Source organism: Sceloporus undulatus, chromosome 4 (assembly GCF_019175285.1).
Source record: "Sceloporus undulatus isolate JIND9_A2432 ecotype Alabama chromosome 4, SceUnd_v1.1, whole genome shotgun sequence".
In the NCBI taxonomy this organism is placed as follows: Eukaryota; Metazoa; Chordata; class Lepidosauria; order Squamata; family Phrynosomatidae; genus Sceloporus; species Sceloporus undulatus.
In genome coordinates, this window is record NC_056525.1 from 215875260 (window position 1) to 215947348 (window position 72089).

Here is a 72089-nt window from a genome sequence, read left to right on the forward strand (position 1 = left end):
AGATATACCTTCTGCTTTCATTGCTGGATAACAACAGTTTGACAGAGTGCACTAAATAATTCAGTGAGATCTTGAAAAGTACCATAGTGAACCCTTCTAGCTCTTCTTCTGTCCACTCCAGGTGTGTAAGTGAGCAATACTACATACTTCGGTTGAATTCTACAAGAAGCAGGCCAGTTAGCAAATAATCCACCCATCCCTTGTGGTTAAATCTAAGGTCCCAGAAAGCAAGATCATTAGCAAACAACAAACATGAAGGTTATTCTCTCTTCTTCCTTTTCTTCATACAGTGGGCCCTCTCCTTACGTGGGGATCTGTTCCAGATCCCTCTGCGTAAAGGAAAATCATTGTATGCTGGAGCCCCATAGGAACTAATGGGACTCATGCCCGTGGCACACAGTAGTGCGGTAGTGTGCATGCACCACAGGCACACACTCCATTAGTTCTTCCAGGGTGCGTGACAGGCTCTTCCAGGGTGCCTTTTAGTGTATACTGAAAGCTGCGTATGGCACGCCCGCATAAAATGCGGGCGCACTGTATTAACCTTTAAAAAATGCTCCTAGATGCTAACAGAATAACAGATGGATATAAATGCTTCTATCATACATTTCTCTCTCTTTCTCTCTCTCTCTCTCTCTCTCTCTCTCTGTGTGTGTGTGTGTGTAGGAAGGCAAGGACAAGCCTCCTCAGAACAAATCTTGACAAGAAAACACCATGATTGGTTCACCTTAGGATCACCAAAAGTTGGAAACAATTTAAAGACACACGACAACAGTGTGTGTGTGTGTCCACACATACGCCCTTCTTTTTATAGTTGTTGGACAATCACATTAAATAAAGAAAAACAAAAAGAATGGGTTGGATCCAGGTTCCTGGCCTCTAATGGAAATGTTCTGCTCATGACTGTCCCTCAGCCTCATTTTGGAACCAGATGGCCATGTTGGCTGGACAATTCTGGCAATTTCAGTGCAAAAAGGGTAACTTCTCCAAGCTCAGGAGCTTAATGTAATAAAACATATTAGAATTTATGTTAAAAGGAATAAAACAATTGAAAACCACTTTGAAATTAATAAATTTTAAAAATTAAGGAATCACATTAATAGCAGAATACAAATGGAGGAAGGATAACATTTTTTATATTTGCCAGGGAAATAAGCCTTCATAATTCCACGTTCCTGCTCTGTGCCATTCCTAGCATGCTTCTCAGTCTGTCTTTTTAAATTCTTTTTATTTTCAATTGGCAGTCACAGCAATTGATTAATGTTTTCAAAAATAAAAGAACCTGGGGGGGGGAGCAGTCTGCTTAGCAATAGCAAAGGGGAGGGGAAGAGGAACATGATCATGTCCACTTGCACCACATGACTGCTTGAATATCAGAACTGCAGCAGGAGGAACCTATCGCATGAGAATCAATAGTGGAAAAGCAGTGCGATTGGGAGGCGTTGAGGAGTTTTGCCCATTAACAAAAAGGAACACTCCAAGAATGGATGCCAGATAAAACAGCTACAGGATAGCCATGGTGCTGTTTGATAAGGTATGACCACAGACTCTACTATCCTACTGTAATTCTGCTTTGACGGCCTTGTGTGATAAAGTCCCTAGTTCTGCAAACCAACTCCCAGTTTCCTGCAATCCCTAGATCATCTTACAGTGTTGTGATATCATCAAGCCAGTCCAGTGGTGTCAGCAAACCAATGTAATCAGTTTAATAGTAGGGATGTAAATCCTTACTCATTTCTTGTTCTCCCTATTGGGCAAGATTAAAGGAGTTTTTGAAAATGTATCAATGGTTTTTTAAACACTAAGAATTTTTTGCAAAAAAAAAAAATTGGCAGAGTTGTTTTTTTAACATAAAATTTTCTGCACAAAAACTAAAGTATATCTGTGCAAAAGCCTTTTTCACAATTTTTTGTATTTTTTTGAAATACAAAAAAGGCTTGCAGCAGTTGAATGTTTTTTTAATATAACTTACATTGCAATTGTATGCATGTCTGTTGAGAATTAAATCTCATTGATTTCCATAAACTTAAGAGCAAAACATACCACCCAATAAGAGCAGATTGGAGTCATCCCAGCATTGCTTGCCCTGGTGCCAGAGCAGCCACATGCACACAGCCCCAATATGGCCCAACAACTGGCTTCTGAAAATGAGAGGTTTTTTTCCACTCCGTTTCAAGCCAGCTTTTTTTGGTTGGGGCAGCGTCAGGCTGTGTTCAGAATGTGCATCACCTAAACGTCATGCACTGAACGCAACCTGACAACAGGTCTTTCAGTCTATCTGTTTTGTGGCATAGAATCAAAGAATCATAGAGTTGGAAGAGACTGCAAGGGCCATCCAGTCCAACCCCTGCCATGCAGGAAATCTCTGTCAAAGCATCCCCAACAGATGGTCATCCAGCCACTGTTTAAAGACCTCTAAGGAAGGAGACTGCACTACACTTGGAGGGAGTTTATTCCACTGTCCAACAGCCCTTACTGTCAGGAAGTTCCTCCTAATGTTGAGGTGGAATCTCTTTTCTTGTAATTTGAATCCATTGTTCTTAGTCCTATTCTCTGGAGCAGCAGAAAACAAGCTTGCTCCATCCTCAATGTAACCTCCCTTCAAATACTTAAACAAGGCTATCACATCACCTCTTAACCTTCTCTTTTCCAGGCTAAACATACCCAGCTCCCTAGGTCTCTCCTCATAGAGCATGGTTTCCAGACCCTTCACCATTTTAGTCACCCTCCTTTGGACATGCTCCAGTTTCTCAACATTCTTTTTAAATTGTGGTGCCCAGAACTGGACAAAATATTCCAGGTGGGGACTGAACAGAGCAGAATAGAGTGGCACTATTACTTCCTTGATTATTATTATTATTATTATTATTATTATTATTATTATTAACCTTTATTTATAAAGCGCTGTAAATTTACACAGCGCTGTACATACAATCTTTTAGTCAGACGGTTTCCTGCCCTCAGGCTTACAATTTAAAAGACACGAAACAAAAGGAGAAGGGAGTGGTTGTGGGGAATAGGATCAGGTCCAGCAGATCTTCTCCATCTCCAAGGCCTGGACCAAGGCAGATGGACTGAAGGAAGGGCTTGGCTTCTTAATGGATGGTTAAAAGGAGGCTTCCGGGTCAGAGAGGGACTCGCCTCTGGGAACGCTTCTGTAAACAATATAGTCTTTAACTTAGTTTTGAAACTGGGTAGAGAAGTGATGAGGTGTGCATGTGGGGGAAGAAGGTTCCATGAGTAAGGGGCAGCAAGCAAGAAGGGACGAATTCTTCTATTGAATCAGCCTAAAGTCGCATTGGCCTTGTTAGCTGCGGCATTGCACTGTTGACTCATGTTCAATTTGTGGTCTACTTGGACTCCCACATCCCTTTCACATGTAGTCCCATTCAGCCAGGTGTCACCCAGCCTATATCTGTTCATTTCATTTTTCCACCCTAAGTGCAGTACCTTGCATTTCTCCATGTTGAAATCTATTTTGTTAGCTTTGGCCCAGCTTTCTACTCTGTTCAGGTCATTTTGAATTTTGATCCTGTCCTCTGGGATATTAGCTGCTACTCCTAATTTGGTGTCATCTGCAAATTTGATAAGTGTGCCCCCAGTTCGGTCCTCCAAGTCATTAAAGATGTTGAATAGCACTGGGCCCAGGACAGAGCCCTGTGGGACCCCACTGGTCACTTCTCTCCAGGATGAAAAAGAGCCATTGTTGAGCACCCTTTGGATTCGGCCAGTCAACCAATTACAAATCCATGTAACAGTTACCTTGTCCAGCTCACATTTCACTAGCATGTTTGCAAGAATGTCATGGGGAACTTTGTCAAAGGCCTTACTGAAATCAAGATATACCATATCCACAGCAATCCCTTCATCTACCAAGCTGGTAATTTTATCAAACAATGAGATTAGATTTGTCTGGCATGACTTGTTTCTCTGAAACCCGTGTTGACTTTTTGTGATTACAGCATTGCTTTCTAGATGTTCACAGACTCGCGGCAGAATGGGCACCCTTTTGCCAACTCAAAAAGGAGAGGTATTTTGCTGCCTCTTTTTGAGCCAGCAAATAGCCAGATCAGGGCCACGGTATGTGGTTGACATAGACCCAAACCGGAACTCAAAGGGGCAGTGCCAGCATCACACTGCCCCTTTAGGGCTATCTGTTTTGGCTTTCAGTTAACCATTTCCCTTAGTGGGGTGGAGTGAGAGAAGAGAGAAGGGGCACTGAGCATTTCCAATCCATGGTAAACAGAGTGGGCAACCTTGGGCACGTCATGCTTTCTTAGCCTAAGAGGAAGACAATGGCAAGCTTCCCTTGAATAAATCTTGCCAGGAAAATTCAATAACAAGGTCACTATAGCTTAGAGTCAACATGAAGACAAAACAGTAACAAAGAAGCAAGATGCCGCCATCCTAAAGTTGTCAGGTTTGAACTGTGGATAGCAGCCTGGAATGAGGTAGAAACTGGGATCAAGGCAATGTCAGTAATCAGGATTAGAACCAAAGGATAAGGAGGTAAGGCAAGGAACAAGCCAGATAGGTAGTTTACTGACTCATAACAGAGGGCAGTTATTTGCAAATCCTAACAGCTCCTCCCCTAGCATAGGCGGGTTCCAGACCGCCAAAAAGTACATGCTCTGCATGTACTAGGGTTAGGAAGGGGCGTCCTTTCCGGACACCTCTAACCCTAGTACGCGCCGAGCACATACAAAATGGTGGCGCCCATTCTATATGGGTGCTGCCATTTTGATGTAGCGGACGCTTAGCATCCGCACATCTCAACGCCATTATGATGCCGCAAGTGCGCCAACGGTGCTTTGTGGCATCATAATGGCGTTGTAAAAAGAAGCCGTTTTTTGTGACTTCTTTTTGCTGCACGGAGGAGTCGTGCAGTTTGGACGCTGAGGCTCCTCCACACAGTAAATGAGGGTGCCGGCAGACTGCCCTTTTGGGCAGTCTGTAAAGCACTATAGATTCATCAGCACATTCTCAACTATTATATCATGTTGGCAAACAATCTGTTTTGTTTAGCTATGAACAATACATGATGCAAGCAACAATGAAGCCATGAGAACTACTGATGATTATCCATATGTGCTCTTTTCCTCACATGACATTTCTCCATATGAGCATGTGTTCAGCCCCAAAATGACTGCATGGACAAAACAACCCCATGTGAAGCAGGGATGAGAACATTCCTTAGCCAGGATTTTTCTTCTTCTCTGTACAAACCACAGTGCAAGAGAGTGCAGATCTGAACTGGGAATTTGATTTATTAATTCTTGGCACTAAATGTGGTTTTTCTTAAGTAGTTGGAAAAACTCTGCATATTTGCATTAACCAGTATTATTTTTCATTCCGATCTATCTCTTTTTTTGATCCTTCAGTTGCTGTGGAAATAAATCATGTGATTACTCAAATCTAAAATCAAGATTTATCTCACCGTGGCATAATAAATCTTGTTTAGAATGCAGCAGTGTATTTTTTTCCTGCAATTTAATGATTCTCTAGTAAAAAAAAATGTTAAGGTTGTGACAAAATCAACAAAAGCCAGGAAATTTAAAGTTAATGTTGAATCTCATCCATAAAGCACCTCATTAAGCTTCATCATTGCATTCTGTATCATTTCCAGAGACATGTGCAGTTGCTCACAGTTACTAGGCAAGTTATGGACAAAGGAATGAGCCAGTTAACATTTACATTAGGAGCCACATAGGTTCTCTACTATAAGGACGTACCCTAATTTGCTGTGGCATGGGCAGCAGAACCTGGTGGGTCTTAAGAATGCCTAAGAGGAGCATGCCATACATTATTACACAGGCGGACCTGACAAGTAAAGACCATTTAGCCACTGATTCCTAGTCAATGTACCCATTCGTCCTACTGTGGATGGCAGCAGAAAGGGAAATATCTCCAACTATGATCTCACTGGTTAGGAAGGAACACATGGGAGAAAGTGTTCCTTCAGGCAGAGTGGGATTTAAATGTTAGTACGGTCAGACCTCAGTATCTGTGGACTTGCCATCCATGGATTTTGAGTATTTGCAGACAGCAAGTCCCCATTGTCCCCAGTGGAAACACATTCACACTGCCACAGTGCCATTAAGGACGAGGCTCCTCCGACGTTTGGAAACCACCCGGGCAGCCACTCCTTCACTAATGCTAAGCAGGAAGCCCCTCCATGGGTATCCCACCTTCCATGCCTGGGCAGTTGAGGGTCCTCTCTGCCCACTGGAGAACTGAAGAGCAAGAGTCAAGAAGGGTGCTTCTGCCGCTGCCGCCACCACTCCAGAAACCCTTCCTTCCTACCCTTGCATGGGTGGTTGGGAGGCTCCATTGATGCTCCATGCCTGCCAGCTCTGCCACCTCTAGATCCTGCCAGTGCCCAGCCAGAGTCTCTCCTTGGCCCGACCACTAGCCCACTACCCCCTCCTCCTCCAGCTGGGTACTGGAAGGGCAGCAGGGGGCTGGCAGGTCGTGTAACCAAGGGTCCGTTTAGGGGAATTTTTTATTATTGTTATTAGCTCAAATATTGCAAGAGGAGGGCCTGCTACGACGGCCCTTGCATAATTGTCTTCCATTGTGTATACGGTGTAGACCAGGGGATCCCAATAAATGGAGCTGAGACAGACTTCTAGAATTAATAACCAATTTATTTATAAGGGGAAGAACACATACGATTCACTATCATACACACACACATACAAGGCTCAGGAAAAGCCTAGGTTAGCATGGAATAGGATTTTAGGCATCACTGGGGTGATACGTACCAGAATGTAGACTCCCTCCAGGAATCCAAATGGAATATGATGAGGATGGCATGAGGCTCAGCCATGGAATGACTGGCCAGGAGTCAGGAGTCAGGAGCCAGGTCAGGGTTCAAGGGGCTGGAGTATTGGAAGATGTAGTCCCAAGTATCTGATGGGATCTATGTTAAGGAAGGCCAGTGAGATATCCCCAGAGTTTCATGAGCATATTCTCCCTTATTCTTCATACCCAGTACCATCTAACATTTAAAGGTTTGGTGATTTTGCTTGAGGGAATTCAATAATTGACAATTTGAGAACTGGGAGCATGCTGATCCTAATATTAAAGTTCAGAGGAGGAGGAGCCACCACCATTTTGAACACCATCTTGGGAGAAAGGTGGGATATAAATTCAATCAATAAATAAATGCCAGATCACATTAGATTATTGTAAAATGGAGAGTGTCCTCTGACTAAGGGATACATTATACCATCTTGCTTGCCTCAGAGACCCTTCCAAGACCTACATAAAAAACCTAAAACAAATAGACTTTGACGGGGCTATTTCACCAATGCGGCCAATGTTTGAAATAAGCCATAGGATAACTTGGCTGCAGACAATTACAAAGCAATCTACTGACTTAATTGACTTGCTCTTTTGTGACATAAAAGCTTGGAGTGTTTGTAAAAAATTTCAGTTGAATTTTGTTGTTGGAGGCTGGATTTTTAAAAAACAAAATGTTGTATTTCTTCTTACCTAAAGACATAGTAGAATCAATCAACATTACTTCTGATAGTACTGAATAGAATAGATTAATTTAACAGATGGTCAGTACTTTCATTTCATCCGGACAGTATGAAATAGTTGGCTTGTATGTCTATATTCTTTAACTGAACAGATAATATCCTCCAACTGTCCTGATTTGGAATGGACAGTACCTATTAATCCTCTGTTGCCTCACTGTATCAGCTACTTTTCAAATGGCCCAGTTCCTTTCTCTTCCCACTTCCCCCCATTGTTTTCAGCTTACTTGAATTTCTGCAAAGTGAATTCAAAGTGTAAAAGCAGTTTGCATTCACTTAGCTCAGCATGGGCAAGAGAACAGAAATTCAGGATCTTGTCCTTTGCAGTCAGCTCAAGTAAAAGCAAACTGCTATAGTCTCTCCTAGTGTTCTTTATCTTTAATTAATGTGTTTTCTCATTAATAACTTTTGCCATTTTGAGCACATGTTACTTTGATGTTATTTGACCAGTCCTGGTTTCCATCTGTGAAATTTTGGAGGGCTTGCATGACGCAATGCAAAATATATTCCTCCTCTTCTCCAGCAGATTTATATCACTGGTAGACAAACAATTTGCACTTAGCTGAACTATTTCTTTTCAGTAGAAACTTATTGTCTGGGATCATAACCATCTGATGTACTTGAACATTGATGTTTTACAAAAATCAGGAAATCTGATGATCTAGCTAAGAGTCCCAGTGGCTGAAAGCTTGATGAATTCTATTATGAGTCCTCAACTGTTCTGTTTGAATTGCACACTGCATTTGTAATAACTCTCCAATAGGTGTTTCATGCACATTGATAATAATAAAATTGGGATTCATTTCAGGACCAACAATGCATGCAACAATTGTACATTATCTCAATTTGCTCCTTCAGAAATAAATTAAAGAATCTATATGGTTTTTAAAACTTTGTTCTAAGACTGTCTTCCAGCTTCCAAGGTGGAGAGAAAAATGGGAAGAATGATGCAGTGGTGACTGTAGAATATGGGAGGGGTGAACCCAACAGAGTAGTTATTTACACATAATAAAAAAGAGGACAAAAGAGGAAATGCTTGTATGTGCAGGTACAAACTTTGAAAGAATTAGTGTAAGTGAAGTAAAAAACAAACAAACATGTAACCATAGTGAGAAGACTGTGACCATGAGACCCTTATATCTGCTAAAGTCTAAATTCATTTGCTAGTTCCAAATAGAATAGACCCCTTGAATTATTTGCTGATTGACAAATCAACACTTACATAAATACAATTGATTCACTGTGTCTACCCCATTTTGGACTACCTCTTGGATTTACTCCGTTCTTAACTTGGTTTCTCTCTAAATTATACAGTGTAGTTTCAGACTGTTGACAAACCTCTTTATGAGCCTGCCCGAACCCTGAGATCTCCAAAAGAGGCCTTATTTCAGTCCTATCACCTTGACAGGTATAATTGACAGGGATATAAAATAGAGCCTTCTCAGTGGCTGCTCTAGGCTTTGGAACTCCCTCCATGGGAAGGCTAGAAGGCAACCCCTCCTTACTGTTCTTCTCTTAGTAGGGGAATATGTTTTTATTCTGACTGGCTTTTAGACTAGGAGGACTTAAAGAAAGAACTTTAAAGAGGATAGTGTATTGTTTAGTATTGCCTAAATACCCTACAGTCACCAGCTAAGCAGAGTCAGCCTTGGTTGGGAGACTGCCAAGGAATATAGGTGTTGTAGGCTATATTTGAGAGGAAGCAACTGGCAAAACCATTTATGAGCATTCCTTGCCTAAGAAAACCCTATGAAATCCATGGGGTTGCCATAGGTTGACATGTGATTTGAAGGGACATAAGAACACTATATTGCTTTAAACTGCACTATTTTAACAGTTTTTTATCCATTTGCAGTGGATATTGCTAATAGTGTTAATAGTTAATTGTTTAGCTTTATTTTAATGTCTTTTTGTATGTTTGGATTGGACAGCCTTTCACATGAAGGGTGCCTTCAAACAGATGACTTTCCTGAAAATGATCTTCAAATAGAAGTCATGCAGCCTTCCAGATGTTGTTAAACTGCGGGTCGCAGCATTTTCCATCATAGAATATTTTAGCTGGGGCTGCTGGAAGCTGCTGTTGAACAACATGTAGAGGACCACATGATCCTCGGCCCTCTATTAACATATGATTCATGGATTTCATGGTGATGGAAATGCTAATGGCCAGGTCAGAAGATAAAGGATGCTCTTTTACTTTGCCATTTTTTCTTGCTGATTTCCCCCTTTTTTCCCTTACTGTTTTTATTTTTATTGCCTGCTCTCATTAGTTCACATTGGAGGAAAAATACCAGTTCCAGAGTTGGCTTTGTTTCCCACCTGCATATTCTGGGGCTTGGAGGATGAGAAACCTTTGAATCCAGTAGTCCCCAAGCCTTTCCTGATACAGTGGACCCTTGTTATAAACTGGGGGTTGGTTCCAAGATCCCTCGTGGATAACAAAATCCGTGTATACTCAAGTCCCATTAAATATAATGACATAGCAAAATGGTATCCCTTATTAAAAAAATGGAAAATCAAGATTTGATATTTGAAATTTATACTTTTTTGAACATTTTCAAACCCTGTATGCTTGAATTTGTATATTAAAAAATCCGTGTATAAGAAGGGCTGACTGTATTACAATATTGGACTACAGCTATCATAATTCCAAACTAAGACAGGTAGGATGGCTTCTTTTCCCTTTTCTGTCCATGGAACATGGCTAGCAGGACAGCTACAGTGACAGAGCTTTTTGCCACCAATCAAGAGACAAGCACATCTTCATAGCACATCTCCATTTCCAAAAGTAGATCCTCCTTTCTGTGGACAGATGTGTCCCTCTACCCACATAAGACAGTATCTTGAGATATTCTCCCACACACCATAAGACTGAATACTATGGAAACCATTTAAAATACAAACAAAACCAAAGAGAAACAGATAGATGACAGACAGACAGACAAGCAATATATACACATACTGAGATAGTGACACTTTTGCTGTCTGATGGTCCAGTGTACACAAATTTTGTTTCATGCACAAAATTATTTTTAAAATATTGTATAAAATTACCTCCATGCTATGTGTATAAGGTATATACAAAGCTTAAATGAATTTCATGTTTAGATTTGGTTTCCATGTCCAAGATATCTCATTATCCATATGCAAATATTCCAAAATCCAAAATCCAAAACACTTTTGGTCCCAGACATTCCAGATAAGGGAGACTCAATCTATATGTGTGTGTTGCTGATACAAATACAGCAAATTAAAAATATTAAAAATAAAATTCAACTATAAAATATTTAGTGAATAAAATAAATTTACATGAAAAGAAATCAGTTTAGGATTACAGCCTTCTTCAGACTAAAGCTGTCTTAATGGGAAACACTGAGTCTTATCAGCTAGTTGTTCAGAGCAGACTCAGTCCCATTTCAGCTATCCTGGGGGACCTTGGTGCAGATATAAATCACAAGAGTTAAAATTGCCTAATAGGAAATAATGTTAGGGCCTGTTACTGGAGATGTAAAATGCTTTAAGATTGAAATGTTCCTTTCCTGTTCTTAATTTGGAAGTCAGAGCAGTAGCATTAAAAAGATAACTTTTACAAGTTAATCAGATATTGATTAGACATACTATAAACCCTACACACACACACAGCTGCGATAGCCATTGTGTACAATATGTGGGGGATTGAAGTTAATCACTTTTAGGCCCATTGCCACCTTATTGTGAAAACTTCAAAGTTATTTTCTAGGCTCACTGTGTCACAGTGCTGTTAAGTGCTAGTTATTAAAGCATAGTTATTTGGAATATAGCAATCTGACCTCTTAGCAGTAAGACACCTAGGAGGAATGTGCATGCTCAATGCCATTCAGAGCCATTTCCTCAAGGTCTGGTTGGCATAGTGCCAAGAGAGAATGCAACAGGCAAGAAATGTGCCCATAATCAGAGAAGGATGATGAACAGGTAAGTATAAGCAAGAATCAAGACAAAAAATGTCGCTTAGGATCACTTGAGAATCTTTTCACGCTAAAATAGCATTTGCTAAAAATGATGACAGAATGCAGCTATGCTAGGGACCACATAACTCCCTTACTGAAACAGCTTCACTGGCTACCAGTTCGTTTCCAGACACAATTAAAAGTACTAGTTATGGCTTAGGTCCAGATTATTTGAGAGACCATATCTCCCCATACAAGCCCTAAGATCTTCCAGGGAAGGCTTTCTCTCAGTCCCTCCACCATCACAGGCTCACTTGGTGAGGACATGAGAGAGAGCCTTCTTGGTGGCTGCTCCTCCCCTCTAGAATGCCCTTCCATGGGAAGCAAGGCTTACCCCTTTCTTGCTTATCTTCATGTCTAGATTTTATTATGGTTTTAATGTTTGTAATTTTATATTGTTTTTAGCTGATGTTTTAATTGTTTTATGGCACTATGTTTTGAAAATTGTTATTGTGAGCTGTCTTGGGTCCCTTCAGGGAGTAAGGCAGGATAATTAATTAAACAATAGGAATTGCTCCAATTCCTATCATGTTTGGGAACCTTTCTAGGACTGCAGCACAGCATTTGGGACTACCCACCCAGTACCTCCTCTCCCAGTCCCTTTTAGTAATTTGGCTTTGTTTCCCTGAAAGGCACCCTCACTTCTCCCTCACTGATTAGAATAATTTCTCTTTAATATAAGCCACAGCAACTCACTCACACCCCTTTTATACAAAGAAAATTAAATGTGAAAACTCTCACATTTAAAAAGGCATTTATTTATCTCAGCCTTCGGCCTTTTTTCCCTTGTGTCAGGGCCCTTTGTAGATTTTCTCCTTTGGGGTGACTTAAAATGGATGGGGGAAAGGTTCATTCTCTTGGAATGAATGCTTTAAAAATACACCAAGGAGCAGGAATTTTATGATCTAAGGATGGGGCAGAAATTGGTTACCCTGTAAAGAATACATCAAAAAAGAAAAAACAAGAAGCCACATGGCTTGTGTCCAGCATATTTGAGGGAACGCCTCTTGCCATACAATCCTTCCCACACACTCAGGTCCACTGGGAGGAACCTATTCCAGCCAAAGAAAACCAGGCTGGTGGTGACTTCCCAGAGGACCTTTTCAGCTGCCACTCCTAAAATATGGAATGACCTGCCGGAAGAGATCCATCATATTACATCTTTGGAAGCGTTTAAAAAGGTGATAAAGACGGATCTCTTCTGGCAGGCCTTTCCAGACTAACCTCCATCTGATTTAACCAAATTGATCCATTCACTCTTTCACCGCCTCTCCTGATGGCCTTTGGAATAATTCGACCTATGTCGAGCCTTAGTTACAAAATTTGTAACTAAGTACACTGTACTGGGGATATTGTATTGAATCTTGATGTTTATGTGTAATTTTAGCAGAAGTAGGGAGGGTTAAGGGGATTAGGGAAATTTTATTATTGTCTGTATATCTGTTTTATTGGACTGTTGTTACCCACCTAGATCCCGGAAGGGAGAGGCAAGATATAAATAAATAAATAAATATATTATTATTATTATTATTATTATTATTATTATTATTATTATTGATAGACCTGGGCTCTGCGCATTGTTTCATAAGAAAAGACAACCCACCTGCTCTCCCACCCTGCTAAAACTCTATCAGCCTGTTTGGATTCTTTGTGCATCTCTTGGCTCTTTGGCTCTCTCAGACATGTCACTGCTTCTACCTTTTCTGTTGAAAACAAATGAAGACTGACATCTCCAGACCAAAGGGAGCCCAGATGGTTGGCTTGATCTCCCTTCCTTTCTAAACAGACTGTTGAAAAGTGAAAGAGATAATAGTTAATGCAGGGAAGATTCCAAGAGTTAATTGATTGGGGCAAGAGGGAAGAAGCGGGTTGGGCACAGGAGAGAAACGTCCACCCATCCTTTTTTTTCACCTGATCCCCTAAGTCAATCTCAAAGGACTCAAACCATGCCCACTGAACAGCCAAAGCCAGCATTAAAGTGAACCTTCACAGAAGGAAACATGACAGAACAGTAGTAGTCACCATTACTTGCATTAATAAAAAGAAATGTTTACCAAATATTCTCCCACCAGGAGAACAACAGAGGAATAATATAACATAATAAGTCCCAGGCAAAAACACTCTTATCTTGAGATAATTATGCTTTAACTGCCTTGTGTGATAAAGGGGCTGTACAGACTGGTCCTTAAGGCTGGCCAGGGGACAGAGTCGGGCGTGGCGTCCACATGACCATATGACACAGCTCAGTGGCCAGGCCGACGTGATGCACACACACACTTTGATGTAATAAAGGAATACAAATATTTTGTTTGGTTAGTGTGTGTATTTTCATTCACACACTCATGTATATTCATGAATATATTCATTGCAGCAGCATGAAAGTATGTGTCGCAATCAGTAGGTTTTCAATATATTCTTCATATTGTGCTTAGAAGTCCCTTGTCCCTTGTGTGATGTCAAGAAAGTGAATTTGTTGGGTGGATTGTTCCAGGCTCAAGTTGATGGAAAGGTGGAAGTTGTTGGAATCCTGGTCAAACTTTGCAAATGATTGCTGTCTATGTGTCCAAATAATCAAGACACCAGAGGTAAAGGAGAGTTTCCTGGGTACACATGTTGAGGAAGCATTGCTTAAGGTCCACCATGAAGATATTATATTGTAGTGCTATGTGGGTGCCCACGGCAGTGCCACTGACTTGGAGGTATATGTTATCCCCAAAAGCAAAGTAGTTGTGAGTGAGTACAAAGTGTCAGAGTCTGGTGGCTAGGTGTGTTGTAGTCTTATTCTGGATGGTTTGTAGTCCATCCTGGTGTGGGATATTGGTGTATAGGTTTCCACATCCATAGTGGTCTGAATGCTGTTCTCTGTGAAGTTGTGGTTGGACTGTATTTTCCTCAGAAAGTCAGCTGTATCCTTCATGTAGCTTGGAGTGTTGATGGCATACGGTCTGAACACTGAGTCCATATATCCAAATACTCCACCAGTGAGCGTTCTAATACTTGAGACAATGGGTCTTCCTGGATTGCCTTGTCTGTGAATTTTGGGTGGTAAATAGAAGATGCCTGGACTGGGATTCTGGGGTATCTGTGACTTTGGTTCTGTATATGAGTGGAGATTTCTCTGAGTACAGTTGTTCCTCCATATCCACAGAATCTCTATCCACAGAGTCAACCATCCATGGCTTGAAACTATTTTTAAAAATATATAAATTTCAAAAAGCCAAACACAATTTCACTATGCCATTGTATTTAATGGGATTTGAGCATCCATGGATTTTGGTATCCACAGGAGATCCTGGAATCAAACCCCAGGGGATGGCAAAGGCCCACTGTAATTCATGTAGTAATTTGTGTAGTTTCTTCAGATAATCATCAGTGATTCTTTAGAAAGGATTCTGTAAATACAGCAATTATCCATACTTCTCGTCCATCAGTACATCTGAAGAGGTAAAATGATACCAAACTCTCATGCTAAAATAAATAAGTTAGACTCACAGATGCTGCTTGACTCCTTAATTTCCCCCTGTCCATTTTATGCTGCTTTAAGTGGACAATCAGACAATACCAATGCAAAAACAAATAGGGGGAAAACCATCATTTGTTAACTACACATACTCCCACACTCCTTATTTTCTAAATGCACAATTTACAAACAACAGCAGATGTTTTGGCGAAGAAGTTGTTATTCAGGTATTGAATTATATACTCCAATGGAGATGAACAACACATGGAGGAAATGTAGAATCTGAATGGATTTAAGCAATGAGCCTCAAGCTAGGAACCACTAAATGTTTTCTGAAATGTTCCACCTTAGCTTTTCTTTCCATCTCATCAGTTTAAAACTTTTAAATGGATTGTATAGCTGGTGTATTCTCAGCATGCAAGCATGTCTGATAAATTGCTTAGTATTCAGGACTATATGCGGTGGTAAAAGTTAACCAGCATTGTGGTAAAATACAGACCTTGGCTTTTATTAAGCTAATAGAGCAACTGAGAATGTGTCTGATTTTTCAGTGAGTCTAATGTCAAGAATGATTATAGGGATAGCCACTGGCAGAATACATCACTTTCATTCTTAGAAGATAAGATAACATTTTTCACTCTTTGGGAAGACTTCAGCATTTCTAAATAATACAGCTTATGGTGGGATACAGATCGCCCAAAAAGGGTGGTCTGCCACCGCCCTGGTTTGCTGCATGGGGGAGCTGCAGTGGACAAACCACGCGGCTTCCTCGCGCAACAAAAAGAACCCGCAAAAAGCGGGTTCTTTCTGCAGTGCCATTATGACACCGAAAGGTGCCAATGGTGCACTTGCGGCATCACAAAGGCGCCAGGACGTGCGGGCACTATGTGTCCATCACGTCAAAATGGCAGCACCTATATGTATAGGATGCCGCCATTTTTACACCCTCGTCACATGCGAGGGGCGAGTCACGTTTGGAAGCACTGCTCCTCACATGTCACGACGGTGTCCCATAGGGCCCGTCTGTCCAGAGCCAATGTTTAACTTGTTTGATTCACTGATGCTAATGAGACCCCTACCACAAATACACAATATATATATATATTTAATCCCTTTCTTTTTCCAACCCTGTGCAGATGTTGCACATAGAAAAGCCACAAGAGATTCCAACACAAACAAGTTATTACATTATTATACTTCCATCTAGGGTCATCCAAATAAATTTGGGTATATAACGTATGTCAGTATATTTTAAAAACAAAAGTGTGTAGCTGAATTTTGTATTTTGAGCATCTTCTAGCTGTTTTGTAATTGATTGCCAGACAGGAGGAAAACAGAACTATAAAACAGGATTTCTCCTGGAAAACTTGGACCAATCCTGCTAGCAAAGAGTTATGCCTCCTTATTTGTCTAGCAGGCTACTTCTCAGAATACAAATCCATCCTCAGAAGTACAATGGAAAGCTTGAGGCAGTGCCTTCCTACCAATTGCTCTTTCCAAATAGCAAATGGTAGCTATAAACTTCAGGAGGACACTGCCATTTATTTATTTATTTATTTATTTATTTATTCAGCCATCATAGCTGCAAGCTTCCTAAACTAAATCAAAACAACTTGGTTGCTTGGTTTGCTCTTTTCTTACATTACATGAACACTGCAACACCATATGACTTGTTAGTTTCTGTAAGTGCCTTACATTTCACTGTGGTCAGCTATCAAAACTACTGTATTGGCACTGAGGACAGCATTCAGAGTTTTGAAATGTTTCCTTTTTAAAGATAATTTCTGGAATCATTATAAATTACACTTCATTTCAGATCTAAGGCCAACGGTATATTTACATGTTGGAGAGAAGTTATTGTGAAGGGTTGGGTGGTATAGATGTGCGTACAAGTAAAAGAGAGGGAATAGATATTTAAAATCAATCCATATTTTTATGTGGTGCACATTAATCATTTCAAGTCCATATTGCGAGGAAAAGAAGAAGTTGTACAGTTGGCCATGACTGGGAGTGTGTACCCACACTGTACAATTATAGCAGTTTGATCACACTTTAGTTGCAATGGCTAAATCCTATGGAATTCTGGAATTTGTAGTTTTGGTTAAGGGCTTGGAATTCTCTGCTAGAGAGCTCTTGAGTACACTCCCTCAAAGCACTAAAGTCCTCTGGCAGAGAAGTCTGAAACTCCATTGCCAGGATGCCTTAGAATAGAGCTATGGCAGTTAAAGTGATAACAAAGCAGTATAGTTGAGTAGTGTAGATACAATCATCATCAGTTACGTCCATCTGAAAAGAAGTAGGAGAGTTATAGGTCTCTAAAAAGAATGGTATTAGTAACCCATTTCTTGTTTCAGCACTGATCCAAGCATATGGAGGCTATCAAAATTTCAGCAGCTTTGCCTCAAAGTAAAGACTAAGATACCACACTTATTTAATTATTATTTGACTTTTGCTCTCAGGAAAACCTAAAACCAAACAATTGGTGAACAGACAAGAGTCTTTTGGCTTGAATATCCTAGCTTGTCTGCTGATATGAACTCCAGTAGTCATTATTGTGATATTCCTATGAAATATGAAATGCTTATGAAATATACTGAGTACCAAGAGCATATAGCCTCTGCAATGTATAACAAACCCACAAGAGATAGCATGACGATGAATTGTGTCTGCTTATCGTAATCAAAAATTTCTGGGGAGTCTTGGCAAACTGCACAGTTTGAATGGTTTCTGTCTCTCATCAGAAAGAGAAAGCAAGATTTCCTGTATCTATCATTTAATTATAGTTGAATAATGTTCCTTCTAGAAAGCCAAACTAAAGGCTTTGGAACTATCAAGAGAGACTGTGGAGATGGAGAGATCCTATGTAACATTTCATATTCTGGTAATCAAAAGAAATGGCTTACTAAAATTGTTTAATGCCTAGGTAACATAAATGGCAAAAGGTGGTCAAGAGTAATCAAGGTGATAAAAAGGGGGGGGGTGTACTTTCTTTATCTAAAGCTATACAACCAGAACATTTGCAATGATTGGTATGTTTCATCCCCATCTATCGCCTCTGCTCTATGTGTGAGGGGAGCAATAAAAGTGAATACACCATTGTCAGAGTTATTGTGACACCAAAACTAGCATGAAATGCATGGTGTATGGTCTTGAAGTTGTTTTCCATGAACCAACATTTCAAAAGAGTCTTTTATTCATCCAAGCAGTATACTTAGATGGCTTTGGCAAACTGAGGAAGAATACTGGAGTACTTCCAACCTAGAACAGTCAGAGGTGACACACAAATGGAACTTTCATGTGTAGTTAGCATTTAAAATACTAAAAGTCTGTGCACACCTGTAGAGCCCATGCCACGCTAGCCATGGTGGAGGTGGTAGCAGTAGTTTTTATTATGTAAAATTGGTATTCCTATTCTCTTTTCCCCATATCCTGCATCAAGAGTAAGGCATGGATGAGAATGAAGCAGACCTCCAGATAGTGTTGAACTGCAGCTCCCAATGTTCCTCACCACTGACTATGATAGTCAGGGCTGATGGGATTGGAAGTTCAACATCTGGAGGGCAATACAATTCCCACTTATGGTTGGGAGTCTTCTCCATTCTGGACTCCCATCAATTGGAATCAAAATCCATGTAGGTAATGTATCACCATAAGCAAGGCCTCAAATAATCACCTCTCCCACCTTTGCTTCCCTAGCTCTTGTGTGTGCAGTGAGTGTATGTGTTGCATGCTTGTGTGCTGATTGTTTCCCCTAATAAAGTACAAAAAACTATTTGAATTTGCCTCTGGAGTTCTGTGTGATTCGGACCTGGTATAGCTGGCCTGATCCCAAGGCTGCTGTTGCCCCGATTGAACCATATCTCACATTTGAGATAATACTATAATTCCCCTAAAACTAGATTAATCTGTAGGCATCCTCCCTGGACCTCAACAATTTGGATAACAATATGGAATGAGAAATGACAGATGTCCAAGCTGTGTTCAGGAAAAGAAGAGGCACTAGGGATACATTGGTTAATTAAGCACACTTAAAAAATTCAAAAGAAAATAAACCTGTGCTTTATAGAGTAGAGCAAAACTTTTATTTTATTTTATTTTATTTTATTGCAAACCTTTGATGGTACAGATCAAGAAAAACTACAGATTACTCTCTATGATTCTATGATTCTATGAAACGGGTGTGTCACGATATTTGATTGTCCTGGTATATAACCTAGACTCAGGATAAGAAGCTATTGCTAGGACAGAATAGAATTCTGTGGTATACTGTCTTGATTCATGAGGATCGATGCAGCTGAGTTTTATTTTATTTTTCAATATAGAGAGCTAAGAGCATGATTGAGGAAAGGCATCTTGCTCTCAGCAATGTCACAGGCATTACAGGCGCCCATGACAGTTACTCAACCACATATACAGAACAAGTGGAGGTACTGGCTAGACTGGGTGCGCTGCATTTAACCTATAGCTTCAAGCTGCAGTATGAGGTATAATTGTCTATTCAAAGCTCAAGCCACTCTGTATATCTCTCTATCATTACTTTGTTGAGAGAGGCTGAATATAGCCCTGCCATCATAATGGAAAAGAAATGTAGCAGACGTCCAGGCTATTTTTCCACCATAACAAGCTGATATTTTAGAAATTTAAACACATTCAGTGATTGAAGTGAATATAGCTTTCCTGCAGGTTGATAGGCACCTAGCAACCAGACAGAGTAATTCATCAGTGTTAGGAAACTGCAGTCTCCGACTACAGAAACAGCTGTTAACAAATGCGTTGTGTTTAAAACTATTCCTAGAATTCTACACTAATCATTGTTAGCATTTCTTTGAAATGTTCATGTTGGGACTTATTACAAACAGCAGGGGAAGATCTGACAATAATTCAAAATGGACTTCAGAGACACAGGCTGCTCCACTTACTAAAGCATAATAAATAGGGAAAGGGGTATAACTGCACATACTTGCTCTAAGCTCATGCTATTCCTTCCTGACCCCCACGTCTATTGTTACTCAATCGGATGGCATCAAGGTCTGGATTTCAATAAGCAAGGACAGAAACATTGTCAGGGGCTTCAGGACTGGAGTGGAACTGAACATTCTCTTCGTTAGTTTTCAACATATTTTTTGTTTGCGAGGGCTGAAGAAAGTGGCCATTAAGTCTCCAGTATCCACTTCTCCAGCATTTGACTTTCTGATATTAGATGTTTGTTGCCTGTAGAAGAGGAGCCTAATAACTGCCTGGAGAGAAGCATACTTCATACACATAGATTATCCTCTGGAAATGCCCACACATATATGCACATTCACTTTCCCCAGTTGGGTTGTACAGCTTTCAAATGACTATTAAACAACAAGGGTGTGTGTGTGTTGTTTTAGAAAAATAGAATACTGGGATAAAAGTGCAAGTACACTAGCTGCTCTTCACCGATTAAAAAAAAAGCAACTGGATAAATGCACCAATACAGTTTTTCCCAGTGGTGTGAAGAGGTGCCAATTAAAATTAAATTATATACTAAAAGCACACAGAATGTTATTTTGTTGTTCTATAAAAATGATAAAGGAAGAGCACATTTTGCTCTGTGACTCTTAAACAGTACATTTGGAACTTGTGCCTGAATTTTCTTGTTTTCTTCCCACCCCCCACTTTCCTTTTGTTTCTGACTCTTTAGATAATGGTACTATAGGCTATATTTAAAGGAAGAAAAAAAAAACACCTCTGATTATTCCTTGCCTAAGAAAAACATCTGAAATGTATGTGGTCACCATAAGTTGATAGATGACTTGAAGGCATGGCCACACATATGAAATGTGTATCCAACAGGCCAAAGGGAGGCCCAAATCCCATTTTTGTTGTTCTGAAACCCCCCCCCCAATCCTCCAGTATGCTCATATTTTAATCTTTGGACCATTTTCAGGCCACCACCACCACCACCACCACCACCCGCTCCAAACAGACCCAAACAAAAGAAAACCATTCACAAAAGTGGCATACCACCACCTTGCTACCATATTTGAGTTGAAAACTGACCATGTCAATTGTGCCTTGAATTCATATGCATTATTTTAATGCATTTGATTTTTTTTCAAAAACCCCTCATACATAAACAAATAAATTGCTATCCAAAATGATCTATCCCTGAAAGGTTGACAATATCCTCCATACTACATCTACAGCAAAGAGATCTGTGATAACACTTCAAAGAAATGTCCTGCCATTCTATTTCCCTTGCATTGATACCAGCTTGATGGTTTTTGATTCAACCTTTTGTGTTATATTTGCCAGCACAGCAGTATCTTATTATTGTATTCTCCAACATTTCATTTTGCAGCTTACTTAACAGATTGGCATCAAGAGATTGAAAAGCCTCAGTTGAATTATCTGCTGGGGTTTGTTAATTGTTTTATTATTGCTTCTGTTGTAATCCATTTGATTTCTCTGGGAAAAGGCGGAGCTGGGTATGTTTAGCCTGGAGAAGAGAGGGTTAAGAGGTGGTATGATAACCTTGTTTAAGTATTTGAAGGGATGTCATATTGAAGAGGGAGCAAGCTTGTTTTCTGCTGCTCCAGAGAACAGAACCCGGAACAATGGATGCAAACTGCAGGAAAAGAGATTCCACCTCAACATTAGGAGGGACTTCTTGACAGTAAGGGCTGTTTGACAGTGGAACAAACTCCTTCAGAATGTGGTGGAGTCTCCTTCCTTGGAGGTCTTTAAGCAGAGGCTAGATGGCCATCTGTTGGGGATGCTTTGATTTAGATTTCCTGCATGGCAGGGGGTTGGACTGGATGGCATTTGTGGTCTCTTCCAACTCTATGATTCTATGGAATATAAATTATTGTTGTTGTTGTTGTTATTATTATTATTATTATTATTATTATTATTATTATTATTATTATTATTACTATTATTTATCTGGAAACATGGGGCGGGGTGTTATCAGTACGGTGATGACAACCAAATATATTTCTTCATGTCTTAGACTGATGCAGTGACTAAGGATGGCATCTCTCCTCTGAATGCCTGCCTTAATGCGGTAATGGACTGGATGAGGGAAAACAAACTCAAGTTGAATCCAGGTAAAACGGAAGTACTTGCAATACAGACCCCCAGTCCGGGAATGGAGTTATTCCAGCCAGTTCTGGACAGGGTCACACTTCCCCTGAAGGACTCTGTTTGCAGTCTATGGGTGCTCCTAGACTCGTCTCTCCATCTGACTGCTCAGGTGGATGTGACGGTCAGGAGCACTTGCTATCCGCTTCCTCTGAAATGCCAGCTGCGTCCCTTCCTGGAACAGGAAAACATTGAAACACTGGTACATGCACTGGTAACCTCTTGGCTTGACTTCTGTAACGTGCTTTACGTGGAGCTACCTTTGTGTCAAGTTTGGAAACTTCAGTTGGTACAGAATATGGCAACCAGGCTGGTTACTGGCACACCTAGATCTGCCCACATCACACCAGTTTTAAAATCCCTTCACTGGCTGCCTATTAGTTTCCGGGCAAGATACAAAGTGTTGGTTTTAACCTTTAAAGCCCTACATGGCTTGGGTCCTGACTTCTTGTGGCAGCACTTTCTCCCATATCATCCTCTCCACACTCTTCGTTCCTTTGGGAAGAATCTGTTTCAATTGAAGAGGACTAGACTTTCTGCAGTGACCCAGCAATCCTTTTCAGCAGCCACTTCTAGACTCTGGAACGACCTGCCGGATGAGATCTGTCAGATTATCACCTTGGAAACCTTTAAAAAGGCTATTAAGACTGATCTCTTCCAGAAGACCTTTCCAGACTAGAACATCCTTGTTGACCTGCCTCCCCCTCCCATTATCCTCCATCTTTATCTTTTATTCTACCTGGACTCGGCTTGAATTTTTTTTACTTCATTTTAATTTTTATTGTACACTAATCTGTTTTTTTTTTAACTTTTCATCTTGGTTTAATCTCTTTTTAGTGTTTAATTATGTTTTTACAATAGGCGGGAGGGATAGGGATCTTGGAATTTTTAATGCATTTCTCTTTTAATTGTACAGTGGGGCCTCCGCATACGCGGCCTTTTTATAAGTGGCTTTGAGCGTACGCGCTCAAGCCTCTGGGCACGCGCAGGGAGAAAGGGGCGGCGCGTCCCATTCAGTTGAATGGGCGCACGTGCCCCTGTTGCGCCGCACGCGCCCGTTGCGCCCCGCACACCTCCGCGCCGCCATGCACGAGCCCCATTGTTTACAATGGGGCTTGAGCATAGGCGGAAATCGCCATATGCAGCGGGATCCGGAACGGATCCCCCGCGTATGGCGAGGTTCCACTGTATCTTGTTTTACTGCTGTAATCCACTTGGATTCCTCGAGATTAAGCAGAATGCAAATTATTATTATTATTATTATTATTATTATTATTATTATTATTATTATGTCTCCACAACCTCCATTTTGACCACCAAAAGAGGGAAGCTGGAGCCAAAAGAGTAGAACCAATTATCCATTCCCTTATGTAAATCTCATGGATTAAATAGGCTTCTATCTGGGACTAAAAATTGGATTTAACCCTATCTTTTAAGTTTTAATGTTTCACCATTGTCTAGAAACAGCTATCCTAGTGCCAGTATTTGATCAATAAACTGCTGCTAGATTCCCAAGTAGGCAAAACACCTTATCGAAGAATTGTGTTGTAATATTACAATCCCAATATGAATACACCATAGCCCCTGAATTACTTTGCATCTTTTTAATATGCTTATAATTTAACATGAAGTTGGCCAGGTAGCTGCTTTGAAATGGGTCTCCTTTGTGAAAAAATATACAATTTGAAAGAGTCCATTTCCAGACAAGGCCATTCCTCAGAGGTAATGCAAATATTTCATTCATGTTCCCCAGTTTGACATAGCCCTTCTATTTTCCCATGAAGAAGGCTGATCAACATTTTGCATCGGAATCATAACGTGAAGAAAGTCTTATTGCTTGTTTCTTTTTCTCAAGCAAAGTGTGCATTGATTAAAACATCACATGAAATCTTAATGTCATAAATGTTGGCTTTATCATGATATTTGTTGATTAAATCACAGTGCAAAAAGGAATCCTGCTTCTGATTACTTCTGATGCCTTTATTTCAACTTTTCCCTCCTCCCTGCTTTTTTGCCAACATATTTAATTAATTTTTCTGAGTTGGAGTGCAACAGCTTCCCCACTCCTGACTGAAGACAACAGACAAGGAGCAGATGCCTGTAAAATAGTCTCCACAGCTTAGTAAACTTTCATCTGACAAGGAGATCTGTTCAACACGACCTGAGTCAAATGAAAAACTTCATCCCTCCATAGATGCTGGAGGTTCATTTGCTGTCTCCCTTTTCCTGTGCAACTGCTACTTGGTCTTGTTACATTAGACTAAGGGAAAGTGAAACAGTGCTATCAGGTGAACCAATTTACACAAAGGAATTGTTTCTCAACAAGCACAGAAGCAGCTTAACAAGTTGTCAGTTTCAAATGTTTCTAAAGGAGACAGAACAGAAAATACTCAATTCCACTGCACTGCTCCCTCAGCTGCCGAGATTACTTAGAAGAGGAAAAGAAAAAAATACAAAGGCTAAAGACAATGAAAACAAAGAAGCCAAAGTACACAGAGTATGTCTCTTTCCTGAAAAAGCACCAGAGTGAGATATGTGGAAAAGAACTAATGAAGAAGGCAAAGAAAGGACTAAATGGAATTGCAACCCCTTCTCTGAAAGCATGAGTTATTAGGAGAGGAATTTTTCAGAAATCACTCTGCATTTCATCTGATGAAGGGGATTGATATCCACAAAAGTTCATGCTAAAATACCAGTCTTAAACGTGCTGCTAATTTTTTTCCTCCCTTTCCTCTTTTCTTTTGGATGCTGCAACAGACTAGCATGGCTACTTCTCTGTAAACTATAGAAATTTTGGATGCCTATTCAGCCATGATATTTCCAAATATCTGCCTACTGGAGGAAAAACATAAGTCATTTAGGATGGAGATCTGTCTACTCTTGCTCACTGTAGTAATTTTATTATTATAGTTGGACTGCTGAGATACCTTTGGATACTGAAAGGTTCCTTGGAAAGTTAAAGGTGCATTACAGGTTCAAAACAAAGATGGCGCCTCCTTCTTTTGCCCATCTCTTTGCACTGCAGCTACATTTAAATATATATATATATATATACACCAATGTCAATAAAGTTTTCTTATCATCTAAATCAGGGGTAGGCAACCTGCGGCCCGCGGGCCGGATATGGCCTGGCAAGGCATGAGGGCGTGGGGCCTTTGGCCTATCAGGAGGAGGTGGGCAAGGGGGAGCAAGCGGCAGGCAAGCGGAGCAAGCGGCGGGCAAGGGGGGGCAATTGTCTATAGAAGCCTCAGAAACATGCATTTATATTAACATTTTTTTAAAAATCAGCAAATTTTTCCGCGTGTCCCCCATTTTATATAAAAAAGTGTCCTCCATTTGAAATTTTTGTCCTACATTTGTCCTGGTTCATTTATTTATTTAATTTTTAAAAATATTATTTAATTATTTATTTTTTGGCTTCGGCCCCCCAGTTGTCTGAGGGACAGCAACCCGGCCCCCAACTCAAAAAAGTTGCCTACCCCTGATCTAAATGCATTGCCACAAATTGATTTTCAGAATGGGACCTACAGTTGCAGTGGAAAGCAGTTGGTCTTAAACTGCCAAAGTCAGAGTTCAGATCCACAATCCACATAACACTCTATGCTGCACCTTGTCTAGTTCTCTTCCTGCCTTCAGCTTTGATACTCAGGAGAAAGAGTAGCATGGCAGTGTGGTGAATATGAAGAGCAATGCAACAAGAAAATCCTTTGAGGTGTGCCCATGTATGTAGCTGTTGAAAGGACTACACTGGGATATGGGTTCTAGTTCTTACTGAGCCATCAAATTCACTCAGGGCCCTTTCACACAACACAACTAGAGCATTATGATTCCACTTTAACTGGTTTCATGTTTAGAGAGAAGCATTTAGAATTGTCTGCCAGAGATCTCTAGTGCCTCACCAAACTACAAACCTTAGGCTTACATAGGATGCTAGTATGGTAGTTAGTGGTACCATAGTATCATAAATGTATAGTGAGAAAGGGCTCTCAGATTTACCTCTTAAGGTTGTTATGAGGAGAATGCCCATTGTAGAAGAGCCATGTACACTGCCTTGAGTTTGCTGGAAGAAAGAGAGCATATAAATGAAAACAATAAATAAATTAGACAGTTTGTGAAGAATTCATAGCAGCTGACACCAGAGTTTGTGTGTTGGACTAGGGTTGTCATAGGCCATAAGATCTCTTTGCATTCTGATCAAGACTGATGCAGCTACTGTATCTCTTTGAATACTTGTGCCTTCAAGTTGTTTCTAGCTTATGACAACCCTACCCTAAAGGCACCAGATCCTACCTGGTCTTGGATATTAAACAAGATCAGCCTTGGGTAGTACTTGGATGAGAAACCACTAAAGAATACCAAGATCTGTCCACTGTATTTCAGAGGAAGGAACTGGCAAAACCACCTTTCCAAAGAAAACCCTATGAAATTCATGGGGTCATCATAAGTTGACAGGCGACCTGAAGGTGCACACGCACACACACTGAACCTATCACAAGATTTTATTGGCAAGTCATCTACAAAGTAGTGTTGATATGCATCCTAACATTGATGGATTAATTCACACTTGCAATGTTGTTGTTTTTTAAACACAATATTGATTAGCTAACAGACCTGAACAGCTTGATAAATATTAATTCATCTGTCCTATATTAGATGCTTGCTTTGAAATTGTTTTGTTAAAAATGGACCACTTTAATGTCTATTACTGAACATTCAGTAACATTGAACCCTCACCCCCTGATTTCTGAAGAATGCCCTTTCTGACGTCAAGTTTGTGTTCTGGCCAGATTACTGATCATCAAGCAGAGTTTGGAAAAGTTGCTTCATTGGACTACAGTTTCCAGAATTCTCTAGCTAGAATAGCTACTAGCCAAGTTCTAAACACAGTATTACAAATCTCAGTACCAAGTGAAATACAAGACACTTGCAGCATATAGTAAGTAGTTTGGTGTCAGGTTTGTAGTCAAATGTGTGATCTTGAAGCAGATTTCGGAAAAGTTGCTTTGGGGAACTAAAACTCCCAGAAGTTGGACTACAACATCCAGACTCCTCTAGCCAGAATTGCTACTGGCCAAATTCTAAATAGAGTATTGCAAATCTCCTGTCAAGGATGCAAATCACCTGTCAAGGAAAACAAAAGACACTTGAAGCATCTAATACATAGGATGGCATCATATTTCTGGCCAAATGTGTGACCCTGAGGCAGAACTTGGAAAAGTTGCTTTGAAGGACTAAAATTCCCAACTGGTCATTACCCCCCCCCTCCCCCAGCCAAGTCTCAGAATCCTCTAGCCAGGTCAGTAAAATCTGCAGACATAACTATAGATTCTTTGCCTTGGAAAACATTTCTATTTTTTATTTTTATTTTTGTACCAGATGGATGCCACTAGGGCCATAACTGTCATGATCTCTCCTTTATTGTGACCTTGAATTCAAAAGAATGGTTCAGTCACTAAATGGGGTGCCAAACAGGACTGATGAACATATTCAGCTGCTGCAGAAAACTCATCTCCCTAAATGATATGAATATAAAATGAAACACAACCCTGCATATTCAGAATGACAGCAAACAAATAGGTAAGATTAATGGCTGCCCCACCCTTTGCCAACATGGGATTGTTCTCTGCTTTCCATTAATGTAGGTGAGGTTAAAGAGCATCCTCTTTTACTTCATCTCTATTAATCTTTTGTTCTTGGAACTGCCATCATCCAACAGTAATAAAGTAACTTCATAAACTCTGACTATCAATTTTTATTTTGTTTGAAGTAGTTGTGTTTATTTAGATATACTCTTATCCTCTCCATATCCTTAAAACATGGTACTGTATTTAAAAGAAAATCACTATTTAAATCACTAAGAGTGTGACCATACTACACAGTTATACCACTTTAATACCAGTTTAACTGCCTTAGCTCCCTATGGATTTGTAGCTTGAGGAGGGAGTTAAACATGACTGTCAGAAGGTTCTATAGCTATAAGTCACAGGAGTGCAGGAGACATGTCTGTGTACCTAAGCTACCTAAGGTGTTGAACCCTTCGATTCAGCACTTTGGATAGCAATTTTACAATCTGAACTAAAACTCAGAGTGGGCTTACCTCCCAATTGACATCTGCGCCACCAATTGTTAATCCTCATAGAGTGGCATTGTTGTGAAGTGCCCTCAAGTCAACATCAATAGTGAATGTATGAATGAGAGATCTCAAAGTCACTCTATCATCAACAGCACAGATCTTGCAGACTTTGCGCTGTGGTTCTCTTGATTGAATCTAGCCATCTGGAATGTGGTCTTCCTCTTTTCCTACTGTCTCCTACCTTGGGTCCTGTCTTCTCATGATATGGCCAAAATATGACACAGTCTCAGTTTGGTCATCTTGGCTTCTAGGGAAAAGTTCAGGCTTGATTTCCTCTATCTTTTGAGCAGACCACGGTACCATAGATTTTTTCTGCATTATTATTATTATTATTATTATTATTATTATTATTATTATTATTATTATTTTACAATTGGCCCTTCCCTTACGTGGGGGATACATTCTGGACCCCGCCACATAAGGGAAATACCGTGCAAACCCAAGCCCCATTAGAAACAATGGGGCTTGTTCCCACAGCATGCACCTGGCGCACCACAGGACATGCGCCTCAGGCACACACCCCATTGTTTCTTCCGGGATCTGAGAGAAGCCTTTCCCGTGCAGCTGACATGGGTGCACTGTATTTATATAGTGTTGTAGATTTACATAGCGCTGTACATACAAACAATAAATTAATAAAAATGAAACCTACCAATAGCGTACATTCTACAAAATTCATATAAAACAATAGATAATAATGCAAAATAAAATTAGATAAAATAAGCAGGCAACAAATTAAAAACATCAATTATCAAATCAAATATCAGATAACAATCAGATAAACAATCACACAATGCCTGGGAACTCTTCCCTGAACAATATAGTCTTCAACTCAGTTTTGAAACTAGTTAAAGAAGTGATGACTCGTGCTCATGGGAGAAGAAGGTTCCAGGAATGAGGGGCAGCAAGTGAGAAGGGACAAATCCAGGATGGGGCAGTGGAATGAGTTGATTTTCTTACTATCAGCTTTCTTCACTGTCCAGCTTTCACAACTATACATAGAAATGGTAAATACAATGGCATGGATATCAGGAGGATCTTGTCTACTTCCTTCATAACTGCCCTTCCAATGCCTGGTCTTCTTCTGATTTCTTGACTGCAGTCTCCATTCTGATTAGTGATTGAGGCAAGGTATAGAAAATCTTTAGTGTTGTTTAAATCTTTAACAGAAAAGGTCTCCTGTTCTTCCTTTTTTGTCATCATCTTTTTTCTGCATTGATTCATTCCTTTGCATAAGTCTGTGAACAGTTTGGCATCAGGGTTCTGATCCTATTTCTGCTTCTCATCTGTCCTTAACTGCTTGAGTGCTTTTTTTTAAACAACACCTTTAAATTCTACATGGATGTTCTTCAGACAATATTTTGGCATTCTGGTTTAGTGTTTTTCTTGAGCTTTCCTCTAATTATTACTATCATGGTCTGTGCCACAATATGCTCCTGGCCTTGTTATTGCAAAAAGAATGGAGCTTCTCAATCTTCTGCTTCCAATGAGTACCATCAGGGGCTAGCCTGAAGAAGGAGGCTCCTCCCTCCCTAAATGTCATCTTTCGGCCTCTGAGGGAGAGAGTAGGCTGGCTCAGTACCATCAGGGGCTAGCCTGAAGAAGGAGGCTCCTCCCTCCCTAACTGTCATCTTTCAGCCTCTGAGGGAGAGAACAGGCTGGCCCAGTTCCATCAGGGGCTAGCCTGAAGAAGAAGAGCCCTCCCTCCAGCCCATCTGCCTTGGTCCAGGCCTCAGAGGGAGAGAAGAATGCTGGACCTGATTCCCTCCCCCCCCCTCACCATTCCCTTCTCCTTTTGTGTCGTGTCTTTTAGATTGTAAGCCTGTGGGCAGGGAACTGTCTGTTATCCCCTCTACAGTGGTACCTCGGGATACGAAATACCCAGGTTACGAAATTTTCGGGATACGAAAAAAATCCCATAGGAAAACATTGTTCCGGGTTACGAATGTTTTTTCGGGTTACGAAAAAACTTTTGGTGCTTTTTTCGGCTTTTTCGCACGGAATCGCGGCTTTTCCCCATTAGCGCCTATGGCAATTCGGCTTACGAAGGCTTTTCGGGTTACGAACGGTGCCACGGAATGAATTAATTTCGTAACCCGAGGCACCACTGTATTGTAAACCGCTCGGATTCCCAGTGATTGGGCGGTATATAAATAAAACCTATTATTATTATTATTATTATTAATTATGTAATCTATTTGATTTCTATATTGGCCATTGGGTGATGTCCTTTTATGCAGTATTCTCTTGGGTTGCTTGAAGAATGCTTTTGGGTAAATGAAATGAACTCACAAAATCCAGTCAGTCACTCCCCTAATTCATTTCTTGATCCTAGGTCAAATTTTCCTACAATCTTTCATTCTGCTCTGCTTCCAACTTTTGCATTACAATCACCTATTATTAACAAGAAGTCCTAATTTGGAATGTGATCAATTTCTTCCAGCAGTCAGAGCATAAACTTGGATTATGGTTGTATTAATAGGTTTTCCCTGAAGTCTTGCTGATATTATCCAGTTAGGCTTGCATTATATCCTTTGACTATTTTTGCAACATTTCTCCTCATTATTAATCCCACCCCGTTTTTTCTTAAATTTTCATTTTCTGAATAAACACTGTCCATCCACCATCCACCATCATCTGGCCTCAGAGGGGGAAAGAAGCAGGCCAGTTGCATTGGGCATAGCCCAAAGTAAGAAGAAGAGCTCCCCCCCCCAGTCCATCTTCCATGGCCATGGCACCAGAGTGAGAGAAGAACCAATGAACTTGATCCCTTCTCCACTGCCATTCCCTTCTCCTTTTGTGACATATCTTTTTAGATTGTAAGCCTGAGGGCAGGGAACTGTCTAATTAAAAATAAATAAATTGTAAGCTGCTCTGAGAGCCTTTATGGCTGAAGAGCGGTGTATAAATACTTCAAATAAATAAATAAATATCTTACTCAAGGTGTCCTATTCCTGACCACTTTAGCTCGCTCACCTCAAGTATGACAATGTTTATATGTTCAATTTCTTGTTTTACTATATCCAGCTTATCCTGATTCCTGTACCTAAATGTGTGGTTCAGCTTTAGCCTTTCCTATCCCCTCTGAGCATCTCAACAGGTGAATGTCCTTTTGGCTTTAGTACAGTTGTGTCATCAGCCATGGTGCTACTCATAGTTCTCCTCTGCTCTACCCTGGTAGTTTGTTGAGTGCCTTCAGACCTGAGAGTGCCATCTTCTGGCATTATCTCTGTTTTCATTTTGGATTGTGTCATCATAGGGTTTTCATGGTAAAGACATTCAAAAGGGCTTTACCATTATCTTGTTCTGTGTAAGTTGGCTATGGTGTCATTGCCATTGTCTCAGAAAGATCCTCTGACAGTTCTGACAGTTGTATGTGGCTCCTCACAGTTCCCATGTTGTAGAATCACACTGATAAATATTGGTGCCTTTAAAAAATGAGGCCATGCCACAAATTAGCAACAATTATTATAGCTCTCTATAAAGTCATCTATATCTCTTCAATCTGTTGAGACACCAAAATATATTTTGTAACATATTGTTTTTAGAGTGTACAGACTCTCAGAGGCTCAGGATCCTCCAAAGTCCAGCCCCCAAGAATTTTGCCCCCCTCTTGCCTGCTCTCCTCTTCCTTTTTTCTTTTCTTTTAATACAATTTTTTTTAAAAAAAAAAATCATTAAATCACAGTTCTGCTTGAAAAACACACGTTAAAATACAGATTTACAATTTCAGGTTTCATTTAGAACTCTAGACCAAAATCTCCAATGATGCTGTGGTGGAATATGAGCATGAGAGTTAATTGAGAAGCTTACAAATGATGTTGGGAAAACCTCTGGGGCAAGGTACTGTACCCAGTTTGAGGAAAAATGGCTGCCTCTAGTAAAATATATAAACTCCTGCTCCCCTCTCTTCAGTCCTTCAACCCAGCTGAAGAGAGAGGAGATGAATCTATGCACTGCACAAGGATAGCAAGAACTGACCTCAATGGGGCCCTTTCACACTGCAGAAATATAGAACTATGATTCCATTTTATCTTCCACAACAACATCCTATGGAATACTGTGATTTGTAGTCTGAGAAGGCAGTAAAGCTCTGTATGGGAATTCTAGTTCCCCTCCCTAATGTGCCAACCAACCCCAGGATTCCATAGGATGTCACCAGGACAGTTAAAGTGGAATCAGTGTTATAATTCTGTAATGTGAAATGCCCTCAGGTTTCAAGCTAGAAATTTACCTAATTATCATCCTTCCACTTTGAACACTCTCCGCCTTCTCTAATTTACAACTGATCCCTTGAGTACAGCTTATTTTTATTTGGTGCAGCTAAAGAAGACAGAGACCCAAAAAGGTCTTGCTGTAATAGTCAAATACGTTTGTTTTGTTAGTCACTCTAATGAATAGATGCCTTTTAGTGATTAATTGCATCCTTCTGAGATCCAGTACAGACTTGTCTCTGAAGTGCTGTTTGATGCCTCAAAATAATAATAATAATATTTTCTGTTTCTCTTTCCACACACTCAAACCTACTCAAACACACAAGTGTTTTACCATATCTAAACTGTGATTCTTGGTGTTTTTCAAATGGTAACATTCCCTTCCAAACTGTACTGTTAGACTTCAGTAAGATGGATGTGTTGATAGGCTGAGCTTGAACAAGGGCAAAGTTTAATGTCATAAGTAATTTGAAAAAGTCTGAAAACCATTTCAGCTTGGGGGGATGCTTTCCTAGTTCTCTAGCAGACATGCCAGTGATACTTTTATGTTCCTACTAAGAAAGGTTACAGAAGGAAGCCAGCTGAGTCTGTTGAACTTCATGTGTGCCTCATGTGTCCAAAAAGCAAAACAAAACCCTATTCCCTCTGCCATTCAAGCATGCAATCAAGAAGTACAAGAGTGGAACATAATGAAAAGTACCATAATGCCTGGTTTCTGTGTTAAAGAGCTCCTTGTAGTTTGTTCTTTAGAATAAGACTCCATCATGTCCAGTGAGGCTGAAATAGAGACTGTCCTACTGTTAAGCACCCCTGCATATCCCACACTGTATTATCAGGTTTTCATATTTTCATATATCGTATTTGGAAATATAATGGTTTTGAGAGATTGATGACCTTTCAGAAACACTAGGGAGATTATCACATGGCCTTTGAAGTTAAATGCATGTTTATCCCATCGGGAAAACAACAGGATACAAGCCCTTGCAATAATTTCCTATGTTAGGTTCCCAGGTAAACAAAACCATCAAATCTAAAGTGCTCCTTCCTTCTCCCAAGTAATCTGAATTTCATGTTGAAAATTGAGAAAAAGAATTTCCTTGCACCCAAAACAGTAAGACAATCTCTCTGCCTATTCCCTGTTGTGTTCCCAGCCAAACTTCCACATTCATTCATCCACCCATCACAGTAATATCCTGACACAATCACTGTTTATATTATACTAAAATCAAAGCCATCAGCCAGTCTAGGATCTTGTTGTCAATTCCTTAAAAAAGACATTCAGCCTTTGCTACCTGACCAGATAGCTCACTGCTTGGGGCTTGTTTTAAGGTATAAATATGGTTTTAAAACCTAACCTCTGCGCACATTGATGGCATACACACCCACACACTGTGTCTGTTCTGTGTTGCCCTCAGCCTTCCCAGTCTGAGCCACTCCAGCTTTCTGCAGTCTTCTCATTGGACAGGTAATTATAACCCCATAGCAAACACCTATAAATTCTGCAATCCCATTTCCATTTCGGTTATCTCTGTTTGTTGTGTCTGTTTGAATTGCTATCTTGTGCATATGAATACACTCTTCAATTTTTCTAAATAAAACCTTCCTAATTCAAACAAAATCTGGAGTTCTCCTCAGTTAGTACTGATATACAGTACACTAGTGCAAATGGTCCAAAGGTTACCCAGACCTCTTATAAAAGCTAATTTCTCCAACATTTGAAGTAATGCTGACAGTTGGTGGGGATCCCACAGTCCCCTCACCTGTTCTTTGTGTAACACTGTGTCTTCCATAAAGCAGATGATTGGCTAGGGGAGACTTCGCACTGTATAACTGTTGCACTATCATTCCACATTAACTGCTATGTTTACATCCTAAGGATTCCTGGAATTTGCAGTTTAGGGAGGAGTATTTAGCAACATAATCCAATGTCATCTAGTCTTGGGTTATAGGTCTTGAATGTTTCTGGGCAACTTGTTATGTCTAAAGGACTTATGTTGGCAAGACACTTTCCAGTGATCTTCTAAACAAAATAATGTAAAATTGAGTTTTGAGACATGCCACTTCATTTCCTTTCTTGCATATTCCTTGTTGACTGCAGTAATGTCTACTGCTGTCTGGGAGACGTTAAGAAACAACACAAGAACAGTCATACATTATTCTGATGAGTCATGCATGTCCTATTGGATTAGTATCTGAAGCACAAATGCCTGCTTCAGCAACAGAAGCAATTTCTGGAACAGGAATGTAGCCAGTATTCTGTGTGCATACTCTGTACATTTAGGAACTGCTTTGCACATTTTAAAGAGCCAGTGTGGTGTAGTCTTTGAACGTTGGATTAGGACCCTGGGAGACCAGGGTTCAAATCCCCATTCAGACAAAGAAAACCCACTGGATGACCATGGGCAAGCCACACTCTCTCAGCCTCAAAGGGGAGCAATGGCCAATTCCTTCTGAATAAATGTTGCCATGAAAACCTCATGGCAACTTAAAGTTACCGTAAGTCAGAAATGATATCAAGGCACATAAAGACAACAAATTGCACACTTGGGGAGTGTTTAATGATGGATTGCCATGTAAGCATCAGCCTAGTTAACATCTTTGCCTGACAAAGAAGACAGTGAAAACTTGCATTTATGTATTTTATGCATTTTAGTTAGTCCTATAAAGGTATCACTATTTTCTGGATACTTGGATTTTATTGTATTTTGCAACTAATCACCGAATATGTTTTACAGAATCCTCCAGGATATTGTAATCATGAAAGTACTGTTTCTAAGTTCTGACTACATGTCAATTTATTTCTCACCAGCATCATTCTACAGGTGTGGAGTTGAATGGATGAGGGAAATACCAAACTATAACAAGGATCTAAACTAGAATCTATGCTGATAAAGAATAACACTAGAAACTGTCCTTATCCCTGAGTACATTAAATATTTAATTATTATTATTAACCTTTATTTATAAAGCGCTGTCAATTTACACAGCGCTGTACATACAATCTTTTTAATTGGACGGTTCCCTGCCCTCAGGCTTACAATCTAACAAATTCTAAGTAAAGATCTAAATGTGAATTTCTCCATTTTGCCACCTGAACAGAATCCCATAATACAGTATTCACTGGGATGCAGCAGTGGTCTAGACCCATGTGAACATCAAGGAGTACCTTTGGATATATTAAAAACATGGCCCAGTTCCATTTCTAATAGTGGAACTGAGATGGAAATGTGTGGTAGTCTATAGAGTAAATAGTATTGTCTCTTAAAAAGTATGTGTCTGTTAAATGGCCTATTAGTCTATTGCTATTGTAGTCTTTTATGGAGTCACACATGCCAGTACATTATTCTGTTTTGCTACTCTTATGTTTGTATATTCAAATGCATGTATGCCTCTGAAAAATTCTGTGCTTTTGTGGAAGTTAGGTGATAGGAAACCTTTATCCACAATGGCCCAGTTATGCATGAAAGGCATTTGATTCTGGATTTATCGAGTGATAGACATGACATGAGTACCAGTTGAAAAAGTCCCTGAACAAGTAATTACATACATTTATGAATCATTATTATAGCATCACAGCATAGCAAATGAATTACAGCGAGATACATTTAGACAAGTATTTTGGACTGGATTGCCAACCCTGCCATAAACAATAGCTAAATTGTCTTAATTCTAAGTAATTCACTTCAACAAAATTATGAATCAAATCCAGGGCTGAAACTAGATGATGAATATAATTAAATATAACTTTAATTACCCTTTTAAAAGAACAAAAGACCATTCTAGGTGGATGTTCTCATGCGGAAATTGAGGGAAAGGTGTATGAGATGCCATTTGGAGTGGAAAAACAGTGTATACGAAAGTAATTAAACACACATACCCCTTGGTGCGTCCCCAATTCCACTTGATGCTACACATATGGTGGTTTCTGTCATAACTCTGCTGGAGGTCTCCTCTTTGGAGGAAGGCTTGAATTTTCAATTTATAAGGGAGCAGGTCAAGTCAAGAAGTCTCCAGGCTACCCCAAAACGTCTTGGGTTCTCCAGAGAGAAGACTGCATAAGCAAAATTTCAAAAGATGAGTTGGAGAGGAAGGCTGAGGTACCTAATAGTCACATGGAGCCCTGGAATTTAAAGACCCAGGATAGAGCAATGTCAGGGAGTATTTATTTAGTTAGCTAGTTATTTTATTAAACTTATACATCACATTTCCTCTGGGAACAGACTCAAAACAGCTTACAAAAGTTGAAAATAAAGTACAGCTAAAATCTTATTTTACAATTAAACACAAAAAAACTATTAAAAACACATCATTAAACTGTTTAAAACACATTTAAAACATAATTAAAAGACAAAAAGATAAAGGCATAGCATATCAAATTCAAAACACTCTTCCGCCATTTAACTTACGCACAAAGTCCTGCCTAATTAAAATGGCCTTTGCCTATGATGGAAAGAGACCAGAGAGGAAGCCCACAAACCTCTCATAACAAATATCTAAATTGACTCACATTCTACATAAATCACTCCAGCAAAATTATGACCAGGAGTGAGTTCCAAGGCATGAGAGCAGCCCCTGAAAAGACTCTCTCCTGTGTCTTCACCAAATGTGCCTGTGATGGTGGGGGAACCAAGATAAAACTCTCCCACAAAGATCTTAAAATATGGGCCAGGTTACAAAGACAGATATAGTCTCCCATAGTGCCTACTTGCAGAAGACTCCCGAGTAAAAGTCTTCTCACAAGCAAGATCCTCCTCATAATTAGGGGGTCTACCAGAATTCTGGCCATGATTTGGAACCAAATGAGGACTTGCTGTTCAGACTCATAAGCCTCATATATCTTCCAATTCTAGGCAGTGAGAGGTGTTAGAACAATGTTTAGGTACCAGCTCTAGGCCTTGCTTTCAGTTTTTCTGATTGCCTGGTTCTTGCTCTATTGGACCTCCTGAATGTTTAATGCTAGGCTGTCTTTTGCCCCTGCTTCTAGATTTGTCCTTGCCTGAGCCTGCCTATTGTTTGAATCCTGCTGCTTTGTACTGCCTTAACCTTGCTTCTGAAGTCTGTCCATCTTTGTCTTGCCTGAAACAGGCAAGGCTGGCCCAAGATGTATTTTGCTGCCTGACATAAAGAGGCCAGTGGTTCCCCAGCACCACCATGCCACCAGTTCTAAAGTAAAGATGAATAGTATCTTGTATCAGCCACCCCTCTCCTTCATGGTAGTAAAAACAAAATCATCACTAGCCAGTCTAGGTGAGCCCAGTATCAGTGTGAGGCAACTTCCTCATGTTGCCTAATGACTGGGCAAGTCCTGAAAAGAGGACAGTTTAAAATAGGCTTTGTGCTAATGTTGCAGGGATCCTTCTGTAATATCTAGTTTTATCCTGAAAGTAAACCAGGGCGTTCAAAATACCTTAATAAATCTTCTCTCTTTTTTTTATGGAGAATATAATCTCTATATCGCACCAGAGCTTGGATGACCATTAATTTGTCATTGCCCAGCAAGAGACAAAACTAAAATCAAATATTTGGCCTGGGATTTTAGTAGTACACTCTAGTCAGGAAGTGAAATTTTTCCTCAGTTCTTATTTTTATATAGCTTGCTTGGCAAAATGTACAATTAGCAAGGTTTATCAAAATGAAGTTTCTCAACAGACCACTGCACTGACATCGGAAGTTAATGGTGTATGAAGCATTAGCAAAATCAGTACTGAATGTGCTGATGTCTCAAAGGCTTGGCAGCTTCTGTGAGGAATGCAACATCAAGGGATCTTTTTGGAGGAGAGCCCCAAGGCACAAAGAGTAATGGGGCTGGCGATGCAAGCTGCATCAATGTGATTAATTCTGTACCATCCTCGCTCTTTCTTTGGGATGTGTGGCCTTTTGCCACATCCTCTCTTTCTCACAGACACCCAAACACAAATGTCCATAAAATTAATAGAGCTTCTGGAGAATGGAGCCACAAACATCTGGGGAGGCTTGAGTCTCTCTCTCTCTCTCTGTAGTGCTCTCTTTTTGCTGCTTGGATCTCTCTCTCTCTCTCAGTAGTGCCTCTGTATGTAGGGTTACAACTGTAATATAGCTTAGCTATGTCTTAGTTGTTGATAAAAGCAATTACTTAAAAGAGTTCATCAGGCACCATTGTGTGGGGTAAGGTGGTCCAAGCCTTACCAGATGTTTGAACAAAATAAGCAGGGAAGGTTAAGGCAATCCAGGGCCCACATGATGTCTGGGGCAGAATGAGCAGGAAGGGGTAAGGAGATCCACACTTCACCTGAGGGGACAGGCAGAATCAGAAGGAGATCCATGCCTCACCCAATGTCTAGAGCAGAATCAGCAGGAGAGCATGCAAATGCATAAAGATTGCTGAAATACTACATGCTACCATACAAACATTTAATTATCTGGGATCTTAGAATGGCAGAAAGAAGGGATTATAAAGTGTTATAATTACTGCCAGTGGTGCCCCCACCCCTGGTGTCACCTAAGGCAGGGGAGCTGCAGGGGGGTAGCAGCAACCAGAATGGCTTGCTCGGCCCTCTTCTTCACCCTGATGGAAAAGATCCCCTCATGAGGAAACCACAACAAAGTTGGGAGGGGCAGAAAGAGAGAGAGAGAGAGAGAGGAGGACCCACCCAGGTAGCACCCGTCTTCTGGGGTGTCATTCAGTATAGGCTGAATCTCTTGCAACCCCTAGTGGTGCCACTGACTACTGCCTGTCACCAATAATGGGTTGGATGAGGTCAAACAAAGTGAATTTTCACCCAGACAAGGCAGAGGTGCTCCTAGTGATCTGGGAATTCCTAGTGATTCCTAGTGGAAGAGTGTTCTGGGAATAGTAATCTGGCTTGTTGTAATAATATAATATAGATTTATTTATTTCTAGCCCGCCCAATCACGGAGAATCCAGGCGGGTTACAACAATAAAACACAGCAAGGCGGGTTACAGACCACCCATTTGGGGCGGGCTGCACCCGCCCCTTTCCCTGGTGTATCGGGGCCTCAGCTGCCAGAACGGCAGCCCCTGAGGCCCCGATCCGCCACTTCCCCGCAGCCTGAAAACGGGTGTCCTTGGGGCTTCAAGCCCCAAGGACACCCCGCAGTGGCGGGGAGGAGGAGAAAGGGGCCGCTTGGTCCCTTTCTCCCTTGCTTCGCTGGGCGCAGCCGTCTGAAGGCTACGCCCAGCAACGCAAAGCGGCGCCGCAAACCAGGAAGGAGCTCCGAAATGGAGCTCCTTCCTGGTCCGTGCTAAGGGCGCACTAGGCCGCACCGCCCCGTATAGAGGCGGCGTGGCCATGACATCCTCATGGCGGCGGCCGTCTGGAATGGCCGCCGTCATTTTTTACGCGCAGAGAGGAGGTGTGGAAGCACCACACCTCCCTATCCCTAGTACGCGCTCTGCGCATACTTTAATGGCGGTGTGTAACCCGCCCAAGTTACAGTAAGATTAGGGGGGAGAAATCAAACCCTAAACCTACCCCCCCCCCCAATAGGGATGCAGGTTCACAGCTTGGGGATACTTCTGGAATCAGAACTGAACCTTGAAACCCAGGTTTCCACAGTGGCCAGGAGTGCTTTTATACATCTAAAGCTTGCACACTAGCTATGTCTTTTCCTTGAGATGTCGGATCTGACCACAATGGTACATGTCTTAGTTACCCTGCTTGGACTGCTGTAAAATGCTGTACTTGGGGCTGCCATTGATGAATGTTTGGAAACTTCAACTGAGGTGCAGCCAGACTGTTAACTGGAGCATGTAACAGAGACTATACTACATCCTTGTAAAAACAGCTCCAGTGGTGCCAGTTTGCTTCTAAGCACAATTCAAAGTGCTGGTTATGGCCTGCAAAGATCTATATGGATCAGGTCTAGGCTATCTGGCAGACCATGCCTCCCTTATGAGACTGCCCAGGCCCTGAGATCTTCAAGAGAAGCTCTTTTCTCAGTCCCACTACCATTTACAGCACAGTTGTTGTGAACATGAGAGAGGGCCTTCAGTGGCTGGTCCTAGATTCTGGAATTCCTTTCCCAGAGAGGCCAGAACTGCCCCCTCCTTGCTGATGGAAATGTCCTTCCACCAGCACTCTTTTTATTCTGACAAGCTTTTAAAACAGAATGTTTTTAAAGAACAGCTAGGGAGTACTGTATTGTTTTAAAGCGAACTGTTTTTAATAGATAGTTATCTTTTAAATTGCATTTTATTCTTTTAACTGGAGGTTTGGATTGTTTTCATACTTTCAATAATTTAATTCTGTTTTAATGTACATTTTTTGTATGTTTTAATTGTATTATTCTTTTTAATCGTAAGCTGCCTTGAGTTCCAGCTTTGGAAGAAAAGCAAATATAAATAGATAGAATCAAAATCAGAATGAAAAAATAAGTCCCATTTCTAAAATCACCCAAGTTCTCCCTTGACCCCACTCACTATCTCAGGGATGAAGGAGTTCAGTGGCCTTCTAGCTATTGTTGGACTAATTAAACCACTGGCTATGCTGCCTAGGGCTGATGAGGGTTGCACTTCAGTAACACCTGGAAAGCTGCACATTTCCCCTCCCAGCAGTTGTTAGAAATGGAGAAATAAATTGGTAGGCCAATAAAAAAGCAAGTTTGCTTGTTTTTCTCATGATCCCAAATTTGAAATGCCTACTTGCCAGAAGCAATAACAGTCAATATTCAAGAACTGCTGAGAATTAAGCAGTGTACCAGCTGTGACCTCTTTCTCAGTGTTACTACTAGATTTAACAACATAAAGTACTCCATCAAGACTTCATTCATTAGCACATCTACTGATGGATACCATTATCTGAAATGTCCTTTGGTGGATTACAGTAGTCAAATGGTTCCTAACTAAGAGAATGAATGGACATGCAAGACAAATCTTAGGAACAGGAACACAAAGAAAACAGTGAAAAGGCATTCTAGATTCTGTGACTGACTGAATGTTCTTACACCCAGTTTTAACAAGAACAGTCCTGATTAATCCACTGCAACAAGGACTGTCATTCCTTCCAACTGACCTGACTTGGCAGAGACAGTCCCTATTAATCTTTTGTCATCCCACTTTTCATACTACGTTTAAAATGTCCCAGTTCCTCTCTCCTCCCTCCACTTTTCCCCCTTTGCCCTCAGCATGCTTCAATTGCTGCAAAAGTAGTTTGCACTCAGTCAATTCAGCAGAAGAGAGAGGAAAATTTTGCCCTCCCCAATAGACTCAGACAAAAGGAAACTACTGCAGCTTCTCCTAGAATGTGTGTTCATCCTCATTAATACTTTTTGCCATCTTGACCACACTCTGATGTTGCTTGGACACATGTGCACCAATTTTCATCTGTGAAATCTTAGAAGGTTTGTGATATCCAGGCTAAAATAATTTAAATAATAATAGCACTATAATTGTGTAGTGTGAATAGGCCCCTGGTTATGGGTACATCATATATAGAGTTTGTGGCAGGTATTGTTAGGTCCAGACTAAGTACTGTACACTGGTTTCCCCCAGAACATGGAAACATGGGAAGTGTTTTTAAAGTAGCTACTTATAGTTACAAAGCCTGTCAGAGTAGATACTATTTGAAAGTAACACTTACCTGTTACTTTATTTTACCATTTTCCAGGAATAACTATAACATTTTCTTTTAAAAAATCTGATTGCTACAAGCCATTGTCTGTGGTACAAAAACCCATTCCCCATTCATGTAAACGTAAACTCACTATGGTGAGCATAAGCTACAGCGCATTCACTACAGAAACCAAGAGCTGAACCATGTGACATTCCTTATCCATACCGCTCCATAAGTGTAGAAGAAACTTTTTAAAGCTATAGTTATTATGCTATCCCACATCGGGTTACAACTGTAATGTAGCTTAACTATGTCTTAGCTACTACTAAGTTATCTGTAGTTCAATAATTCATGCCAAGCAGTATTATCTGGGCTGCCCCAATATATTTTGTTGCCTGCTGTGGCTCCCCACAACTATTCACATTAAAGTGTGCAGTACCCTTACGTGACAGAATTTTCCATAAGCACTTCCTTCCATCTTTGACAGCAAAAATAACAAGTTACTATCCTTTTGCAACACCTCACAATTGCTGTCTGGGACAGTCACCTCACCCTGTCTAATGGCAGGGCCTGGCTTGCATATCATCCATCTCACAAACTAATATTAGTCCGAAAGAGAATATTACACTGTATAATACACTGTACAGTCTTCCTGTCTTGTTCCTTAAAAAAAGACAACACAGCATTAATAAAATGACCATGTGCTAACCTCCCAAACCTAGCAACAGTCAGTTGGGACACTTTCTGCAGCCATTTGCAGAAGCGTGGGAACAAAATGAGGTATGAGTCATAGAAAGGGGCTCAGAGGTGACCCAAATATTGACATTAAATACAAAAAGAAATGAGAAATAATTTTGAACCAGAGCAGCTGTACAAGCAGCAGATTGCAAAGTCCAGCAAATCCTAGGAAAGGGAGATAATGAAAAGGGGGGGAAAGGCAAATATTTGTGGGGAGACACAATGAAGTCAGGGAATAGTGAAGAGAAGACAAAACAGAAATAATAGCTGAGCTACTGAAAAAAAATTGTGGAATAAGTGAAGCCCTGGGAAAATATTAAATAATGAGAGCCTACAAAACAATTGAGGGGATGAAGGGTTGAATCTGGAAACTGGGGCAAGATTTTCAGTCAGCACATGGATTAATATTTTGTTTAATATAATATACTTTCCTTTAAAATACCACATTTACCTTGAGACACAGTAGTGGCCAGACCAGTGTTGTACTGATGTTTCCGACACTTCAGTATTCTGACAATACTACCCATACTGAAGAGAGACCAGAGCTTGGAAAGGTTTACTTTTTTGGACTACACTTTCCAAAATCCTCCAGCGAACTTTGCTAGGAGATCATGGAAGCTGCAGTAACAGAAAGTAACTTTTCCAAGCTCTGATTGAGGATCCAGAGCTCAGTAGCAGAGTACAAGTTTTACATGCAGAAGTTTCATTTCCAAGCATCTTCTTCTTTCAAATATACAACATATATATCTAACACAACAGCAAAAAGTTCTCTGGGCAGTCCATACATAAAAATTGAAAACATCACATTCAAAAATGCAGCATGAATAAAATGTCTTTTTAAAAAAATAACACACACACACACACACACACACACAAATATTGATATAACTTGAATTGTATAAATGAGAGACATTTGTTCCTCCAGATATGTTGGATTTCTAGTCCTAGATGTCCCAGTCAACATTGCCAAGGAAAAAGGTTTATAGGAGTTTTTGTCCATAATACCTGGCAGGCAAAAAGTTAAGTAGATGTATTCTATGATTATTTATTATCTGATCCCAAGACTTATGCATTCTCGAATACAAAGACAGATATAAGAACACATATGAAAGAAGTATAGGCTTCTGTATTACATCCTTTATAGCTGCTTGGTGTGGCATGTAGCCCTTAAAATATTGTTGGTCTACAACTCATATCAGCCCTAGCCACAAAACCAATGGTGAGAAGTGCTAGAAGTAGCAAACCTATGACACCAAGAGGGCTGACACAGTAGCAACCCACTCTTTGCATAGTGTCACCAGTCTTCTGTCTCCCTCACTCTCTCTTCACCCTCCCATCTAACCCATACAAGCCAGCAAAAGGCAACTTTTGGCTTTCCAGATGTTTGCTTGATTGTAACTTCCAGTGATTCTTGTCAGAACAGTCAATGGAGAGCCACAATTCTATACCCTGGTGCAAGGTATAACACCAGTAATGGGCAAAGTGTGACCTTCCTGATGTTGCATTCCTCACCTTAGGCTACACTGGCTAAGGTTTAGTGGGACTGGAGCCCAAAATCTGGAGAGCCATATTTTCCCCACCCTTGCCTTATACAATGCCAGCAGGACTGTGTTATCACGAGTTGTTGCACTACCATTGTGCCCTAATAGGTATGCTGTAGACCTGGCACACATTGCCTGATCTTCTCCCTTTTTCATTTTGCACATATTTTTGGATCATGTTTTTACACCCTAATACACAGAGGAATTTTTATATGCCTAGCCAGTAATGTCAGTTGTCCAACAACAACCAGAGAAACAATTGCCACTGAGCTGCAACTTCTGCATCATCACAAGAAGATCGGCCATGGGTAACAGAACTAATTACTTTTGAAAAATAATTTTCCATGCTTGGTAGTTTAGTAAGATACTTAGAATTCTCTACCAACAATCTGAAATGTTTTAGGTCAGAAGAGTAAACTAGAGCAGTGCTTTTGCATTTGTAATTATATGGGGACCAGGATTTTTTTCCCCACTTATGTTTACAGGCATTAGTAGCATGCTTGTGCCCATTGGCTACAACTGTTTCTTCCTTATCTGGAAATTCACCATGGACTGTCACCCAATGGCTCACTATGCATTATCAACCACAGATCACCACTTTGAGTCTCATTAGACTAGAGCCATTTAACAGAGAATTCTAAGTTGCTCACCAGACTAAAAATCCCATAGGAGTCTGTAGAATGGAGCCATGGCAATTAGAGTGGGATCAAATTGCTATTATTGTGCAGTGCAAACATATCCTAAGGCAAAAAACAACAACAATGCAGATAGAGGTACTGTAAGTGGAAGTGAAGTCAGACCTGAGAACATAAACCTAAAGGCAATGAAGCAAAAATTTAGAGAAGGTAGAGATGCATCAAGGAACCATAACTACCTGTTTTTACCTCTCCCCTTTCCTGTATACACATATTGGTTTGTGCAAACATAATTGGACTTTTCTGCTTGTGACACTGAAAATTGTCTGTTTATCTTAGAGTTTCTCTCAGGAATCTCCACATTCAAGCAATCTCATTGCAACATCTTCTCTACCACAGTCACTCTCCTGTTTCACATAATACGTGTGCTAAGCTACATGAACAAGTGAAATGGAAGTCTGATGTGCTCCGCTGACCTTTGCCAGATGAAATGTTGTAGCTGCAAATGAAAACTGCACCTTTGACAAAATAATAAGAAACTAATAGATTTAAAACGCAAGCACAAAAAATGTGATGGGAGCACTGAAATTATGAAAGCAAGTGTGACCTCCTCCCATAAATTTAGCCAGACTTCCAAGAAACAACAGAAAGAGATAAGTCAAATGTAATAACACACAGCTACATCACCCACCATAAATCAGAGGTGCTTTGTGGTGCCGTAATAGATTTTTAGCAACACATTGTAGCATTTCAAAAACTGAGGAGGATCTACAGGGACTAATGCTGAAATCCTAAGGTGTGACATATTATCCAGGTTGCAAACTAAATACAACCCATGAAGCCAGAGGGAAAGACATTGATGGTGGAATACAAAATACTTTATAGCCAGCTCTGGAGTAATATGCACCATGTCAACCTTAGTCAATATTTTATGTCAATACAAGGGATGTTAGTATTGTAAATCACTGAGCAAGGAAATGTAATATCACAGCAACAGAAAGCTACATTAAAAATATGACAACAGCTCAAGAAGAAGAAGCTTTCTGTTTTTCCAAATCAAATTGTTGTTCTGCAGGATAAAATGGCCTTATGGTAGAGACTGGCCCTTGCTGTAGGTTTCTCTTTTTTTATGTAAACAATTTTTTATTTTTATTTTTAGCTGCATGGCATATTCTGAATGGGCTAACAAAGATATTGTAGGATGACAAATTTTCCAGAGGGGTAGTGTGAGACCATAGCAAAGCATGTGTAAAATGGGGTCCTAGAAAAATTAGGGACCAATGAGATGACCAAAACAGAGGGATAGGCAACTACCCTACTAGTTGAATACTGGGTCATTTTACTAACTGAACACTGATTTCTTAAAGTGGAGACATGGAATCTATATTTTGGGTCAATTGACAGGTGTAGATCAAAAATGCTTCCCTTTTTTCAAGATACAGTCCACTTAAGAAGCTACCCATGGATGCATTATGGCAAGATTTACAAAGAAAACAATTGCTGGTATTTATGTATGGCCCATCAGCCTTGCAGGCTTCAGTCATCCCTGCTGTAATGGAAGCATTGATTATATCCTTAGAGAAACTGAAACCAGTATGTCTGGTTTGTAAATGTCTTTGGAAAGTACTACATTTGATGTTAATTAAATTAGAATGGAATGGAATGCAGAGTTTGTTTTTGCTCTACAAATCTACCAATGGAAAACTGCTCTCATTTCAATCTCTGAAATTTCTTTAGAATTAACACTGTATTTGATTTAGGTAAAACTGATGTTTTAGGTATGCTGGAAACCATTATACCTACAGTCGGACCTCCATATCCAGGGTGGAGTAGCTCTTGTGTCCTGGTTTAATTTAGTAGGAAGCATGAGCAGGTCCTTAAGACATTGGGGGGGGGGACTCAGTATTCATATTCAGGATGCATTCTACATTTCTAATGGAATACCAGCTTTATTCTGCCCCTATAGGAAAGCACAAAATACATTGACTTAGGCCTTGACTGTACTGCAGATATAAAGCAGCTTGACACTGCTTTAACTGCCATGGTTTGGTGTTATGGAATTCTGGGAGCTGTGGCTTTGAGAGATTTAGCCTTTTCTCTCAGAGAGCTTTGATGCCACAACAAACTACAAATCCCAGGATTCCATAGCATTGAGCCATGGCAGTTAAAGCAGTGTCAAACTATTATTTCTGCAGTGCAGATACAGCCATAAAACTGAGAGATTAGGAGGAAAGTGAGAGCATTCATTCAAGATACACAGCTATATATACAAAGTCTAAACTTCAGCTTGGCTGCCATATCCATATTCACGGGAATCAGGAAAGATGAAATAACCAGTGACAGCTGGTGCGGCTTCCATATCAATGAGGTGATGAATCCAGCCTGGGATTTAGCTCAAATTTTAATGGTGCTGTCCAAAAATCTATTTGGGCTATAGGTTCATACCTTGGATAGCTCTTTTAAAGTTTAGATACTGTAATACAGCATCAACCCTGAATGCAGATTCCCAGCAGTGGATCCACTGTTATTTTATGACATTATTTTCTATGTCAAGTTCAAACCTCAGTCTGATCTTTGCACATATTAAAATCTGTCTGTCTGTCTGTCTGTGTGTGTGTGTGTGTGTGTGTGTGTGTGTGTTTTGTATGCCTTCAAGTCACTTCTGACTCATGGAAACTCTAAGGTGAATCTATCATGGGGCTTTCCTGGTAAGATTTGTTCAGAGGAAGTTTGCTATTGCCTTCCTCTCAGGCTGAGGGCATGTGACTTGCCCAAGGGTACCCAGTGGGTTTCATGGCCAAGTGGGGAATCGAACCTGGTGTCCAGAATACACACTGCAGAATTTTTTTAAAGCTCTCTCTTCCCTTTAATATGTGTGAGAGACAATATGGTGTGGTGATTTGAGTGTTGGACTATGGCTGTATCCGCACAGCAGGAAAAACCAGTTTGACACTACCTTAACTGCCATGGCTCAGTGCTATGGAATTCTGGAAAATGTAATTTGTTGTGGCACCAGAGCTCTTTCACATAGAAGGCTAAACGTCTTACAAAACTACAAATCCCAGAATTCCATAGCATTGAGCCATAGCAGTTAACGTGGTGTCAAAGTGGTTTATTTCTACAGTGTGGATGCAGCTATAGTCAAACACTCATACCACTACACCACACTGACTCTCACACATATTAAAGGGAAGAAAGGGACTTTTTTAAAGATATGTTTTAATGTGGGAGCAGAGATGATGACTCTCAAATATTGTGATTTACAAGAATGATCTATGACTGATTTACCAGTGTCTCATGCTGCATTAGCTGTCAGAATAGCATCTGTTAAAATTGAACTGACCTGCTTCTGCAGGCATTTTCATTTCTGAACAGACAATCTTGCTCTATGAACTATTTATAATCTACATAATTTTCAGCTCCTTGGGGACAGAACTGCTGCCATGGTAATTTTCAGTGTGCTGAGGGCTCCTATAAATATGTCTGGACTTCATCAGATATTTGATACTCAAAGCACGGATGTTTGTATGCTTTTCCAAGTACAAATCATCCAAGTAGCCAGGGCCAGTCTCCATTCTTACCTTTAAAGAGAGTAAGGTAACTGCCTCAAATAGTAGACTTCAAATGTCAAGAAAGGGAATCAAATTGTTCTTTAATGTATTACTATTGCTGTGTTATTTTATTTCTGGAAAAGAGAGGGGGATTTAGTTTTTAAAACTATTTCACCTTGCATACTATAATTGAGGAAAGGGGCATAATGTCCTGCTCTGGCTCAGGCAGCAAAATGTCCTGGGCTAGTCCTCTTACTAGCATGCATCTTAAGCAAACCATCAGGTCAACATGTTTTCTTAGTCAAAAAGGCCACCATTAACAATATTAAACTGTTGTGTCTAGAAAAAACACCACTTGCAGCTAACTGAAATTTCATCCATTACCTCTTCAGCCTATTTATCTGAAACAGAATATAGAAATTTGATTTTTAACTAAGTCAGACTGCTTCTTCGTTTACCTTGGACTAGTACTGATTCTCTAGATGCTTCCTAGCTGATCTTTCTAACTGAAGATGCTAGAACTGAAAATTAGAGACTTTCACATTCAAAATATGTGCTCTGAAATTGAGTTATGGTCTCATCCAGCCAGAAGAAAAGATCCTTTACGTCCACTATTACTGGCTGTTGTGACTCTGGCTGCTAGGAATCACATACCAACATCTGGAGAACTTTGTAATTTCTACCTATTTCTTAAGGACACCACCATCAGAATGGTGTCCAAAACAGAGTAGGTCGGTCCAAATTAGTCTTGCAACATTTACTTTATCCCAAAGAGTGCAAATTACATAAATATGTACAATTTTGGTCAGAGGAACCTAAATCTCTCAAGATTTTCACTGGCTTAGATTCCTGCCCTTTTGGAAAATGTGACAGATATTACTGGATCTCTCAAGCAGAGTGCAAGACAGGAGACGAACAACAAGTTCTCACACACTGGGGGGGGCATTCTTGCAGATAAAAGCCCTAAATGGCTTGGGTCCAAGCTATCTTAGAGACCGCCTCTTCCCATACAATCCTCCCCGCGCTCTCCGCTCCTCAGGGAGGAATTTGCTGCAGCCTTCAAAATCTAGACTTGCGGCTACCTCTCAGAGGGCATTCTCTGTTGTCGCCCCTAAGCTCTGGAACGACCTGCCGGATGAGATCCGTCAGTTAACATCTTTACACAGCTTTTAAAAAGCTGTCAAGACGGATCTCTTCCAGCAGGCCTTTCCGGATAAAAAATTTTTCCCGGCCCAGGCTCCCGGGCTCCCCGATTTCCCTTATTCCTCTCGTGGCCCCATCCCCTGATGGTGAGGATTGCTGGGGATTTTGGGGTTTAGTTTAGGATAGTATAATTATATATTGTTATAGTCCCATTTCAATACATTTAAGTGTTTAATAATTTTTTAAGGGGGGGAAGGGAGTATAAATATTTATGTATATTTTATTCTGTAAATTTTTATGTTGTTCACCGCCCAGATTGGCTTTGCCACCGGGCGGTATAGAAATTATTATTATTATTATTATTATTATTATTATTATTATTATTATTATTAAAAGATATAAACTACCCTTCTTTGCAAAATGTATAAAAGCAACTTTTTCTTACAAAAGACTTGCACATACATGGTTTAATGAAAGCTAGAGAAGAAGAACTGGCTGGAGGTTAGAAAAGATAGAGGAAGAGAGTAATTATGGTGAAACAAGCAAACAAGAAATCACCATAATACAAACTAGTAATTAATGAATATAGGCATGCAAAGGTTGCTAACTCTAACATAACCAGTCAGCAAACCACTTTTGCTCATGTGAGTGGAGTTCCAGATGTCTTTCAAGTCCAAGCTATAGCAGAGAGAGATAGCCCATATCAAGTGCTCTGGAAGGGAGCCCTTCCTTGAGACATCTCTTTGAGGAATGAGGCTGCAGGGAGTGGTAGATAAACTCTGTCCTGTGAAAAGATGTCCTCTCAACCTTCATTGGGATCAGCATAATGTTTTTCCACCTGTAGAATTTGTATTCAAAGAGACATAAGTTGCTGCAGTTTGCTTCAGTTTCCAAGACTTTTGTACATACACCAGATATAGTGCATTGGGTTAGAAAATGTTTTTCATACTTTGCAATGCTGTTTGATGTGATTTATTCTAGAAGGAAGGGAGGGAGGGAGGAAGGAAGGATAAATGTGCAACTAATTGGAAATTTAGAATAATAATAACAAATGTACCAATATGTTTGGAGGCTCCAGTTTTCTACTGAAACTTTGGAAGAAAAAGTGGTGCTCAGATAAGTAAGATAAAGTCATACAAATCTTGGCAAAAAATTGGCTTCAAACAATAGTGATTCTGGTGCTCAGTGAGTGAAACTGTTACATAATTGAAACTGAATATTAAAACTTACATAAAATATCTATCTCGCGGCTGAAGGTGTAACGCCATAATAAATCAAAAGGGAAACCTGACTTATACAAAGTTGCTTGCATGAGCATTATGTCAGTAATTTAGTGGCTACTCACTCAGCTGAAAAGCATAGAACATGGTGCTTGTGGTGCTGAAAACATCAACAGTGACAACAAAAATCACTGACGTAAATCAAAACTAGCCAGCCTCTACACAATGGTATAACATTATGGCTGTGAAAAAATGTGGCTGGTCCTGAGATTTACATGAATCTAGTCATCCCAGAATGAAGAGACTCAACTGAAAGCATTCTGCAACCCCCCTCAAGGGATAGCATATAGGTGTCAATTTCTTCCCATCATGTTCTTTGCAGGTTGCACAATATCTCACTTCATTTCCTTTTATGATGTTAAATACACACAGAGACCGGGTAAAACAGGACAGGATGGTTAATCTAAAATATGCAAATAACCCAACTAGGACTATGTCTTTTACTATCCATCCATTTTACTATCTGGCATTAAGTATGAAAACCATTTGGGTAAACACAGTAATTTTCTCTAGCTTGCATCAAGCAGAAAAACTATGGCCTTTTATCATTTGCTGCACAAGGATGGACTAAGGATTTGCATTCCTCATTAACATATATTTTAATTAATATGTGTTAACTGCATATGGCTGTACAATGCAAGTGAATGTTTAGTGGAATATCAATAATCAGTGCTCTAAGTTGCAGAAACCACCATGGACGGATCCCTGTTGGTAAGTCCTGAATAGAGTGGACCCACTGAATCAGCTATTGAATGATGAGTCAACACTTACATAATTTCCATTGATTCAATGGGCCTTCTCTAGTTATGTATACCAGTAAGATTTAGACCATGGTTTGGCTGTGTACTAATTCTACAAACTTCCAATATAAAACTTAATTAGAATCTAGAGAAGCAAGGCGTCCTCTAGTTCTTGCATTGGAAAAACAACTACAGTATTGACAAACAGAACAGAAAGTAAAACTCAGTTACAGCAACCACTTTGTGCCTAAAGGCTCATAGCAAAATTGCTGAAATATAATTATGGAATTGACAAATTCTTTAAAGTCCACAACAAATCTTCTGCATGATACAATAGGCTGCAAGTGTACTTCAGAGAAAGGATTTTAACCTGCCCTTTCTGAACCCATTGCCTCTAATGTATTTGCCTACTTTCAGCAGTAAAAAATTAGTATTGTTTAATTGATATCCTGCATAAAGCAATGTATGTACCAGCCTGTTTTGTATCCATGTCTGTTATGTCCATGTTCACTCATAAATCTGTTCATTTCTGCATTGACTTGCCATTTTAAAAAATGCATAAAATATGCATGTCAGTACACACATTTTGAATGTTTATTACATTTCTAACAATGCAATAATAAAATACTACAATAATATATAATAAAAACATTTGTGTTTCTGGGGCAGGAACTGTACAGTACCATCCTAAGCAAATCTAATATTTACCTATCCTCAGTTCAGCTGGCCTATTCACCATTAATGCTTCAGACTTACCTGAGTTGAGCCTCTGACTATTGGCCATTATCCAGCTGATTCAGATCACCTCACTGAGATTCATCAAAAAAACTGAGTGATACTGCTGACCATGAATTCCATACCTTTGAATGCCTCTAGTCAGTAGTCAAAATGGAGGACAGGCAAAGTTTTGCAGCACCTCACAGGAAAAGTTCTGTGATCTTTCAGCACTTGATTCTGGCCCTTATCAGACAGACAGTAGTGGAAGCATTGCAAAGAATGCCGTATTATACCAAACCCTGCCAAAGAAATCTGAAGAACACCATGACCAATCTGGTAGTACATTCTCTAGATCTCTGTGCTCCTTTCCTAGGTTTATTCCCTCTTTATTGTTCTTCTGCCTACAGGCAAAAACATTTTTATTCAGATACACCTTTGACATGTCAATTGGTCTAGGGCAAAGTGAGTCTAATATGCAGCTTTGACCTTCCAGATGCTGGTGAAAATTGTGCCCAAATGAATCAGGAAAGTCACATTGCCCACCGCTAATCTGACCAGCTAGGAGTTAAGTGTGTCTTTTATTGTGTTTTAAACTGAATTTGTAAACTTCTTTATTTTTATGTTTTTATTAAGACATCTGATATTTATTATGCAATGTATTGCTGATTCACCTGAATACCCACCAGATCCCACCTGATCTCAGAAGCTGGAAAGACCCAGGCCCCATTAGTACTTGGAAAGGAGTGCAGGTGCTGTAGCCCATTGTTTTTTATGCTACCTGATCTAGGGACTAGCATCCCCATTCCAGTGTGACAGGTACTGGCACATTATTTGTTCCCATTGGCTACAATTTTTTTTTCTTTCCTGGAAACTATTCAGGGACCAGTAGCCAATGGCTACCTGATAGCAGTCCAGGGACCACCATTTTTACTCAAACTGTCATAGGGTATATTCAGAGGAAGACATTGGGAAACCAATTCTGGGCCCTTGTTGCCTAAGAAAACCCTAAGAAATTCATGGAAACACAATATGTCAACTTGAATGTACATACATTACCTTTTTAATTGATTATACTGATAGCTGCTTTGAGCAATATTTTGTGAAAAGATGGTGGTATAAAAACCAAACAAACCAGTGAGCAAAGATTTATTGCATTTGAATGGTTAGACATATGCTAATTTAATTTCAATTTTCATCCACACTTCAAACCAAAAACTGCAGTCAGGCATTCAAATTACTCATGAGATGAGAATAAGCAGCAACAAGCATGAAAGCTTATCCTCACACTCCCCATCTTCTTCATTGCCCTTCATGAGTGAGACAAAAACCTACAATAGGGAGACTTTTCTGTTCACATAAACTCCCTTCATGGTTTTAGATTCATAATTTTCCAAGGCATGGTTAATTAACTGGAATTCATTGCCAGAAGTTACTGATGCCAATGCAGATAGCTTTAAAATGAGATTAGATAAATGCATGGAAGATGGAACCATTAATGGCTACTACTCATGATAGCTATATATCATCTCTGACAACAGAAGCAGTAAACCCCTGTGCATTAGTTGTACTAGTGTTGTGTTGTGTTGTTGCATGATGGGTGGGATTCTGATATGGTGATGCTACTTTATGAACATGAGATTGGACCAAATATACCTTTGGTCTGTTCCAACATGACTCTTCATAGTGTCATGTGTTCGACACTATCCGTTAACTTCCATGAGAAGAGAAGGCTCCCCATTTCATGCAATATATTATTACCTCATTTTCACCATCTACCACGTATAAGGCAGGGATAGAAACCTTAGATCTTGACCACAGTTGTCCCAGTCACCCTCAAATAAACACTTGAAGCAGAACTGTGACTAAGAACACTTTTCAGAATGGTAGCAATACTTGGTGTTTCCAAAAAATAAAAGATAAAAAATAAGCAGATGAACAAATTAAAAACAGCAACCATGAAGTATTAGGTTCAACAAGCACTTGAACCATTTTCAAAAATAAAGATGTGATGAGAATTGCTTTAAACAGAGCCAATTCATTCTTTAAATGGTTATGAATAGAGATAAGACTAACTGAAATGTTGCATTCAAGTTCTTATTAATACAGAGTCATCATAAATGTGAGATAAATCTCTTCCTTTATTCTTCCATTTAAATATGAGATCAGAGAATTTGTGACGACAGTGACATCAAGTGGCTACACATCATTCTGACAAGCATTCTCTATAAGATCCTCCATAGGTTTATCCAGGCCATCAATGAATACGCACACAATCTACAGTTTAGCCTTTATAAAACTACTCTAAAAGTCAGTTTTCAAATACAACAGTATTATATGCACATTATGTATTATATATACATGATGGACAGAAGTCAATTGCCATGATGTGAGGGGGGAATTTATATATATATATATATATAATAATATATTATAGATATATTCATATTAACATAGAAAATAGAAAGTAAACCAGTGGTTTACTATCATAGGTCCAAAACATACGGCAAAAAAAAAAATCCAGTTTTGAGACGGCTTTATTTCCCCCTATCAGTGCTAAGAATCCTGAAAGTGTAGTTTATTTGTTGCTCCAGAGCTCTCTGACAGAGACGGGTAACATCTCACAAAACTATAGTTCCCAGAATTCCCTAGCATTCAACCAGGGCAGTTAAAACAGTCTCAAACTGAATTATTTCTGCAATCTGTTTGGTCAGTGGCACCACACAATTTTTTGAAAAACCGAATAAGCTATATTTGTTATTTTAAAAAAGAGTTAAAGCAACTGCTGGGATAGAAAAGAGTAATCTCTTTTTTGAAATACTACATGACCACTTATGTCATGGAGAATGCTGCAGTGAGAACAGTGTCGGCTAGAAATAAAAAGAAAAGAAAAAAGACGGTTGTGTGGATTTGTAAAGATACAAAGGATCCAAAATGTTACACGTTATACTGTTCACTTTTTATTGAGACAACTAGAGCTACATTAAGCAACGCAGTCTGAATCCACTTTAACTTCCCTGGCTCAATGCTATGGAATTCTGGGATTTGTAATTCTGTGAAATATTTAGCCTCCTCTGCTAGCGAGCTCTGGTGCCACAATAAACTACAAACCCAAAGGTCTCATAGGATGGAGCCTTGACAGTTAAAGTGGCACCAAAGTGAATTAATTCTGCAGTGCGGAAGCAGCCTATGTTGGCAAAGTAAAATGTAATGAACATCTTTGATCAGGTATGAATATAAAGGGGGGAACCTGGAGCAAATATGAAGTGTAGCCCTGGAGATGTCACTGGACTACGGCTCTCAGCATTCCTCACAAATAGCTATGCTGGCTAAGGGTGGTGGCACCTGCAGTCCAACAATAGCCTAAGCAGCTAAACTATTGAATTGATTGGATTTACCTATGTGTTGACTTATGATTTAACAATGGGTTTAATCAGTCTACTCAAGTAGGAATTTTTGCTGTTATTGCTGTCGTTTCCGACTTATGGTGACGCTAAAGCAAATCTATCATAGGGTTTTCTTGGCAAGGTTTGTTCATAGGAGGTTTGCTATCTCCTTCCCCTGAGGCTGAGAACCTGTGACATGCCTGAAGTCAACCAATGGGTATCATGGGTGAGCTGGGAATCAAACCCTGGTCTCCAGAGTCCTAGTCCAACACTCAAACATCTACACCACACTGGCCATTATGCAGAAATTATTGCCACAAATGACAAGGCATTTACCATTCTTATAATTTCATCACTTTTGCCTTTTAATAAGTCATAGTTGAACACTCAAACCATTACTAATAGGATTCCAGCCAACATCTGAAAGAACACATTTTGTCCACATTGGAAGAGTTATATTTGATATTAATCTTTGTTGTTATCTTTAGTAGGTGGGCTGTTTGCTATTAATAGGCATGAAAATGCTGGCTGGTTGGTTCATTCATTTCACACACACACATTTTACTTTGCATTCATTCTCCACCACCACCTTTTTTTTAACCTTAAGAACATCTACCTCAGCAGGGCTTCCCATAAACACAAAATAGGTGGTCAAAAACATCTGGTGAAATATCTTTTAAACTCAACATACTTTAAAACATTCCCTTTTCCAGTCAAACACAACATGTTTCACATTGATATATTTAGATGTGCCTAGCTGGAAATCCCACTTCAGTTTTTTAAAAAGTTGTATCACACTTTTACCACAAGATGGCAACCAAAACATGCAAAAATATTGTACAGTAGGCACTCTGCAATCTCATTCCTGTGACTAACAGGCATGAAACCTAGATGCATTGTTGCTTTGAAAAGTGAGCTATGCACATGGATGAAAAACAAAATTCTGTTACTTTTGCACATTGCACATGTAGGGGATTTATTGGATTTTCCTGCATCTATAAAGATTTGCATCAGATAAAAGGTACTATTGGTTTTTAAAATGCCTTTATTTTCACTTTCTTTCTCCCTTATTAATATAGGGATGCATGTCAAAGGGGAAGTCCATTCCAAATGCCCTTTCGCAAAGTGGGCCATAAACCAATGAATTTCTGCTGCTAATGGCTGCCTACTATTAACATCTTCATTATGTCACTGAATAATACTGCTTGTCTCCATTAGAAAATCTTTCTATGTGCCACTTTAAGTAGTATTACAAAGACATACTTCCAGATTAACCTTTTTAATAGAAAGTATCATACAGAAATTATTATAAGTGTATGTACCTCCTACATAGTTAAATCCTGCTTTCTAAACTAATTGTCTGTGAGGCTGAAAGAAAACTTTAAGTTTCTGATACTTCTTCTGATGAAAGAATGGCTGTGGTGTAACACACAGGATACTACTTAGCTGTTGTGGTATTGATAACAGATGCTTAAGCAATAGAACAATGAGCATTTGAAGTCACTTGTTGCTAAATCGGACAATCGATCCTTCTAGCCTGTTATTATCTATCCTGGATTAGTACCACTATTGGTATTTGCTACTCTGAGGGCGTGTTAGTGGAGGAATGAGTATTGCATATGTTACCATTGGACTACAACTCCCAGAATTCCTCAGATGATTAATTCTGGGAACTGTGGTCTAAAAACTAATTAGACATAATTTAATTGCATTTTAACACTAACGTTTGTATGATTTTACTAATGGCTTTGCACTGCTCGTATCTATATCCCCTTTAATTTTTATAAGCTATCTAGAGTCATGGTTTGGAGGGGAGGATGGGATTTAAAAAAGAAAAAAATAACAACAAATCCAGTAACTTTCACAAGTTCTGTGCCATGTAGCGAGCTAGTTGAAACCTCAGTCTTAGAAAAGGCATAGAAGCAGTGGCTGATGGGAACTGATAACTTTGCCATTTGAAAAAATAAGACTGGGCATAGTTTGGTTAAAGGAGTAGATTATCACACAAACTTCACTTGACATTTCATCTTTACATAATTATGTACTGTGGATGACAAACCCACATCAACAATGCTACCATGGACAATGAGCCCATGTTCACAATAAAACAAAGTAAGAACAGTAACTTTTTAAAAAAATATAATATTTATTTCATTTTTTGAATATAATACAACCGATTAAATTATTACAGTTATACTTCTTTAGTTCATTTCCGTACATCATCAATGTTTCTCCCTCTTTACTTCCGACAGTTTCAAAAAAACAAAACAAAACAAAACAAAACAAAATACCAAAGGACATTACAGTATACTTTTAACCACGGAGAAAGAGAGGAGATTTTATACCTTTCCAGTCATGGTTCTTTTTATATATATTTACCCCTTCATCTGTTCCACACCACCTTATCCCTTTACTGTGTTATCTAATAAATGGTTCTTATTGAATCCGATCCACACCAACTTCAGTTGGGGCTATAGGGATTTTTTGTGGGTTTTTTCCCCCTTCTTCCTTTCCTTTTCTTTTTCCCTTTTCCCCTCCCTCTTTTTTTCCCCCCAAATACACAAATTCTAATCATTTATTTATTTATTTATTTATTTTGCTCTTTGTTCCATTTTTCTGTTAATTTTCCCCATTTTTTTTCAAACTCTTGTTCTGTTCTTCCTGCGATATACATAGTCATTCTATTAATTTCCTTGAATTCATATACTTTATTTTTCCATTCTGCTATATTGGGTATAGTTTTCCCTTTCCAGTGCCTCGCAAATACCGTGCGTGCTGCCGTAATCTGGTAAAGTAATGTACTGGTCAGATTTTTATTTAATTTTGTATTACATGTTTCTGTCATATTTAATAAAAATAATTCAGGACTTAGGGGTATTATTATTTCGTTCACTTCCTATATTTCCTTATGTATTTGCTTCCAGAAATTTTGTGTTTCCTTACATTTCCACCATACATGATACATTGTTCCCACTTTTTCTCTGCATTTCCAACATTGTCCATCTACATTCTTTTTCATTTTTGCTAGTCTGGAGGGGGTTAGATACCACCTATAAAATATTTTAAAATAGTTTTCTTTTAAAGTATTTCCTTTTGTAAATTTTTGGGTTGTCCTCCATGAGTTCTGCCATGTATCTAGTGGTATGGTTTTTCCTAAATTTTCCATCCATTTTACCATTGTTTCTTTTACCATTTCTTCCTTTTGATCAATTTCTAAAAGCCTATTGTAGATCTTCTTGATTGATCCTTTCTCTTTCCCCATTATGATTTTATCGAATTCTGTTTTTCCTGTCTCTATACCTTTGTTCTTTATATCCTTATTAGTTTCTATTTTTAACTGTTCGTATTGTAACCAATTGATTTTTTCCCCCTCACGTACTAGAGCCTCTATATTTTTCAATTCCGTCTTCCCTTTTATATTAGTTAAACAGTCTTCGTATTTTACCCATTTGTGGTTTTCCGGGAACTCTTCTTTATGAAAGGCTTCTTGTGTTGACGTCCACAATGGGAGTTTAGTGTAAAAGAAATCCTTATACTTTTTCCAAGTTTTAAGTATTACCTTCCTGGTGTTGTGGATGTTAAACCTTCTGTCTGTTTGCTCGTATAAAAGAAGTGCGTGCCAACCTGTTTTCATATCAGTTGCCTCTAATTCTAATTGTTTTTTATTTTCTAGTGTTATCCACTCTTTAGCCCATAGGAGGCCGCAAGCATTAAAGTATAATTCTAGATTAGGTAAACCTAGTCCTCCCATTTCTTTTTTCCCTTGCATCACTTTTGCTTTTATTCTGGATTACCTCCCGCGCCATATAAATTTAGCTATATCTTTATCCCATTGTACAAAAGGTGATTTATTCGTTATTATTGGGAGTGTCTGAAATAGAAATAACATTTTAGGTAACACGTTCATCTGGATTACCGCTATTCTTCCCAAAAGTGACAAAAACTTATTGGACCAATTATTCAATTCTGCTTTGATTTTCCCCCACACAATCTCATAGTTATTTTTATACAGATCACTGTTGGAATTAGTAATTGTTATTCCCAGGTATTTAGTTTTGTCTATGATTTCAAATTCCGTTACTGTTTTTAATCTTATGATTTCTTTTGGGCTTATATTTTTGGTTATTATTCCGCTTTTGCTTTTATTTGTTTTGATTCCTGCCTGATTTCCAAATTCTTCTAAGATTTCTTCCACTTTTTAAATACTTTTTACAGGGTCATCTAGAAAGATTACTAAATCGTCTGCGTATGCACGCAGATAGTAATGATGATTTTTTGTTTTGGGTGGTCTGATCTTTCCTTCCTTTTTTATCTTACTAGTTAATATCTCTATTATCATGATAAATAACAGCGGAGAAAGAGGGCATCCCTGACGGGTCCCTTTGGTAATCGTACAGCTGTTTGTTTTTTCTCCATTAATGATTATTTGTGTTTCCTGACTTTTATATATTTTTTGTATCCCATTTAAAAATTTACCTTGTATTCCGATTTCCTCCATTAGGGTCATCATAAACTCCCAGTTTACATTGTCGAATGCCTTCTCTAGGTCCATAAATATTAGTCCCAATTTTTTCTCCTTATATATGCCATAGTGTTCAATTATATTTAATAGTGTACGGATATTGTTTCTTAGATGTCTCCCTGGGAGAAACCCCACTTGTTCTTCTGAAATCCATTCTCTTAGAAAAGTTTTAAGCCTTTCTGCCAGTACAGATGCGTAGATTTTATAATCGATATTTAATAGAGTGATCGGGCGATAATTTGCAATATTCTCGGGGTTTTTCCCTTCTTTAGGTATTAGTACCGTTATGGATTGTTTCCATGATTCCGGTATTTTTCCACTATCGACTTGTTTAATTGTTTTGTGCAGCCAAAGTGATAACTCAGATTTAAATGTTTTGTAGTAATTTGCCGTGTATCCATCTGGTCCCGGCGCCTTATTCTCTTTTAGTTTGTCAATTGCTGTTTCCACTTCGGATATTGAAATGGGTGCATTCAGATTTTCTAACTGTATTTTGGTTATTTTTGTGGGTTGGCATTTTCTAATATATTCTTGTTTCTTGCTTTTTCCGTTTCCCTCCCCTCTTACTTCCTTAAATAGGTTTTTATAATATTGCTCTGTTATCCTTATTAGATCTTTTTGTTGTGTATATGTTTTTCCATTCTCTGTTAATTTCAGAATTGTTTTCTCTGCTTTCCCTTCTTTTAACTTATTGGCCAACCATTTACCCACTTTGTTTGCGTTTTCGAAGTGATAATGTTTACATTCTTTTATATTTTTCATGACTTCTGTTGTTATTCTTTGTTCTAACTGTTTTCTAATTACCTGTACTTCTTCCCCTAATTCCTTTTTGCTTGGATTTATTATGTATTCTCTTTCTTTATTTTTAAGTTTATTTATTAGTTCTTTTTCTTCTCTTTTTTCATTATTTTTATGTCTTATTTTTTTCTGTATTAAGTGTCCCCTGATTACCGCTTTTGATGCGTCCCATATTATATCTGTTGATATTTCCTTGTTGTTATTTTGCTCAAAATATATGCTGATTTCCTGTTTTATTTTTTCTGTTATTCTTTCGTCTGCTAATAGGTAATCATGTAACTTCCAAGAATATTCTTTTTTTTTTGTTCGCTTATTTGTATAGTAATTGGACTATGGTCAGAGATATACCTAGTCATTATTTCTGTTTTTTTTAACATTTTTACATAATGGTTTTGATACCATTACAAAATCTATTCTGGACCAGGAATTAAAACGTCCCGAATAATATGTAAAATCTTTAACCTTTTCATTTTGTACTCTCCAGATATCTATCAAATGTTGTTCATGTATAAGATTGAAGGCTGCTTTTGGGAGTATTCCTTGTAAATTATTTTTACTTTGTGTAGATCTGTCTATCCTGGGTTCCAAAACCCCATTCCAGTCCCCTGTGATGATAATTTTATCGTAGTTTAGCTCTTTTATTTTTTGTTTTAGTTCACTGAAGAATTTGGCCTTTTTTTCTTGTGGAGTGTAAATATTGATTATCAAAATTTTATTAGATTGAATTTCTACTTCTGTTGCTAAATATAATCCGTTATTGTTATCCTTAAAGATTTCTTTGGCTTTTATATTATCCTTTATATATGTTGCTACTCCTTTCTTTTTGGACTGTGTGGAGGAGGCTGTGTATATGTTGCCCAAGTTTTTATTCTTAATTAATCTTATATCCTTTTCTCTTAAATGTGTTTCTTGAAGGCAAACTATAGTAGCATTTTGTTTTTTTCAAAAAATGAAATACTTTATTTCTTTTCTCTTTAAAATTAAGGCCATTTACATTCCATGATAAGAATGTTAACATCCTCGTTTGTTACTATGTCTAACTATTTTCTATATTTTCTTTCTAGCTCTTGTTCCCCCTTCTTCTTTTCTTTTTCTTTACTGATTCTGAAAAAAGGTATTTTGTTTTTGCTCCCCTCTCCTGTTCGATGTGAGCCTTGTTCTCTATTGCTTTTGTTGATCTTGTTATCACTCGTTCTAATCTGGTCTCCGCTTTCTTTTTCCTTTTATCTTTCTTATTTTCTTGCTCAGTTTCTCCTTGTATTTCCCCTTCTACTAACTCCTCTGATGGGTTTGAATGTTGTGTTTCTTCCTCGTAATCTTTATACCTATCTGCTGTCCTTATATTTAGGTCTGAATCTGATTTCCTTCTCTGAAGTCTTTTGCTCCTTTGTTTCTGTGATTTGATTCCGTTAGCAACCGTTGTGTCCGTGTTAGAGATGTCTTCTTCTGATGAACCCGTTCTGGTAGACTCACTTCCTTTGAATTTTTTCAAGAAGGCTTCGGCTTTGTCAGTGTTATCAATCCAGTATTTTTTGTTGTCTATTGAAAATATCACCCCTTCTATCTTTCCCCAACGATATTTAATATTGTTTTCTTTAAGAAACTCTGTTAAATTCGTGTAGTCTTTTCTCCTCTTTAGAATTTGTAAGGGGATGTCTTTGAATATCTTGATCTCTTGTGGGTGATCTTCCATATAAAATTTTTTTTGATAATTTACCTCCAAAATTAAATCTTGTACCCTTGTTCTTACGAATTTTATTATAATGTCGCGGGGTAGTCTTTTATTGGTAGCAATCCATGAGTTTTGTCTATATATTTTGTCCACTTCTAAGTCTAATTGTTCTGAGACCCAATCTATATAATAAGCGAGTGCAGGAATTAACCGAGTACTTAAATCTTTGTTATATTGTTCCGGGAGTCCTCGGATTTTCAGAGTTTTTTCTTTGTTTCTTATCTCCATTAACGTTTTATATTTTTCATCCAGCATTTGTATTTCTTCTATTTGTTCTATCTTTTCTTCGATTCTAGCTGTTTTCACCTCTGTTTCTGAATTTTTTTTTATTTTTACATATTTCCTGGGCCATACCTGTTAGATTCTCTTTGAGCCCCTGTATTTCTTTTTGTATTTCAGTTCTTATTTCCTCTTTCCATTCTTTAATCTCTTGACGGATTTCTGCTCTAATTTCAGTTCTAATATCTGCTCTTAGTTTTTTGATTTCTTCGAGAATGATGCTATTAGAATTGTTAATGTTCTGAGCTTCTGTTCCAGCAGTGTCTTTTGCTTCTGTAATTTCCTCTGTTTCTTGAAGAGTATGTTGTTCCTCAAGTTCCATGCTCATGTTGTATCTCTCTTTTCTTTTTTTGTTTCTTTTTTGTTTGTTTGTATATTTGTTTGTATTTTTTTTCTCCTAAGTAATGTAAGGGATGCTCCCTCTGTTGTTGTTTGAGAAGTGTATATGTCCCTTTATTACTACAATTGGGAGCTTTGCAAGGTTATTTTATACTTCTCTTTCCCTATTAATCATTATGCAACATCTATGTACTGCTTACAATTAGGTCAAACAGTTTGTTATTAGATAGGAACAAAAAAAAAAAGTAAATTTTAACACAATTTCTGTTCTTTCTACAAACCTTGCCCAAACCTTACTTCAACCTTACTTCAACTGAGTTGGGATAATGTCCCCCTCAGCTTTCGGTCCGCCATTCACCTACTACAGCAGAAGAGGAAAAAAGAGAGAAAGAAAACAGAAGTAATCTATACATTCCCTCCCTTCCGCTTGTGTCTATAACATCTCATTTTATCCCCAAAAGTAACAAAATTAGGTGTCCTCCTATACCCGCAGTTGTTTCCCGGGCGGGTCACTCACAGCATCCAGGGAGGGAGGAGAGATGTCCCTGGCAAGGCTGCTGCCTTGCTGTGTCCTCTCTGCCTCGTCCGTGTGGAGGTGGAAGGGAGCCTCCCTTTTAAAGCCCCAGGCAGGGCACTCACAGCGTCCAGGGAGGGAGGAGAAATGTCCCTGGCAAGGCTGCTGCCTTGCTGTGTCCTCTCTGCTTCATCCGTGTCGTAAGAACAGTAACTTGAGAGACCATTTTTCCATCAAAAGCATTTGTTCTGGAGGAATTAGGTGAAGCCCTTATAGTACTCCTTGAGGTGTTCAGCATATATATGAAAAAGTGCATTTGCATTATTCCTCATCCTCAAAAACTTAGCAATGTTATAAGCAGCACTGCAATTAAAGCTGTTGTTCTCTGAAAGCCAAGCAGATGGCTCTCATAATTAGTTCATATTTGTCACCCAAGGAACAGCAGTTGTCAGAACTGCAGATAAGAGATTTGCAGAGAAAAGAAAACCTGCTAAAACTCAGGCACCACTGATCTATTGCACATTTTAGAAATCATCTTTCATTAATATGAGAGTTACTAGCACCCACAACACATTACCGTTCTTTTGAAATTTTGACAGAATAGTTCTATTTGCATATTAACAAGACCTAGATGGTGCTTCAATTGTAGGTTTTGTTTACCTGTGTGCTGGTGGCTGACTGTAATGGCAAGAAGATTATACAATTAAAATTGTTCCAGTTCTTTTCTCACGTTGAGCACAATTGTTGCTATGTACTTTCACATCATTTCCGACTTATGACTACCCTCAGACAAACCTATGACCTGGTTTTCTCAGCAAGTTAATTCAGACAGAGTTTGCTAATGACTTCCTCAGAGGCTGAGAGAGGGTGACTTGCTCAAGGTCAACCGATGGGCCAAACAGGGACTTGAATCCTGGTTTCCTGGAGTCCTAGTCCAACAGTCAAACAACAACATCATACTGACTCTCAATAAGATTAGCAAAGCCAGGCCTTAAATAAGTGTACTGGGATTGGTGCATATTCATTTCCTTTAAGCATTGTTATCACTAGGGTTACCCCAGTGTGGCCATGCATGTTGTCACCCCCAACATGGGGAGACACTCGGGGAGTGATGGTAGGAGAAATGATAGCTGGCAGGAAGGGATGTTTGCCATCAGCTCTCTTTCTGACCACTTTGCCACCCTTCCTGGCCCATTCAAGCTGCCTGGCACACACCCCTGCCATTCCCCTCTACCAGCCAGGGCACCTCTGACATCTGCCCACTGTGGCTGCTGATGGGAGAGGGATGCTGCTTCTGCAAAGCAGCTCATTTGGGGTTAGGCAGGGCTCTGGCCAAGGAGGAAAGGGAGGTGATGGTGGCAGGAATGGAAAGACTCTATGGCTGCCAGCACTGCATCCCATCCCCACCAGCCGACCATCAGCCCACTCTCACCACCACCCTCCTGCTTTGTGCAGCAGGAATGTCTGCCTCAGCTGCACCTGACTTGCCACCTCTTCCTTTGCTTCCAGCTTCTCTGCCACCTTGGGTTCTCTTGACTGAGTTTAAGAGAGTCCAAGGCAGCATAGAAGCATGAACCAGAGGCAGGAGGGGTGGCCTGCTGCTGCTATTGCCTGACAATTCTTTCCCCCACCCCATCCTTGGCTGCAACCAGCTTTTTGCCACCACTGCCACTTCATGGTTCTCCACTGCTTTCGGGTACCTTGGAGAAGGCTGAAAGATCCCAAGGTAGCAGAAAACCATGAACTGGAGGTGGCAACAGAGGTGAGCTGCTGCTGCCACTCAGCAACCCCTTTCTCCACCCCATCCTCAAATGCAATCAGCTCGCCTCTGCTGTTGCTTCATACTTCTCTGCTACCTTGGGCTCTCTTGCCTTCTAGGTGACAGCAGCACTTAGCCCCACCAATGGCTGCAGTGGGAGAAAGGCAGATGCACCCTGGCTAATGGAGGAGTGTGACTGGACAGTTATTGGACACCCCACCAGATGTCATCCAATTCTGAGGTGTTACCCAGTGTGGTCCACACCCTCTGCCCTCTCCAGTGACACCTTTGCCTTTAAGTACTTTTATGTAAGGCAGTGGGGAATCACCTGGACAGAAGTCCTTCCCCAGCGAGATGTCAGCACCCTTGGGGGGTGCTGGAAATGCACCAGCCCCCACATGGGAAACCCATTTCCACTGCACTCCCCACACCAGGTCTCATAAGGGTACTCCAATCCATACTCTTTCCAGAGTATCACAAATATTCCTCATTCTGGAACACATGCCCTTCATGCATGGCTATGACAAAAATAACAGAGGGATGGAGCAATCTTGGCCTACCCAGAACAACACAGTCATAACAAGCAACCAAGGGTGGAGAAGTGGTCTGGAACTCCTGAGAAACTGGCCCAGCCAGTGGGAACAACAGAATAAATACCCCTCTGCCCGACCAGAGTAAAAACAGCCATAGTTCACTCTGGCCAGGTGGAACAGTCAGTGAGGTGCAGCCAACCACACAAACCCCATTGAATGCAACTGGCTGGGCAAAGCAGCCAATGAGGCCAGAGCAGCCACCCAAACCTCATTGCCGCAGACTTCCACTTGCACCAGGGACTCCCAGAGCCACACCCCCCCCCTAGGAAAAAGACACACTGACTGGCAGCCATGTACATGTACCTGGGCTTTGCTCCTGCCCCAACTTTGCAAAGTAGCCAGGCTGAGATGCGCACCCTCCTTCTTTTTTTATATAGTTCCACTTATGATACATAGTCCCATAAGGGTTGACTGTTATATATATATATATCTCAAAAGCATATTTCCAAAATGATAATTAATTATAAGCATTTCTACCATGGCTGCCCTTTCTTTCCAGATCAATGCATTAAGATTATATTTGTGCAGTATTTCTATGTTTGCTGAACTATTTCTTCCTGTTCAAAATTTGCTAAGCTGGAGGGAAGAGGTAGCAGGGGATTTCTTTACCTTTCTTCCTGGCCAGTAAAGCATGACCTGATTACCACTCAGAGGAAAATCCAGTCAGTTTTTATGCTGGTAAAGTCCTTAGTCTACACTGGGCTGTTTGGTATTCTTAAGTTTTTCTTAATATATTTCAGAAAACAAAAATATCTGCAAACATTGGGGTTCTTCTCAAATCTGTTAATATTCCCTCTTCTATGGACAATTCCATTTTTCACGTGTAAGGATCAGTATCTGGAAAAATTAATTCACTCTTAGTATATGTGATTCTTTGGCAAGGAGCCTTGTATTTTTCACATATAAAGAATAGCAAATTGGTGAAAAAGAAAAGAGAAATAGAAAAGAGGAAATTCCCAAGGCATTAACTGTTAGTTATTTTTTACACAAGGACATTCCAGAACAGTTCCCAGTGTAACTTGGGAAAGTCCCTGTTCCTGTTAGCATGTGATTTGGTATTCTGCCAGGTAACTAGAAAGGCAACCAAACTGTTACTTTCTATAAAACATGCAGGGGTAGTTGTGTTGGCCATTTAGAAATCCCAACAAAAATCTATCAGTGATACTTTTATTGGCCAACCAAAATGCACAATATACTTGTTGCAAGTTTTTGAAGCTTCATGGGCTTCTTCATCAGGCAAGATGTTACAAACTAAACAGGAGAAAAAAACAATTAGAGGTGTTAGATGTCTACATGTTGTTTCAGTCCTTCATAAAGATGGTATGATGGGAAGGATATCTTTTGCAGGCAGACCTCCTCCTCCTTCTGGCCATGCAGCGATTGGGAAATTTAAAGTCCATTTACATCTCAACAGGGACCCCTCTTTTGAAATCCAACATGTGAATTCAGTCCAAATTTAAGAAGAAGAAGAAATTGTTTTACCTTAGTTGAAGGTCCCAGTCCGCAGACTACTTTTCATGGTTCCCTTTGAATCTACAATGTGGTATCTCACAGAAAACATACAGGGGTAGGAGTTACTTTCCCTAGTTATCAACAGTGTGATACAAACAGCTCTTTTGGAAATCATCTGCATTGTAGCTTCAACGAGAGCCATAAAGAGTTTCAGTCATCTTATTATTATTATTTGAAGTTTTTATATCTATGATATTCTAAATGGTTTACTTGTTGTGCAGTGTATGAATGTTTAGAGAAATACAGTTTGTATGTGTGTCTGTGTGTGTGCGTGTATATATATATATATATATACACACACACAGACACACATACAAACTGTATATACAGTATATACGCGCACACACACACACAGACACACACACACCTACACATACAAACTGTATTTCTCTAAACATTCATACACTGCAGCCCAGTTTACCAGATGTAATAAATACCTGCAAGGTACACTGGGCTGAGAAAGAATGACTGGTACAAGTGCACCCTGTGTTTCATTGTTGAGTGGGAGGTGGGCTTAAGTCTAAGTCTGCTAAATTCCAGCCCACCGCTATAACCACTGTACCATGTTGTCCCCTGAGATAGACTGCACATATGCCAGATGTTAACAAACCACTAACAAATCTTTCCCCTGCCAAGAAATCCTGCCAAGAAATCTTTTCAAATTTGGCACATCTGTTTTCTGCACAAATAAACATGGACAAATTTTGTGCAGAATAAGTTGCTAACTGCTGATAGTCTGTGAAAATTGAAGTTTTTAATATTTTCTTGCAGTAGGGGAAAAAACTGTTGAAAATACTTGTTGCTTTCTTTGAAAACAAAATTAGTGTGAAGAATTATATTCCTCCTGACAATAATAACTGAAAGCAAGGCCCCACAGCTTGAGCTCTTTTGATGACATTTATCTGCTAAATGCATAACAAGTGTAGTAAATACATTATAGGAATGCCAATGTCAACCATTCCTACCCTGGCTAGGGGTGATTGGAACTGTAGTACAACACATCTGGGGGGAAACAAATGGAGGAAGGCTAGCCTATATATGAACAAAAGGATGCTAACTCTTACAATCATTGCAGCATTCTTCATGTGTTCCTCTTCATTCATATGGAATGGGGATACACATGCCTAAAGCCTTATGTTTGTATCCAATGCTTAAGGAAGATAACTATTTGGGACTATAGCTCCTAGAATTCACCATACAGTATACCCATGGCAATTTTCCCCAGCTCTGCTGTATAATAGGTGCATGATTGTCAGACACACCATTCTGTCCTTTGCTTCAGGTAGCAAAACATCTTGGGGTGCTCCTAGTCCCTATAGATCACAGGAGAGGAAGGCTATTTAAGGCTTTCCCCATATAGAATTATACCCTTAACCAAAGAATGACACCCTTAGTTCAGGGGGAAGATGACTCAACATTTGAAGGCTGGTTTTTGGGATTGCCATGAAGCCTTGATGGGTGACATGACTTGTATGTTGGAACAGAAAGCACTCTTATCAAATCTGCAGATTAAACCAAATTTGAGGATAGTGGTTTGAATGTTGGATTAGGACTCCAGGAAACTAGGGTTCAAATCCCTGCTCAGCCACAGAAAACCACTGGGTGACTTTGGACTAGTGATACTCTCCTAACCTTACAGGAAGGCAATGTCAAATCTCTTCTGAATAAATCTTGCCAAGAAAATCCTAGGATAGGGTTTGAAGGTATATAACAATAGCAATAGCAATAGCAGTTTCATTTATATACTGCCTAAGCAGTCTCTAAGCAGTTTACAACTGTAAGCCAATTGTCCCCAACAAGCTGGGTACTCATTTTAGCAATGTTGGAAGGATACAGGCCTGTGTCAAGCCTGAGCCCCTGGCTAGTATTGAATTTGCAACCATATGGTTTGTGAGTGAGTGGCAGCAGTACAGACATTTAACCACTGCGTCACCAGGGCAACAACAAGTTAACACCCCAGATGACAGAATCAGAATTCAGAATGATCTTAACATAATGGTGAGTTGAGCCAAAATTAAAATAACTTTCAAGAGGAATAAATGCAAGATATTACACTTCGAAAGGAAAAATGAGATATACTGCTATAGGATAGGCAAAACCTGACTTGACTAAATTATATGTGAAAATGATATAGGGGTCTTCATAGACTAGGCTAAACATGAGTCAACAGTATGATGCAGTAGCCAAAAAGGCTAATGCAGTTCTAGGCTGCATCAATAGCAGTATAGTGTCCACATAAAGGAAAGTGTAACTCTAGAAGAATCTAAGAAAGCCATTCTCAAAAAGGGCTAAGCTCACTACTGCATGATATGCATTTCACTATATTTTAAGATATACTAGAAAGTTATGTTACACATAGTTTGAAGGCAGTTTCACACATGCAAGGAGCTTAAAGACCAGATTTCCATTGAAAGCCAACAGGGGGGTAAGGGTTAGGATAACTGCCCAACTCTTCTCTCTAACCACTATAGCCCTATTGGATCCAATTTAGTATGAGTATGTACTTTGAGAAGAGTGGTGTGAGTGTTATACTAAGACAAAGGGTGTGAGGTACAGATTTCTAAATACCAAAGTACCAAATCAAATTAATCAGGACAAAACGAGTGAGGCAGTAATTTACAATTTATTAATTACAATCTTGCAAGAAGGGGTGTCTCAGGCAAGTAAACACGCCTATCCCAGGTTTTACATTTATATTATGGGGCCTATCTAAGGTCTAAAGTCTTAATTTTATTTTATTAGCTTCACATATACACATACATACATCTATATATCTACATATGAACATATATGACAGGCCATCAGTAAAGTTTTTTGAGAAATATTTTATTTCTTAAAAATATTTTTTAAAAGGGCAGACAGAAGAATCTCCTTTCTTCCTCTCTCTTTTGTCCATCTCTTATCTCTCTTAAGGACTTTCTGGTGTAACCCTCAAATTATGGTGAACATGGCTCAGAATGGATCAGGCTAGACTATTAAGGACCAAGGAGAAAATTCATAAAACTTTACTTTCAGTTTCCCCAACGCACTTTGGTTTGTGGCTATCAAGATGAGTCACATTTCACTCATTTTAGAGGAATGTTACTATAAACTGAACGTATTGAGGTTTGATCTAAATCTTGCACCACAAAAACCAACAAAAGTTTAAAGCCATCTGAAACATCCTTAATGATTGAGGTAATTCTGCTGATAGAGGTTTTAGCAAATTACTGTTCACTTTCCATTTAGGCAATTCAAGTGGTTTGCTTTTGAATACTGTGTGACTAACAATTGATTCTGAAAGGCAAATTATGGTGAGATTGGCTAATGAAATGAAAATCCCTTCAATACTCCTAGTGCCTTCAAAGTTTTTTCTGACTTATGGTGACCCTAAAGTGAACCTATAACGTTATTGTTGTTGTTGTTGTTTTGCAAGATTCATTCAGAGGGAGGTTGCCTGTGCTTCCATAGCTGAGAGTGTACCTTGCCCAAGGTGGGTTCCCATGGCTGAATGGTGATTCGAACCATGGTCTCCAGGGTCCCAGTCCACCTCTCAAACCACTGCACTACAATATGTTGCATCTCTGCTATGATTCTGCAATTTCCCCAGTGGAAAATCACAGTATGACATTATGATAATAGTCATAAAAGTTTATAAGTAACACATGCAAAAAATTCCCCATTCTGCATAACTATTAAGGGGGAAAGAGCCCTTCCATTTTCAATCTAGCAACCATGTTCTGCACTGTTTAAAACTGGGATGGGTAATGGCAACCCAGTGACTACATTCAGCATCCGTGGCTGTTTTGTGGTCTCAGTCTCCTTGGACACCCTTTCTCTGGCATGAAAAAAATGAATTACCTGGAAGCTTCAATGATATTTGCCATCTAAAAGGGAATATGCCCTTGGCCTGTTTAACATTAAAAAGTGCAATTTTTGAAAACACAAAGAGGGCTTCTGACCAGTTCATGTGGCCACAGGGTGGTGCCAGGGGAAAAAGCAACCCCACCCCCACCAGACCTGGTGCAATTGCCCACCACTCATTAATAGCTTACAGGAACACTTCAGTTAACTACACTGATGTGTTCCCTGGAATGGGGTGAGCCTAGACTTAGTTTTATCTCAAATACCAGCTATTTAAATGATTGAATATATCCAGTTCATACACTTCAATCTATTTTTATGTATTAAAAAATCAAAGCTGGACTGGAGAATAGGGAACTGAAAAACTCCTTTAAAGCGATTGCAAAATAGGTTTGCATGCACAATATGGAGGTGGCAGTGGCGGAGGAGGAAGAAGAGGAGGAGGAGAAAAAATTTGCTCAGAGGCCACTCC